This window comes from Mytilus californianus, unplaced genomic scaffold (genome assembly GCF_021869535.1).
Source record: "Mytilus californianus isolate M0D057914Y unplaced genomic scaffold, xbMytCali1.0.p SCAF_1, whole genome shotgun sequence".
Lineage (NCBI taxonomy): Eukaryota > Metazoa > Mollusca > Bivalvia > Mytilida > Mytilidae > Mytilus > Mytilus californianus.
In genome coordinates this window covers 54673727-54745815 of record NW_026262581.1, presented here as the reverse complement: position 1 = coordinate 54745815, position 72089 = coordinate 54673727, and the positions used below count along the sequence as shown (strand labels likewise).

The window sequence follows — 72089 nt, the reverse complement described above, 5'->3', positions numbered from 1 at the left end:
AAAATCAAAGTGAAAAACCTTATCATAACCATTTGTAACGGTGAGAATCTAAGCGAAAACACCTCATCATATTAACCTTTTGTCAAAATCTGTGGGAATCAGAGCATAGCCATTGGTCCGATCTCGTGTTAGTAGTACACCTTATAAGCATGCTACGTTAACGATAATGGCGGACTTCTCGATTTGAGTGAGGGAGAACGTAGAAGGCTAGCGGGAATATGGGCTTAACTAACACCTATTTAGATTGGAAAATAGCCTGTTACAATATATATTCGTTACATGAATGAGATAAACAAAAAATGATGAGGGGTGACAAGGGTTAGAAATGGCGAACTAAAGCTTGAAAGTGAGCGGTAACCTGGGAACTGATTTACCGCCACTCGGACATGGGGGGAAACAATGAGGACGAACTCTGTTCTAACCTTAACATCCCAAAAGGAATTTGATAACAATATAATCTACACATGTAACATAAAGTAATAACAATATTTTCATACACAACAATGTTGATATACTTGTATGAGTCTGCAAGAACACAAAGAACAAGAAACTGAGCAGGTACTCTAAGATAAATAATCTTGCATACAAACAAACATCCATGACATGCTTTACCCTAAACCTTAACACCACCCCAACCCAGGGAGAAGAGTTCGTCTCGAAAAACAAAATAAGGATTATCTACCGAACAAAAAGCCTAGCGGAGGGGTCATTAAGTGTTACCCTTGTCCGTCCGTCCCGTCCGTCGCGTATCACTTACTAGTATTGCTTATTACCACAAAACACAGATCAAGTTCTAAATTGGGTGGCGTCACTTTTACCGTTCATGAGTTATGACTCTTTATAAACATACAAATTGCTGAATTTTTCGTTTCCGTTCTTTACTTTAGTTTGCCTCAACCAAATATTTAAAAACTTATACACAATGCTTATTACCATAAAACACAGATCAAGTGTGAAATTTGGTGGCGTCACTTTTACCGTTCATGAGTTATGCCCCTTTATAAATATGAAAATTGCTGAATTTTTCGTTTCTGTTCTCTAACTTTAGTTTGCCTCAACCAAATGTTATTAAACTTACACAAATTCTTATTACCACAAAACACAGATCAATTGTGAAATTAGGTGGCGCCACTTTTACCGTTGCTCCCTTCCCTTGGAAATCCATGATCCGCTTCTGCCAATGGTAAACACCAAAACTATGTTCAGTAAAATTTTAATCGACCATAGGAAATGACGGCTTTAATAAACCCATCACAGATACCAGGTTTTAAATTTTGAACGCCGACGGACGTAAGCTGTTAGCGTTTTACTTACTAAACTATTACTGGCTTAGACTGTAACCTTATTTATGATTAATCAATTTTAAACGCGTAGATAGGGCGGCGGGAGTTAAAATAGGGGTATGCTGGAAAACAATTTCGACTGATTTTCGTCTGGGTGTTAGGGAGAGGGAAGTGGGAGTCATGGACCTTTCCTTTTTGAGAAAACTGAACACCATTTCCACAATTATCTACTTATACAGTTTGAGTATTTTAATTTTTTGTTTAAATATATTTGAATATTTTTCGGTCTCGCTCCTTTTGAAGTTCATGCTATTCCTTCATTTTGTGTGTGTTACCTTAATTCGTATACAAGTCATAATCAATTTATGAGATTTGAACATGAGTAAACTACTGCTGCCTAAAATTATATTTTCACACTGCATATTCAGGCAAATAACAATCAACCAACTAGACGAATACATCTATTCAAATTTGTTACACGACGACTTTTATGGAAACTCATTTTTTTTGCATTTCTAATACAGATTTGTTAATTTTAATACCATTCGTTCTGACTACTAATTTGAACACCATGCAATTTGTTCAGCTCTGTTGTATCACAGCAGATTTATTTTCAAACCCCAGCTTCCTTTTTAGAGCTTAATAGTATATATGCGAGTTCATTACCTTTTTGTTTCATTTAAGTACAATAGCTTGTGGATATTGTATATAGTATAATCGCCTGAGTCATCTCTAGACAGCAGACAAGTATAATTAGCTTTCTTCGTCAGATTTGAAAATAAGACAAACTCTGATGAGGCCGTTAAATTATTGATGTAAAGATTAATTAGATAGGTATATAATGTGCTTATGATTGACAACCCTTGATTCCGATATTAGATAATCATGATAATGCTGGTTACTCCTACTGTTAGAATAAATACCGAACGGACAAAAAGCATGATTAAATGTCACGTATCTGATGTTGTTTCCCTGTCTGATTACAACGTTGATAATTCTTAATATTACGCATCAACGCGAATAGTTTCAGTTAAAGACAATAATAGGTCTTGGCTACTATTGTATCTTATTCTTACTGAATGACTTCTTCTATGTGTATACAAAGTAAAGAATAAAATCATCTAAATCTAATATAACAAGGGCATTATTAAGGTCGTAAGGTTAAACAAAATATTCAGTGGTCGGTATGGATCACGATTCGGTGGGAAAATGATGTTAAAAATCAAGGGAATCATATTTACTCCATAAAATGCAAAGCAACAAAGAATAAGAGTAAGAATTGTAACAAATTATATTTTATCAAATATAGGGAATTGTATATGTTACAGTACAGATTGGAATTCTGATTTATACTTATTGAAATTCAGTACATATCAGAATTCTAATATCAATAGGAATTTTGGGTCCTCAGTGCTCTTCAACTTCGTACTTTCTTTGACCTTTTTAACTTTTTTGATTCGAGCGTCACTGATGAGTCTTTTGTAAACGAAACGCGCGTCTGGCGTACAAATTTCAATCCTGGTATCCATGATGAGTTTATTTACAACCACTGGGTCGATGCATGGTGGAGTTTTTCTCCCCGAGGGTATCAACAGCCTAGTAGTCAGCACTTCTGTGTTAACATGAACAATCATTGATATGGTCATAATTATAACTTAACTGTTTACAAAACTTTAGATTTTTCGAAATACTAAGGATTTTCTACCCCAGGAATAGTTTACCATAGCTGTATTTGGCCTAACGTTTAGGAATTTTGGGTCCTCAATGCTCTTCAACTTCCTTCTTTCTTAGGCCTTTTAAACTTTTTTATTCGAGCGTCTCTAATGAATCTTTTGTAAACGAAACGCGCGTCTTGCGTACAAATTGCAATCTTATTATCTATGATGAGTTTATTTTTGGATATCCAGATTTGTACTAGGAAGATTCTGGATGCAGTAAATTTCTAGTAGGATCAAGGATATCACTAAAACAATAGTTAGTATGATTACTCGGGATTTTTATGTTATTGCTTATTATTTTTACTGATGCAGTCGATAAGTAGAAAAACAAAATAATTGATTATACAATATAACTTTTACTACTCTATTACAAACAAAATATGGTAAAATAAATAAACTTTCGTGAAATTGTTTTATTCATAATAACATTTGTTAATGTTTTGTTTATGTTATTGATAAGCAAACAACATAATCAGAGTTAACGGAAACATATTTTGTGTAAATTAACAATTTGTTTTTTAAATATTATTTTTTTTACTTTATTGGAGATTTAGCTTGTATTTTTTTTTTATTTTTTATCGAAAGACATCATTAGCATAGATGAATTTATTTTTATCTGATGGAAAATATCTAGTGAAAGTTTGGTTTTGGTAAAGAATGTCCCGATATTTGCTCAAAATTTGCCAAAATTGGAAATGTTTAATCATATATAGGTTTCTAAAATTTAATCAAATGTTCTGAAATACATGTACACTGAAGTTTTAAAACCTCAGATGAACTAGTAATACTGTGAATTTTAGTAAAGATTGAAGGACTTTCAGAAAAGCTATGCTGTGAAATAAATTCATTAGAAGTTTCCAGAAACACTTTTCTTTTTGATTCAGGCAAGTTTGATAATGTTAGTTTATTTCACAAAAATTAAAAACAAAATAGTTCTTTTATTGTGTCTTTTTTTTTTAGTTATTATGTAGTACAATCCAGGATCAACCTGGTACACATCTGGATATCCCACTTTTACCAGTAGATATTGGAATTCTGATTTGTACTTGATTTTAAGAAGTATAAATCAGAACCCCAAGGTTCTACTAGAAGATAATGGAATTCCGATTTGGATCCTACTGAAATCCAATTTGTACTGTAACATAAATATTCAATGAACTACTAACGCAATAAAAAAAATGTTAAAAATTCTCTCCCTGTTTTCACTGTTTTTTTGTTGTTGTTTTTTTTTTAAATGAATCGGATGAAAAAGATGAGCATGCCCAAGAAACAACCTCAAGGTTATATTTGTATACTAAATTTTTTCTTGTTCTCCGGATTAATTGAATTTTGCATTTTTTTTCCTTGAGAAAAATTCAATTTTGATGTTTAATAAAGTAGTCCTTTTGTTTTCGACAGTTTCATGACTACCATCACTTAAATCTTAACGGAGGAGGGGCATCAAATACATTTTTACCTCACAGTTGGTTTTTTTAATTACTTAAAAAAAATATTTATAATTTTTTACAATATAATAATATATTTAAATGAATTATTTAGATGAATAGCAAGGCGCCATAAATACAAGTTTTAAATTAAACAATCGATGGCTGTGATCAAATGTTAACTACTAATACCTGTATACCTACATAATCAAGTCAGACATAATAAAAATCTCATCTCAGAATGGGGAGAAAAACATGTATATCAACGTCAACACTTTCCGACTTTAACATGCGCGGTCTTAAATAATGTGTTTTTGTTTGTGTTTTTTTTTTTGTTTGATGGTTTTCACACCGTCTCCAAATGAAAAATGCACTTTATAAATTTGATGCTTTTGGAAACACTTTTCTGGATTGACCTTCATTAGGAACTCTCAAACCTAAAAACTTAATAGCCGAGGATGCATAAGTACTAAAATGAGCTGGATGACCGAAAGTGACAAAAAAGAATAAGTAAAATTTATTTATCTCATATTTCCCAGAGAGTTAGAACCTAAATGTCTTAAAAATTTCAAAATTTATCAACCTCGGGAAATAGCAGTCTACCAGCAGTGGTACCGACCCGACGCTAGAAAATGAAAATTAGTTTAATATTTTTGAACATTCTAAGCGCTTTTTCGGGATTTACCTACATCAGGAACAGTTAAAAAAAATATAGATATGTTTATCAAAGACCCGGCAAAGGTTTGTGTCCTTAGAACCTTTTTTTCAGAATTGGTTACTAGTATGAAGCTTTACGTAACGGCTCTTGATAAGTGCAAGAAAATTCGAAACTTTAGTAATATAAATGCACCGCCCCAAGGAAATCATTTGTCACATTAACCATTGTAAAGACTGAATATCCTCTTTTCTTTCAATAATAAAATTTTAGGGAAAAAAGTTTTGCTGCTTTGAAACTTCTTGAGATTTATAAGTAAAAACTTGTTTATATACTCTGAACTTTGAAACACTTTGAAAATATATTAACAGTACTAATTTAACTGCACCATATACTAACTAGTATTAAATCAAGAGAATGAAACATGAAATGAACTGACCTTTTAAATTTAGGTTAATCTTTTTTTTCACGTGCAGTTACCCCCCTCCCCCCTCTTTTTTATGATCTATTTGTAAAAAGTAAAAATAGGTTAACAATTTGTAGCACGGGGTAAAATAGAAAACTGGATTTTTCTCCCTGCTTAAATGGCAAAAAGTGTTCCAGTGTCAAGTGAGCTAAAGGCAAAGTTTTCCGCGTGGAAAAGCGATATTACGTTTCGTCTGTTTGTTTGTCCCGATAAAAATTCTCGTGAATGTTCGTATCTTATCTAATTTAAAAGGTAAAAGACATCGAATGAGGTCTTTTAACATATTAGAATAAAATAGTAGAAAAATAATTCAAATTACAAAAATAATAAAAATATTGTATTTCACTTCTCGATAAATTATTTAATTTGGAAAACAAAAGGCCCATTTAGGACGCACTCCACTTAATAGTTGCACAAATTTAGACACCTTTTTTTTCATGTTCCAACAGTAAACTTCAGTGTTGTGGTAATAATTGTCCCCCGCGCAACGCTTTGCGGGGAGGGGGGACATAGAAATATTGGGCGTCTGTCCGTCCGGTCTTATTAGCGCTCTCATGTGTCAGTTCATGTCAGATTTTTATAAACCTTATAACAGGTTTATATCAGCTATGTCTCTGACGAGTTCGAAAATCAGTGCCGATCAATTATCTTTTAAAGAGTTATGTCCCTTGGAAATATTAATTATATGGAAAATTGCATTGTTAGCGCTCTCACATGTACAATTCTTGTCAGATTTTAATGAAACTAATATCATAGGTTTATATCAGCAATGTCTCAGGTGAGTTCGAAAATCAGTGCCGATCAATTACTTTTAAAAGAGTTATGACCCTTGGAAATATTGATTTTTATGGAAAATTGCATTGTTAGCGCTCTCAAATGTCAAATGTATATGAAAGGTTTATATCACCAATGTCGCGGGCTAATTCAAAAATCAGTGCCAATCAAATATTTTAAAAAACAGTTATGCTCCTTGGAAACATCATTATATTAGAAATTGCATTGCATTTGCTCTCAAGCCTTCATTTCTTCAAGATATTTATAAAAACAATTTTTTTAAGTTATTGACTTTGGTGAGATAAAATATGTGCAACGCGGGGAACATACCTTTTGTATAATAACATATTGTTATATTAAGAAATCGACTAGGGTGCAATGCCAGAAAAAGCATTTGTACAATGATACTTCAGGAAGTATAGTTAAATTGCTGTTAAATGGCGAATTTTATTATTTTTTTCACTCTTGTGCAAAGTCATTCATTTTCAGTTCTTACCAGGCCAAGTTACGCATTTTCACAATCCTTCTTGTCGCCCCCCAAAAATTAAATGGTCGTCCCCTAAGAACACTTCACTGACCTCATTCACAGTGATTGTTTGAGATTTTTATAGTCTGTTGAAACAGAGCACATTTGCACTGGGGATATGGAAAAGGGAGCATCTCTCCCCTTATAGTGTATAATAAATGTAATAGTAATTTCAGTACAACTGCCGATACAAGTAAATAAATGTGTACAATTTTATCTCCACAGAGAAGATTTTTCTAAAATGAAAGTAGAAAGCGGAAGATTGTTTCTTGCGCATGCGCCGGTGATAGTTACGGTGACAGAATCTAAAAACGTATTTATTATATACCTCAATCGTCAGTAGGTTCTTTATTGGAGAAATAGCCTTTAAATGACCCTTTTTTTTACCGTTTTTGCGTTTTCGCCTTTATCTAGAAAACTAAAATAGATAGATAGAAACTTGATAATAAAATGATTAGTAAGACAAAATCTACAAATATGTTCGTTGAAATCTTTAAGTGGTTCCTTACAGGAGTTATTGCACTTAGTTGTGAGAATACGAAATCATTTACGGTTGACCTACCGAATTAGACTTATTACCGGGTTTGTACTAACATGAGCAACACGACAGGTGCCACATGTGGAGCAGGATCGGCTTACCCTTCCGGAGCACCTGAGATCACCACCAGTTTTTGATGGGGTTCGTGTTGCTCAGTCTAGTTTTCTATGTTTGTCTTTTTCTTTTTTTAGCCATGGCGTTGTCAGTTTATTTTCGACTTGTGAGTTTGAATGTCCCTTTGGTATCTTTCGCCTCTCTTCTACTAGAAGGCCTGCTACTAGTGATTTCGACAACAGAAATAAGCGTTCAAACATCATATTTAAGATAATGCAACGTATATTTACGACTAATCAAGTTTCAGTTGGATAGACAACTGCGGAATCGAAATATAAAGAAAGTTCGCGACCGAGTTTCTTTTTTCAAAATTGCGCGAATGGGTACCCTGTGCAATTTCAAGGTATAATATATGACTCGTTTTTCAGAGATTTTTCAAGCTAGGTACATCTTCAAAAAAATCCTATATCCAATCATAATTGCAGTTAGGAAAACCTTGGCAGTCGTAAATATCTACATTTGATTACAATAATATTTAGTATTTCATTAAAATTAGTATAAAAATGTCATCACACCTTCCACTACTAGGGAACAAAGGAGAGCATTTTTATATACATGGACTCTTTCTTTAGAGAGAAGACATTTGTCAGGTTTATTATGTGAATTGTTTACGCCATACGAATTAAATAGCTTTGTGCGATTACAAAATGGACAAATTAATTCTGTAAATACTTTAAAATCTTCAAAATTTTCCGTTCTCAGGATAACAGGAGCGCCCTTTACAGCTTCATTATAATTTCTGTAACGTGTTCCAACTGGTATTACTGTCTCTAAGCATTATGTTATTTCTATTCTTTGACTGCTTCAAAGTTATTTTATGGTTTCCCTTTCCCATATTGTCGAGGATAATGGCGTTTTGGTCTTTCTTTTTTAGTGTTCAGGATACACCAAATACGGTTTTGTGATGATTACAGGCGGTTAGAGTTCCCTATTTATCGTCAAAAATCCCTGCACGTATGGCTATAAGTCGTCCCTCTGATTCAATTTCTCCAGTTATACTATACTTTAGTAAATGACCCTGCATAGAATCTATCAAAGTTTCATGAAATTGATAGTCACTTGTAGACATTCTTCTGGTAAGGAAATAAGTTTCTTAACAGCACAAATGGCATACGTTTTTTTTTTTATATCATATCAAAATGTGTAGATACATGTAAGTATTCAGTAACAAACAGCATTAAGGTTCTTGATATGTGTATGCTTAAATCAAACGTTATACCTCAGCTATATATGCTTAATATAGTGTAAACAAAACTTATAGTCATTTAACCAATAGCTTAATTATAGAAACTTATAACCGAATGAAAAATAACACCATACAAAGTTGTTGCGTTTTTATGATTAAGTTTTCGTATATGTGCATTGTACATGTATATATGAAGGTTTATACATTTTTTAACAATGCACATTACAAGTGGTTGAACTTGTTGATACGACATGTTGTATATGATACCTGTCATTAAGAACCATCTGTTTTTTATTGGAAGAAGTTATAGTTACCAGAATCTTTTTTGTGCGTATTGATATATATTTATACCGTTGCGATTCCTAACATCACTGAAGAGACATTAATCGTCGAAATCCGGATATGGTGTACAAATAAATTTTTGCACCTCATGTTTGCAGTATATCATCTTTTCTGCAAGTTTATTGTTTTCTGTTTGGTATTAAATTAATAATCCAAAAATTAATAAAGATCCATTTTGTTACGTCTGGTGATCCGTTTATTTGGCAATCGCCATGGCAATCAGCAGGGTATAAGAACATCCGTTGCTAGTCAAATGCGTTTTGTTAAAACATACTTTTTCACTTTTTTGGTCTTTTGGAAAATGTTGTTTGTGCTGTATTTGTTTTGCATGCACACGTATAAAACTTGCGATTTTTATCCAACGCAATCACAGCTTTGAACGTAGTTTTCAATTTAGACTTGTATAAATATTTATATATATATACTTTGTTTCATATTTTTCATGTCGGGGCCGTTTAAAGCAGACTATACGGTATGGATATTTCTGCATTTTTCTGTTGAAGGTCGTACGTTTTCTTATAATTGCTTACACCCACTTTATTTGAACTTTGGAGGATAGTTGTCTCATTGGCAATCATACCACATCTTCTAATTTTTATATCTATATTGATATTGTTTCTGTTTTAGTCCATAATAATATCAACTAACGGATAGGATAACTCTTTACCAGAACTTGAGGGCAATTGTTTTAATTGAGTAATATACTAAAACCAGGCTATATATATCCCTACCAGTCTGATGACTGTGGGAAGCGTTTTCCAGTGAGGGACAGCCTACAAAGAAACATTAGGTCCCACAGCCAAGAGCTTGTAAAGCGCCGGTTGTGTCTCTATTCCAAACCTAAGTGCGACGGGTACCGGGTCAGGCAACATGAAAAATGCCACGATAAATATACCAACGTGATGACAGGCAGAATTAGCTGTGAAAGGGAAGAATATAACCACGAAATCAGACCTTTGGACATACCTACAGAATCCAGAAGATAATTAACTGATTTTTTTTTTGGGATGCCAGCATGCCAGACTTCTCAAACAAGTTGGGTATGGAGCCCGCTCGCCGTCGCCGTCGCCCATGAGACGGCTGTTGAACGAAGAACCATCACATGAAGCTTGTATACCATCTGATGGGTTAGTCGCTAAATATCTTTCACCCGTTAATTCACCTGACACTTTTTTCAATTGATATGGAACCTACAGAAACCTCATCTTTAACTCTCACCACAAACAGCATTTAGGAACTTACCGACCCTTCACCAATAACAACAAACACTTCAAAACTATTAGATTTAATCACATGTACAATCAGCATACAGGAACCTACAGACCCTCAACCGATTACTACAGACACTTTAGCAATTATATTTGATTTAACCACAACTAAGACCAGGAAACCTTAAGACACCTCTTCAACTTTAAATCTTACCACCTCTTCAAGTACAATGGAACCTACCGCACCAACCAAAGAACCAGCAACAGAGAGTAATTTATTAAATATACAGGAATTACCACTTGATCTGTCTATAAAACCTGATCAACATATAACCAAAAAACTTGTGTCACCTATGGACTGGAAATACCAATTGACACCAATTATAGATTGCGCTTCACCTACAAACATATGGTATATTCAACCTATATCTCAATCTACAGACAACTACGAACATCTCTGCCTGGACCCCAGTGTATTTTTTGCTGGGTGCCCTATCGCAATATCAGGATCATGTACTAGCGCGTTCCTTAAAAGAACAGAACAATTCATGCCGAACGTCACAGAAAGCAAGTCACCAACGACAACTAGTTCCTGTGGGTGTTCGTGTAATAATGAAGGAGGAAAGGTGTTACTTATCGGATGGGACCATAATAGAACTTAAGGAAATTTGAACATCAGATGAACCAACACCAACAGAAGAATAAGGGTTTATTTTTAGTAGCGTAGATAAGTATCCTATTTATTTTTAGTTCCAGAACTGACCTTTTTTTCCCTGGGTGTGGGCAGTTTTATGCTTAAAAGGTAAGAGTTTGTGTTGCTTAGATGTTTCATATCTACTTTCACCTTTATTTTCGCGTTATACTACTCTGAGCTGCAGTCTTGCGTATATATTATGAACGAGAGGAGTGTGAATATAAACATTTTCTATTTCAGGTATCGCGACCGTATGATATTGTATTTGTATGTATATTATTGCTTATAGAAAATAATTGTATGAGGGTAGGAATGCCATTTACCGTCAGGCGTCAAACGGTCATTTTTGGCTACCGTCAGCGTCAAATTGGTTAAAATTTTACCGTGATTCGTCAAAATATCCTTATCGTGATTCGTCAGAGGTCTCAAATAATTATCGTTACCGTTATTTTTGGAAAATATTTAACGTGATTCGTCAAAATCAATTGATTTTTTTATCGTCTAAAAGAAAGTGTACATTTTATCGTCATGTACCAAAAATTACCGTTAACGTCATTTGGCAAGAATTTTTACCGTTATTCATCATGAAGGTACCCCAATTACGACCCCCTTGTATGCATATCTGTAGTCATTTGCAAGGATGTAGTGTGTACCTGTGGAATTTCTACAATAACAGTGGTTTAAATTGTAACTGCAAATTAATATACTGTACGATTTTCATATAGTAAATATTAATATTGATGTTTTAAAAAAAAATGACTTTCTTCAAATTTGGATACCGTAGAGAGAGGTTTTATTTGTGTTAGTTTTTATCCTAAGAATTACCTGAACTTTATGGAATACTTTTTTTATAGTAATAAATAATTTATATAATCAGAGAAGTCATTTTGCTTTAAAAAAAAATAAACAGCACTACGTGTATGTTAAAGTAAAGTCTGGAATACAGTATGTACTTCCTGGAAAGGAACACTTTAAGTATATAAACCATATTTCTGCAATAAAACACAGGATCGGTACTCTCAACAGGAACAATCTGTAATTCAGTCCTTGGTGTGAATAGATTCTGGTCCATTGTTGGTATATATTTTTAGTGCTTTCATTTTGAACAGCCGTCAATATTCTTGGCGGAACTGTGGACTCGGTGGTCATGATCAGGTCATTTCTACTAAGTAGTTGCAAATAGTCTATTGCTTTTATTTTCAGTAGCGTCTGGCATTATATCATCTTCAAAACTGTCCTCAAGAAGATATAACAATCCTAAATCCTTGCTACATGTTAACCACTTTTCTATTTCAGATGACGATCATGCATTTATCAGAAAATGTAAAAGGTTCGTGAAAACGTAGTAATTTTTTCAACAGGAAAATTTATCGCAAATGTAATGCGTTATGACGCGCAAACGTGGAAAATTGTACGCGCCGCTAGAAACATTGTAAAACTTGTTTTGAAATACATTTTTCCTTTTTTATCATTAAGTGGGGAATACAATGCCGTATCAGCGCAAATTGTTTCATGTAAGATTGTCTCATGTTTTAGCCATAACCACTTGTGCTCTTAGCTTACTTGTCATGATCATACTATTTGGTATTAATATACTTTACGTCAAAATGCCAGATTTTGATTGGTTAATACAAGGGAGACAACTTACTCTATCCCATGGCAAATACTCTATTAATACCCTTCACGGAGACGCTTGCTCAAGTGTGCGCTTTAATAAATACGGATGATTGTTATGCACAAGACGACATAATTTATTACTTTGAATTTGAAATTTAATAGACAGTAATAACAGAACTTTCAGTATAATAAATTAAATAACACATATCTGAGAGGGTGATTGAGCAGATTGTTACCCCTCGAAAAGACATTGTCAACCTTGGCTTCGCTTCAGTTGACAATGTTTTCTCGGGATGACAATCTGCTCTATCACCCTCTCAGCTATGTGTTATTTATATAATGAAACATGGATATTCTCTCAAAATATACAGATTATGCAACTTCCTCTGGAAAGTTATGCGAGGACATTGCTATTCAAATTCAGAAAAATTCGTATTGTAGAAATAAATATTTAAAGGCATATTTAAAATGTTTCGTTAAACAATTTTTTTTCTTATAAAAACAAATCTGGTATGCTAGTAAATTTTGGATAAACCATCTTGTTGGGGTCACACTGCGATAAATTAACGTCAAAATTTATAATATTATGGTATTCTATGAAGCTATTGCTGCAATTACTCTTCAAATAAAATTCATTTCAGAAGATTATTTTATTAGTTTTCAAAGTCAATTGGTACGTCTCTTATCAGCTTAGTATAATTTTGTAGTTGCACATGTCAGAAAATAACTTTTAAGAGCTGATTGTCAATTTTGATTTATATACTGCATAAATAGGCAGCAGGGGATTTCGGAATTTTCAAAACAAGTCAGATTTTTGGCAAATCAATGAGGAAATACTTATGTTCAGGCAAAATTTACTTCAAACGATTTTCATCTTTGAACATGAATTACAAGAGAAAGAAAATAGTTCTGTCATAGGTTGTATTTATCAATTCATCAAAAGAGTATCAACTGGTGTGTTACTGGAGATAAATTATATAGTATTTCCAGGACTTATTCCACCTGCCTGTTTGTTTAGATAGACTTCCGTTTGATTGTGCGGGATGTATAAATACGCAGTCACGTCTAGTCGGAATGGAGACGTTCTATCCTATGTCTCTTGAAGGGAACGAGCCACGCTCTCTGCATGATAAAGAACATTTGCATCAACTCTTAAGTGACATGTTGCAAGGCAAAATATCTGCCTTATTCAGCTTACCCTCATTTTTCTGGAAAAGTCGAAATCCTGCCCTTCATCCTGGTCGACCTCAATTAGCATAATCTATTGGATTTTTGTTGATTTGTTCTGGTCTCAACTTATGTAGGAAATTTTGGCAACTGAAAGTTCATCAAACAGCAATCTATCTAAACAGTACGACGACCCTAGAAGACAGTCAAACGTCATAAATGGAATATTTGGAAATATTATAAGATCAGAGTCAAAAGAGATGAAAGTCAATTAAATTGTACACAGTAAATTAAAGATTTTGGAACATAAACATCACTAACAATTACTGTAAAGAAGTTGCATTAAACCTTTAAAGATACGAAAAACCATCATTTTCATAAATTAATGAAATTAAAACGTATATCTTTTAACTTTCTTGAACCACTATATGAAAAACCCCTTTTTTTTACATATAGTGGGAAGACTGCAAATAAAAAGGTCTTTAAATATTGAACTTGAGGTGACGTAGTCGGTTATGTTTGGACAAAATGTATTACTAAAGAAACTGGGGTGCCTCAAATGTACTTTTCAATCATGTATAAGTGAACTAAACGCAAACATAGTATGATTAAGGGTTGTTTCAATACAACAATACAGAGATGTTGGATATGGTTTAATGAGACACCAACTCATCTAGAAAAAATGAGAGGACAACATACGGCCTTCATCAATAAATCGGTGTTTATACAATATTGCAAGCCTAAAAATAGCATCGAATTTAAAAAGACATATCAATAGATTTAACAGACAATCACAGTCACAATTCCCCAAACTACTATGAATGTATACTTTAATTTTAAGAAAAGACAACTACTGACCAGGTTCCTAAGTTAGAATAGGTGCTTTAGCTTGTGCTGGATTAACCTAGTCGTATATATTTGAAGGATTTACTTTGATTTTAAGTGGCCTGTTGCAAGGCAATATATCTGCCTTACAAAACATACCCTCATTTTTTCAGTAGAGTTCGAAATACTGCACTAGAATTGAAGAAAAATTGTTTTTAAGACTTTTGATTGTAATATTTTTTTCTTTTTGTAAAGTTAGTTATATCTGTACTCTAGTCACTTTCGATTTGATTATTACATTTCAGAATCGTTAAAAGATAGTTAAAGTTCTAATTAAGATTATCATTTCAGTATATATGTTTCAAATGAGCTAATAAAGATTTCAGAATGTAAGATATACATAAAAATTATTGCTCGGCATCTAACAGTTGTCTATTCTGAAGAAACGGAAAGAAGTAAAAACTACATAATTGAACATATTTCATAGAACTTAATTTTTTACAATTTATCGACGAACATTTATAATCAAGAAATTATCGAAATGTAGTAAAGAGCAATGTGTTTCTCAATCAAATCTTCATTTCTTTCTTTGAATAGATTAAACCATGTCATTCCAATTATGTTTTATCTAAAACGAAAATTGACAGAACATTTTAGGGAAGTTAATCAACATTACATCTCAGACACAAACAATTACAATGATAGTCAGTGATATCAAATTTGAACCCTGCGTACCTTAGGAATCAATCAAAGGTTCATGTTTAATTTGTTGAACACCAGTTAAATGTTATAATTACGATTTAAAAATTATACATCATGTGGACGTGTATATTGTTGAGTTCTCCGACACTAGTTTATCTTATTTACAAACGCTTCTGCAAATTCAACATGTGTGATACATTGTATGATGTAAATACTCTGGTTTTAGTACGTTGACAATTTTGTTCAAAAATGTATGTGTGAACTGCTCCAATTCATGTCGCCTTTCCTTCTATATACGATACTTCATAAATTATTGTTTAAAATGCTACTATATATACCCGACTTACGTCAGCTGCCTTCTCGATATAAAAGAACAGAGTTCAAATGTCCCCCGCGTTGCACTATTTATCTGCCCCAAGGCAGTTACTAAGAAAAAAAAAAGAATTTTTAACTTTTAATAAATATCTTACAAGAAATGTTAGCAGGAGATCGCTAACAATGTTATTTTCTATTTTAGTGGTGCATAACTCGTGTAAAAATAGTTTTTCTGGTCTCTTTCAAAACATTGCTGATATCCGCCTTTGATATAAACTTCATAGAAATTCAACAAGAAATATTGGTGTGAGGGTGCTTACATGCAATGTTCGATGTAAATTACACTTCAAAGTGACATAACTCCTGTAAAAATACTAGATCAGCGATGATTTTTGAACTCACTCAAAACATTGCTCATATATAAATCTATGATATAAATTTCCTATCAATCCTACCAGAAATGGATGTTTGAGAGCGCTTACTATGCAATTTTCCATATGATTTATATTATATTTCTAAGGTGCATAACTCCTTTAAAATAGTTTTTTTGAGCTGATTTTCGAAATTGTCCTGCACATTTCTGATATAAATCTTTGATATAAATTTCATAAAAATTTAGCAAGAATTGTTTTATTTTAGTTTAGAGCGGATACAAGACCGGACTAACGCCCGGTATTTTTTATGTCCCCCGCAACGCGTCGCGCGGGTGACAAAAATGACTTGCATTTTCCACAGTTGACATAACCATTAATGTCTAAACCAGAACATTTCATAGTTTGTATATTAAAGGTTTGATTCAGATTTCAGTGAGAAACACACATACATTAACACGAAAAGCAAAATTCAACTAAATGCTATATTCATGTATTATCATTGATAAGACTGCAGCAAAATAATGCATGTTTATCAGTAAACAAACAATCATAGAAAAAAGGAATACACTGTAAAGAGGCAGCAAATATCCATAAGTTAAATAAAGTTAAGCGAAACTATGGCAAAAAGGAGAGAACATCCCTTAACACAGTACACTGAACTAAAACGATGAGGCACCCATCCCCACCAAAAACTGAAGATGAATTCAGGTGTTCAGAAAGGGTAATCAGTTCCTGTTCCATGAGTAGTACCCGTAATGTGGCTCATGGCAAGTAAAAGTCTTGCCATCAGTTGAATTCGAATTCGACGAGACCATAACTAGAAAAGGTGGACAGATTCTACCTACAGGTAAACATATCCGTAGCCCTCCATCGACGAAATAAAAACAAATAGTTACATTTTGTTATGACTTCTTTCGTAACGGATTTCTGATTTTACTAGTGTGGTAACCGTTAGTTGTTTAGTATATTGCTAAAAGAAATCATGCTGTCTAGAACTGTTAAGTGACTACTTTTTCATTAGGAGGGTTTTACTGGAACGCACCGAATAATTGAATGTTTGACATTTTAAAACTTTAACTTTAAAAGATATAGGTTTAATAAATTATAATGTAATAATTTTGTTTATTGTTTCAGGTCCAACAGCTATATTCACTCAATAATGTTCTTGATAACAACACATTCTGTACTAGCTGCTGATGTAATAATGCTTTTGATAACGTATCATTCAAGCCAAAAAATATAATTCTAAAAAATCCTGCATAAAGCCGACTCGTACATCCAGGGCGGGGGACTATTGGAGGGGTCTGTTCGTTTGTTCCTCTGACACTTTTGTATCCTCGTCAACTGCTCCTTAACCGCTGGACAGAATTTTTTATAACTTCCACAAAATCTTAATCACATGATTAACTTAGGCACCTCTCATTTGATTTGTTCATTTTAATTATTTTTAAGATTAACTTTGGGATGACATGGACGCAGAATTTTCCCCTATATAATGACATAATGCACCTCCGATTTTGTTTTTGATCGCAACTATTTTGGGGTTTCCCTTACCAAAGAATGGACTTTGCTCGGGGGTATTGTTTTGTGAGCTTCGCCGACAGGACCTCTACTTATTGTACTGTTTTCTATGATGCATACAACGAGAGGAACTATGTTTGCCTGGTAATTAGAAACCCCTGTTCAAACCGGTTTGTTTATTAATGGCGTTTCAAAAAGGGTTTCCAGCATTGTGTACGTCCCTCAAATAAACAATTAACAATATAAAAGAGCTGTTGAATGAATATTACTCAATATAATCTTTCTGAACTGAGGAATTCGGATGAATTCTAAATCAATAACAAATTGTAACCTAAAGACATGCACTCAAGTATGTATTTTGCTTGAATAATTCATCAATCATACCACCGTAAAGATGAATTTACGTTTGCCCACACTAAGGATTAGTGAAAATAACAGGCAAGTATTGCAACGTTCAAAAATGAGATTATTTTTTACGATATCAGTACAAATCATCCTTTATAATTCAACATCTTAATTGTTTTCTCATTTGTCTTCAGAGAAAGGATTTAACGGTGGGGGTGGAATATTTATATTTAACAGATACAAATGTGCAAGCAACATGATTATGTAAAATGTTTAATATGCTAAGATGCAATATGATTGATAGGATATGAAGAAATGCGGTGAATGTGCAATTACAAAAATGCAGTACAATTCTATCATACAGTTATAAAGAATTATTATGTACGGATCATGGTCAGACGAATAAATAATTTTCTTGTCATTCCTTGGTAGTCTTGAATGAGTCCTAACCATCATTCACTAAAATTAAGAGTACATAAGAGTTAAATTCAATTTTCCATTATATTCTTATGACCAATCTCTTCAAGACAGTGTCAGAATGTTTTCAGCGAGCCTTTAGGGCAAAACTACGGAGTTGAGAGTTTCTTTGATGGATGGTTAGTTGATTATCTGCAAACAATTTGTCTGTGATTACTTAGGTTTTGGATTTTAAATTTTAAAGAATCACATATTTTGAAAAAAAGATATTTAGTTTATTGTCATTTCAATTGATTTCATTTCAAATAAGTTCAGCAAATTTTACAATAAAATGACACAATTAAAGACAATTTAAGCACAGTACAATTTTTTCTGTCCGATAAACAAACACTTCTCGTAATTTTCCAGAGAACTCGTATCACCTCTAACATCATCTTTACCGTTTAAGTCAGGAATCGATTATAAAGATAATCCTTAGTTCGTAGTTCTCCTCCATGACCTTTATATTTTAGATCTATCATCGTAAGCACTAAATACTATATAGTAACAGAATACTGATTGGCAATCTTGACTTTCCAAGGGTTTCCTGGGGTATAGAAATATGGTTATCCATTAGACTTTTGTTGGACTTTGCGGGATGTATAAATACGCAGCGATGTCCGGTTGGAATAGGGACCTTCTATCCGATGCCTTGCGTTGAGAGTATCTCACGATTCTTGTACGTTCAAGACCCCTTGAAAACCCTACTAGTATCTAAGGGTAGTCGTCTGTTTCAAAGGAAAATTTCGACCCCTATCCTGCATGCCCTCATCTCCCAGTGGTAATAAGACATTATCGCCCTTCATCTCGGTCGACCCCCTTTGCAAAGCCTTCTGTACCTTTTGAAAGAGCATAAATATAATTAACAAATTTAGCACTGGACGCTATGCAACTATCTAACAATATATGTTTGTATGTATACATAACTGTTAAGTATAGAATATTGTATCAATCCAGCAGATAAAAAAATCGCAACTGCTCAAGCACTCCGGAGTCCAAGGGCTTCGTTGTCTTGTAGGTTTAAGGTGTTGGAAAGATGAGACAACTTCTCATTACTATTTTTTAATTAAAAGAAAAGTAAAAAAGTAAAATGAAAAATACGTTCAATACATAAACAATATGCCATGTATAGAAAGACTAATTAAAAATTTTAACAAATATATAAATTTCAAATTTTCAAGCATATTAATTATGACTGGACATCTATTTTTGGATGCGTTGGTGCGGACTGTTATTTTCATTGTCAAATTTTATATATTTTATTGTTAAAATCCTGCATGGTATCGTTTTATGTATAAGACAAACACACAAATATTTGAACATGCTTCTGAATTATAAAGTAGAACGCTTACAAGACATTTATTAAATTTTAGAATGTGTGCATTGTGCAAATGCAAATGTTGATAATTAAACCAATCTGTCTCTATTTTCCACATTCTTTGGCATTCATTTATAAATGCACTAAAAAGCAAACCGAAAATAAAAAAGTCAACACAACTGCATGTTTAATTTGAATAAATAATTTGTAATTGACATAGGTAGAAAAAACCAAATTCTTTCAATTGCACCATTAACATTATAAATTCACATTAGTGCCTCTCCTAATTAGCACGTTTGCTAGAAATTTCAAAGTGAGAGCAAATCGACTTGTTTTATATGCTACATTGATTCCAACAAGACAGTGCAAAACTAATTGTATATGTTTTATTACAAAGTTTTGCCGAATTGTTATAAACAAGAACGGAAAGCAAGCTATATACATCTACTAATTGGACGGAATCTGACAGAAGGAATTTTGCAATCACAATAAAACACCTTTGCAATGCATTTGTTATAACTATTGACCTGAACGTGTCACGCGACTATCATTGAGATCCTTTGAACGCGTGTTTGCAGAATTTATTTCTCTGTCCGATAATACCATGAACATTCAATCTTCTGATCTGATAACGTATATTTATCATTCTTTATTTTCCAAGTGCCGTGTACGTTATCGCAATGAATTAAGATTTCAAAAAGCAGCTATTTGCAAAAATATATTTCACTGTGTTAAAAATGTGTTTTTTTTTTCATTTTTATTTTATTAGCGTTCATTTCTTTAAATCATTTTTTTTTAAATTAAAAAAAAAGCAAAAAAAAAAGCCGTACTTAAAGTAACTGTACGAAATCGCCCAAATTACACTAACAAGTTGCCATTTACAATTTATTATCTCAACATATCACACAGAAGACATTGATATCAGAAATGTCTATGTAAAACGTTTATTTTTTATACAAAAAAATAGTTCTTGTTATCTTTAAACAAGCAAAATAACATTAAAACATTGGTTGCGTGTGCTGCATTAACAAAGCAAATCGGACTTTAATGCTCGAATGGCATCCGAATATTAGAGTGCACTGATAGAAAATAACAGCACTGTTTGTGGGTAAGAATATGAGAATAAAATCACGATTTACAGTGAAATGTAAGTCTATATTATCTGTTTGTTCAGAATTAATGTTGTTTTTAACAACCACTATTTCATTTTAATCTTGCAAAAAATACACATTCAAAAGTCATTTATGTTGCTTAAGTAATAGTTTTGATTACTTATACGTTCTGTTTATTTCTGTTGAAACTTAAAAGAGAACTATAAGCTGGTAAGCTGTATGTTAATTATAAAAATAAAAGCTTATCAATATCTACCTATTTATATGTTTGTTACTAAGCATATGAATGTTCACTTTTAGATTAGTTTGTGCAAAACCAATGCGTTCTACCTTCTATTATTTAAAGAAAATGTCATTTTGTATATTAAATATAATAACCAAAGTACCACTGAAAGAACGTATTCATAACACAAATTTCATGACAACAATTTTAATAAAACTGGTGTATCCTGCTACATGTATGCATGCCCGCATTATAATTTACAGAAGGGCGGTTTAAAATAAAATAGAAGACTGTGTTTTCTTTTTTCATTACAAAAAACTGATATGAATGTTAAAAGTGAACACAAATTTTTGATTGAAAGTCTCGTAAGAAGATGATATTTTCGCACGTAAATCATGCCATTCCTTTTTAATACCACTGGATGGGTACCCAAGCTAGATGACTGTCAGTCTCCGTTTTTAGCATCAGCCCATAGCCAGTGCAATGCTAAATGTTTATTTGAAATGATGCATTCTGTTTGTAAATTTCTAATCAATAAACTTATGTAATTGGGCTTAAACTTGGATTGCAACGACGACCTTACATCATTTTAGATGTTGTATTTAAGCCCTTGAAGTTTAGTTGCCTTCAAGCGTTTTATATGTTTGGATCTTCAAACATTACTCAGAAGCGTACCTGCTTGAGTTTGTGTGTACTGTTAACATGTTTAAGTGATACTTTAATTATCTACCATGGTCCTTATAGATTCATTAACAGGGACAGTATGTTAACAAAGCCTCGAAGAAGTAGGACAAATGTTTCCTCTATTTTTTAACAGCAACCCCGATTTATCATTGATATATAAAATTATTATTGTTTAAAACGTATATCTATATTTTGTAATAGTGGGAAATCTTCAGACGCGATCACCAATTTCTGGAAGAACTCATACACATGTAGTTGCTCTATTTGGAGAAACTTCTAACATTGAGCGATCTTTGATCTATCCCTATGGTTATTAGTAGTATTTGGACTAAACTCCAAGGCCAACACCGATAAAATAAGGTTTTTGGAGGGGTAATCAGTTCCAACTATATTAGCGACACCACCGTGCTGCCTATGATAAGTAAACGGTTGCTGATACGTCATATTCGGGCGTTAGGGAAGGTAGGACGGAATTTAGGCAATGTTTGACTTGTTAGCTACCTTGTTTGCAGGAACCCTCTACCAAGAGAAATCTAAATTCTCGGGAATATGGTATTAATAATCCACAGCTAAAAAAAACCGTAAGAATACACCTAGTTGGCAGTTAACATCATTCGTTAAATAAGGACAAGAAGCACCTAATATTTATTATGAGAAAACAAATCTTTTGTAGTTTCTTTTAAAGAGATTTCAGGTTTCTCTTGGTAGAGGGTTCCTGCTATAACAAGGAAGATTATCAGTCAAGCATTGCCTATTGGTAAAGATTGAATCATCGCTTCAAAAGTTTAACGAACAACATAATGACTTGGTCGACCGTTACTGTTTATATATGTCATAAATCATCGCATACATTTCCTATTTTTCTTAATCCCAATTCCGTCCTACTTTGCCCTAACCCCCGAATATGGGAAAATTTTGTTCCCTATCGATCATCAATGTAGATTTTCAGTTGAAAGTCGACGTATAGGGTAGGTTTAGTTTCTTTTATTTCCAAGTTCCAGGGGATATATTACCATGTAGATCAATCTAATCACCATACTAAGAAGTATGCATCGAAAGGACGCGAACTGCATAGTGGGACAAGAAATTAAAGTATAATGCAATCTGGGTTTTGTTCTAGATGATGAGTGGTCTATTTCATACAAATAAAAGGCGCACGTTGGCAGGGTAAGGAGCACAATTGTTACCAGAAGGAATGCCGACTTAAGCTTAAAATCAACACTATCACACGTATATGTTTGTCAATGCAGAATCGAGCATTTTGCTGGTCTTGCAAAGAACCTTAAGTTTTGGTTGCTTTTACTAAGTATAATGGGTCGTCCAATCCTAAGGCATTTGACAAACAAACAAAAAACAAAGGCTATATAAAAGCTATTTAGAAGTACAATATCCGAAGTTGAAAGAATAGATATCATGACACACAAAAAACAGGACATAATACCATTCTCTCTCGCACGAGAGGAATAAATCTCAGATGATAAGAAAAAGGCGGGAGATACCACACGGATATTCAAACTCACAAGTATACAAAAGGCTGAGCAACACGATCCCCATTAAAAACCGGTGGTGATCACAGGTGCTGCAGAATGATAGCCAAATCCGTTCAAATGTTATATATAGAGTTATATATATATATAAATAAAAAGATGTGGTATGATTGCCAATGATACAACTCTCCACCAGAGACCAAATGACATAGAAGTTAACAACTATAGGTCACCGTACGGCCTTGAACAATGAGCAAATCCTATACCGCATAGTCAGCTATAAAAGGCCCCGAAATGACAAATACAAATCAGTTCAAACGAGAAAACTAACGACTATATAAATACCTTTCTGTCAAAATGCTAACAAAAGTGGTGTATTTTAAATATCCCAAGTTTTACAATCAGATGGTTAGAATACAACTCTATGATACAGATCACGGCCTTCCTTTTTTTATATTCTTCAAATAAGTTAAGATTAAAAGATACTGTGTGCAGTGATTTACAAAAATGTTAAGATATTACCATGCACGTTATTCCCAAAAAACTTCGAAGACAAACAATACGTTCTTTACAGAGAATGCTGCCAAAACTGCAGTTGTTTTGTTTTACTATGGTACTATGTACTAAAATACAGACAGCCGAACGCAAAACATTTGTATAACATGTAAATTTATACATTGACCTTTTCCGATGTATAAAACAGTTAACTTTCAATTTAAAAGATCAAATGCTATCCCTGATTTTGTTTAACTGGTCTATGCACCAAAGGAAACCATGTTGTACACAAACTGACCTTCAGGGAAATTAATTACTGTCGTCGACAAGACAAAGACACAATAATAACTCGAAGGGACAAAAATAAGGCAACCATAACCGTCTTCCTTTTTTCCTAATGAGCAAGAGATAAAACATATTTTATATCAAAGTAATGTGTATTGCTCACTAATAGCACTATGAAATAACATAATGACTCCATCAAAATTTTCTGCAACGAGTCCGAACGTACAAAAGACGAATCTTATTTAATACAAAGGTCAAATTAGTGTCATTGAAATAAAAAGCTTACGATTACGTGAATTGCATTTGATCCACACGATTTGAAGATTTGTGAAAGATTAGGTCACATGGTACAGTAGCATTTGAAATATATGTTAGTTTTAAACATGATGCTTCTATTTCTCTTTAAATGAGACAATGATACATCAAACATGTGTAAACATCTAAAATGATGTAAATAATTTAAATAAACAGGGAGCACTTGTCTTCCTTTCGAAAAAAAAACTAGTAAAATTGACTTGTCGGGTTTGATTGGTCATTTATTTTGTTCAACTAAAATAATGTTAAAAAAAATTGATATGTTATGCAAGGATTTATATAGACTAAGTAATATATATCATATGTATGTGCAGATTAACTGAAAATATAATAACTATGCAAATACTATGTTTCAGTTTTATTAGAAATAATATATTTCAATAAAGTAATGCACATAATGAACTTAAAATATTACAATTTTGTAAGAAATAAACAATCATAACACCTTTTAATAATATCAGAGACATTATAAGTTCAGTAAAATATTATTTTTTAAACATTGGTGTCAAAATAATATTATACATTTACCTTTTATTTATTCAGTACACCATAGTTTTTCTTGTGTAGACTAAGTGTTTTCTGTTGTCGTTATTTTTCATATCATAGAATATGCATATTCTTCCGAGTCGGTAAAAGGTCTAAAAAAAGCAACGTTTCTAGCTAAAGTCAACAAATAATTGATTACTAAAACAACTACAGTGTCTGTTTGTCATATTAGGAAATTTACATTTCGCATGTTTAAGAGGTAAGATGGGAGCATAATAAAATGAAACAATTTCCCCAAAATGAATGAATAAAGATACGAAAAAATCTATAAATTTAAAAATGTCTATTAATGACCAACATTTAACGATTCAGAAAAATAGGTAAACATATTGAATATTTATGTAAAATAGGAAATTCCTATAAGACCCTGAATTTCTTACGCCAATAATTTCTATAAATTATCTGGTTCCCCATTTTGCGGGATAGAGATAGTTTTCGCTCAAGATCCAATTATAGATAAAAAAAATATTTATTGTGTTGTTTTTTTCAGAATTTTAAACGTTTTTCAAAAGTAATTAAATTACTATCTAAACTTCTCGAAGTGCTTTTGAAGAGTTGCAGAATATTTCTAGTGCCTATTGTAAACAGTTGATAATAAACGGCTTCTTAATTGGTCCAATTTTTTTATCAATGTCGCCAGCAAGTTTAGAAACATTTTGATAACAATAGTTTGCTTTTATTTACCAGTATCTTACTGTTTCAGGGAATTTTTATTAATCTTTAGACAGACGTGCAAAGATCCTACATTTAATGCCATAAAATGTTCAGTTTTACATTCAGCTTAACATTAATAAACAGAACAAGAAACTTCATTCTTTTATGAATCACAACCCACAAAGAACACACTATGTATAGCTTTGTTTATGAGACCCGTCTAACTCCATGTAATAAATATAAACAAAAACAAAAATAAACAACTCTTGTATACAACAGACAAATCGTACTCTCCTTACATCGATCTTAACATTCATGATAAATTTACAACTATTAATCACACTACTTCATAACAGTATAACAAGTATCTTTGCTTAAACAAAATTACAATATATATACACCATAGCAATATTCTTTCTTATCAATACAATCATTGCAAGGACAAGGTTTTACTAAAAAGTATCTCTACATTTGCAGTAGCACAATAAATTAAAGATTCTTCATAAAATATGTTCCACGAAATTCTGGACTTAAAATACTTTTTTCGGGATCACATTCGCATATTTCTTATTTGAAAGGCAATTTTTAACACGGTGAATATTCATGTTCGATTCTACCTTATTGCCAGCATGTTTCCTTTAAACATACCCTAGCTCTGCATACATGTAACAATGAAGCATCGATGCACATAATCGATTATCTTATATCAAATGTACTTCATGTAAAACATCTTTTATGTGCATTCTTTATAGAACTTAGTGTCAGCTTCCATCCTCATCCATTTCCATGGAGATGCAATTATAATTCTTTCCGATTTTCTACAAGTCCGCACTGAAGTTACATTATTTGAATCACCGCACAAATAATTTGCGTCTTTTCCTCCTTTTTTCTTTCTTTTTCAGTTTTTCTAACTGTTTTTTCATTTCTCTATCCTTTTTCTTTCGTTGACGTCTAGAAAATCTCTCCACCTCAGCTAATAAAGATTTTCTTCCTGCAATGAAATGATATTATTATTTGCTTTTATAGCGAGCATGTTTTATATAAATTTATACAAATGGTTGTGAAATCATAACGTTCAGAATCAATTTAACTTAAAGTATACCAAATGCCTTGAATTTTTTTTTTTTCATTTTTTTTTTTTGGGGGGGGGGGGGGGGGGGGGGAGTTTCTGAATTAAAATGGCACACTTCGTTGAACGTTGTACAGTTGCATAAGTTCTATTTATCCTTCTTTATGCAAGTGAAATTTAAAACATTGGTAACAATCGACTTTCCTAGATGATCAAACATAAAATAACGGAGAAAACCACCGACAAAATTAAGTCTTGATTAGATATAAGAAGATGTGGTATGAGTGCAAATGAGACAACTCTTCATCCAAGTCACAATTTTTAAAGTGAACCATTATTGAATTTGGACAGCAAATGTTCAGCGTTTGACGACGCAGTGAAAAATTAAAGAACCTTAGTGAGCGCGCTCACATACCCCACGTCCCAACATTGTCACTGGAGAAATAAAATAACTGTAAGGAAAAAAAATTGTATGAGAAAAAAAAATTGAATCATAATTTCCTGTCGATATGCACATCTACATAGTATGTCCTTATTATCTACAAAGTTTCATGAAATTCTGTTGTGTGGTTTCAGAGGAGTTGCGATGACAAACTGTTGCAGTAGTATATTGAAACAAATAAGTTCAAAGGGGTGTAACTCCTAGAAAAAAATTTGAATCATAATTTCCTGTCGATATGCACATCTACATTGTATGTCCTTATTATTTACAAAGTTTCATGAAATTCTGTTGTGTGGTTTGAGAGGAGTTGCGATGACAAAAGGTTGCAGTAGTATATTGGGCAAATAAGTTCAAAGGGGCGTAACTCCTGGAAAAAAATTGAATCGTAATTTCCTGTCGATAGCACATCTACATAGTATGTCCTTATTATCTGAAAAGGTTTCATGAAATTCTGTTGTGTGGTTTGAGAGGAGTTGCGATGACAAGAAACAGGACTGACGGACTGACGGACAGACGGACGGACGGACAGACGGACGGACGGGTCAAAAAACATTATACCCTCCGCAACTCATTGCGTGGGGTATAATTACACATTGTATCTAGCGTTCACTACATGAACTCTTCAGGTTTGATGAAAGCCAAAATAATTCTACTCTTCTTTAGTTTTTTCCTTCTTTTAGCGGATAAAATTGCATCTACTGTACTGCAATCTTAGTACTTAAGTGTATTTTTCACAAATGGATGCATATATATGAATAAAAAGAGACGAGTAAAAGTAAATTTGACAGCAACTTAACGACACAGAATATAGCTGAGGTTAACATAAGGTCTTCAACAATAGACAGAAAAAAATAACAGAACTTGGTATATGTAACATCAAAGTTTCTTACTTTTTCGTTTTTTACTATTTTTTCGTCTTTTAGAATTTTTTCGGACTTTTTTATTTCGTATCTTTTTTCTTGGTCGATTTTTTCTGTTCTTTCTTTTCTTTTTCTTCTTTTTGCGTTTCCATTGATTACTCCTTCTCGGTCGTTCAGTTTCCCTCGTTTCACCTGAAAGGGAAAAATGGAATTATAATTATGCATGGCCATCTATCTCCAACCTATTTTTCGAATTCGGTAAAATGATTCATTATACTTTCAAATACTAAAGTATAAGAATGTGAAAAATATGTTTATACATGTTAGAATACAGGGAAATAGATAAATTTTAGAAAACATTATTTATAGGATTGAATTTGTTTAATTTTTTTATATAATTTGTGTAGTTATTAATCTTAATTATACGTGCAATAAGGGTTAGAATATAAAAAAAATGGGATTTCATAATATAAAAGTCACTGTGGTTTAAAAATCTAGTTTTAATGCAAGAAAATGAAATTTTAAAAACGCCTTTAAGGTTGTAGCCAGATTGTTAAATGCATGAGCGTGTGTGATTTCTATTGAATCAAGAAAAGAAATAAATGTAAAATATTCTTAAATAATTTCACAATGCCAGAATTAGACTTTATTGTTAACATCGATTCGGGAAAATGTTATATCTAGTTAAGTAGGAGTTAATTTCCAACTTTCTCTTTGGCATCCGTCAGTTCTACAAAAAAAATGTAAGTATCACAAAAATGTTGTCTCTTTAATGTAATTTAATAAATATTAAGAAGAAAAAAAGATAAACGTCAATATGAAATAAAAGTGTCAAACATAAATACCATTTTCATACCTAATGTTTTAAAATTTGACATTGCTTACTGTCATTTTTAATTAAAAACATTACTTTTAGTGGCCCCAAATACTTCTATAAGTATACAATGTAGCAATTTCGTATTAGTACACAAATTTTGGACTAGTTTCACACACAAACATTATTGAGATGTTTTCAAATTATTACTTAAGTACAAGACCATTGAAAGTATTTGGGTTTATAAATTTCATTTCAATGATGTTTATTATTAGAGAAATTTATCAAATTTCCAATTATTAAATTATGATCGTGCCTTTGATGTTACGCCTAATACCAAAAAATCTCGGATACCAACTATTTCTACCTCGTCGAGAATTTATTGAATTGGTGACTTTTAAAGAAATTGTCAACTTCATTTACTAGTTCAAGTTGACAGAGTAAATAAATTCTATAGATGAAAAGTTCTACTAATTTGTAGTCCGATACTTTTCTCGTATCCAAAAGGTATCGCTTTGGTATGTCAAATTACCGAAAGCAAAGGCCGTTTGGCAACAGATAGGTAACCAAGAATCAATTTATTTAGATAACTTCTGAAATTGACATTCTTCATTCGAAATCATAATTTTTATCAAATCGAGTGCCTCGTATTTTCTGTGTTGAATACTTGTGGTTAACAATTACAATTATCAGACATGTTTATCAAACGTGGCGTTTTGTCTTTGCCGTAAATAACTGCTTATTAATAGCATCAATTACGAATAGTATTAATCATATTATATATTGCATACAACTCATACTTCAAATTTCCTTTATTTTAAACGTTTAAGTGAAAACAATAGAGAGATCTGGATTTTTCCGAATACGCAATGTGAATTCTTTTCCAAAGGAGTTGCATCAAGCTACGGGTTACGGATTCACTTCCCCAATAATTTGTTTTTGAGGGGTTGCCACTAGTTGATAAAAGTTAAACTATATACACATGATACAGGTGACCTTAACTTATATTTATATATCCCTCTTTACTGGAGAAATGCCAAGATCAAGACCTAATGCTGTATATTTCGTTAACATTTCAAATATGATTTTTTTAAAAATCACATTTTGGCACATTCCCATGTGCTATTATATGTTATAAGTAACTTCATCTGATTATTAAGTTGTCGTAGAACCTAAGTAAAGTCCATCTAAAAGCCTTACAAGTTGATATACTTTCTCTAGAATGATAACAGTGAGACCACTCGTGATTTATGAATGACTATTGATGTACATATCCATACTGCACGTGTTTTAAACTTAGTAGAGAGAATATATATGCATAAAACAATTGTATAGGCGTGGAAGATGGAAGCCAGCATGTTACAGAAATACTGATATGCAACAATTACATGTATCATAGTTCATTATTAATAAAAAAAAATATAATAAAACATTAATACTTACATATTGCACCGGAATACGCAGCTGGACATTGACATTTATTGTTTCCTACACAAATTCCACCGTGTTTACAGTCTGGTCGACATTTGCCTGAAACAAATATCAGAAAATATTTATATAATGAAGGGAATTAAACAAAATACATTCAGTTATAAAAATAAACAGATTAATAATGCAGAGAAAATTACACAAAACAGAAACATATGCATATAGTGAAAAAATAATGTATAATTTGTTTTCATATAAAACCTGCATATAATATGAGAACCAACAACAAATTCATGACATGTTTTTTGTGCAATGAGTCGAAAGAAATTATTTTTCTAATTTTGATTAATAATCAATTGGTTTCTAAGTACCATGCTAGTGACGAGTGCGGGAGGTTTTAAGTAGGGTGATGATAAGTGTTTTTGAAGACTGCTAACTTTAGAGCTAGTAAGTTAAAGTACGACTTATCCTGTCGGTCTAATACAACGCATGGTATTCTATCTTTATTTATATATTATCATCTTGAAAGTTCATGCATAATTTGCTGTTGAATGTCAATAGGCCAGCAATCAGTCAATCAATCCGCTTGTTTTGCATCGCACCCTTTATAAATTTCTCTAATTCTTACACGATTTATCCTCTCCCTGACATGTTGATTATATTTTTTTAATCAACGTGTGATTCGTTTGATCTCAGTTCTTCATTGGTCAAAATTCGATTATGACGTCAAATTTTCTTGCTTTCCTCTGAATTTCCTATTGTGACGTCATGAAAAAAGGCGACCATGCCTGATGACGTCACATAGAAAGAACACATCTTTTTACAGATCATTCGGAAAAAAATATTGAGTTTGTCTGCATATAAAAATTATAAGAGAAACAGATTCCACCACCAAATCTTGTGCAATACGATATGTATCCACTCTCGACATTTAAATTTTAAATATTTAAAACGCTCGGCGAGACTCGCGTTTTAAATTTGAAAATTTAACTGTCTTGAGTGGATAAATATCGTATTACACTCGATACAGTGGTAGAATCTATATTTATAAAGGGGGCGATGCAAAACAAGCGGATTAGGAAAAACTGTAACTGGGAAAAATCAAACTGTTGTAAATGATATACATGTACAGCAACAATCGACAACCACTGAATTAAAGGCTCTTGTCTTGGGTTTGGTGAGTATTCACATTTTAGTCATACATTGTAGTTCTAATTCTTTTAAATACCAAAATGGTGATTTTGGTGTAGACATATGGTCAACTTGGTCTTATTCCAACCGAAAGTAAACCCTTGCCAAAGTGGGACGTCAGTTTGGCTGTGCGGGATGTATACATTCGTAACCACGCTCAGTCAAATGATGGGGATATATATTCTACATAGTTTAATATTTACTCCTATGCATAGGAGCTATTTTGTTTTAAATATGTACAACTTTCCAGTATGTTCTTTTAACCGGGCCCGATTTGGTGGTGTTACATCTTACAAAGTCTACCCGAATTATTTCAGTTTGCAAAGAATTCAGCTCAAACCGGTGCTAGGGACCGTTTTAAACTTGCAGTGAGATGAGAGTTGGATTTTTTTTTGCTCCGTGTTGATGGCCTCACTGTGACTTTGAGATGAAGCACAGCAATTAAAGCGCTGTTCCTTTGCTTTTTATGTGTTTTTTTTTGCTGTGTATGTACAGATTTTGTGTCATAGATGGATACCCCATATCCTTTGTTTTTCTATTAAGTTAAACCCAATAACTCGTCTAGAGAGAGTACTCTGCACGATAAAGAACTCTTATATACTACATATATTTTACATGTCTCTGTTACATCCACTTCATTTTAACTTTGGTGGATAGTTGTCTCATTGGTAATCATACCACATATCCTTATTTTTATCTTGTAATAAGTCTTTGTGGGTTCGTAAGTGACCTGTTGCAGGAAATTTGTTTGCCCCTATTCAACATACAGTTGTTTTTCCACTGGCAGTCCAAATTCCCACCCTGCATTCATATCGTCTCACCCTGCAGAACCTACCTATGTGTTAACTGCAACAGTAAATAGTTTCCCATCCTGAATATGCATACAATTATTGACATTGGTCGTTAAGAAATCAATCAATCACAATTCTTTTAAACAGATTTGACAATATAGATTACATACAATATTGCAGTATTACATGGGTTTGTGCACATTCTGTCAAAAATATTTATATCTAAATGACTTTGAAAATCTTGATCTGATATTTGGAAAAAAGTTATCTTTATCAAAGTTACGCGCTTTGTAATAATATTTATTTTTTAAGAATATTTTTCTTCATGGGTCAATTGAAGAAGAGAAGTGTACATTTCAAAAGGTCAAATAGATTCTATGATAAATTTGTTGAATTAATAGCTGATGGAAATAAACATCCCTAAAATTTTAACGATATTGGATCTATAATGCGGTGATTAATTTCTTCTTTCAAAAATATACTTATGAAAATGATCTTTTGGCGTTTTAATATCCTTTTAATGTATAGAAGCTGTAGCTTGGCACTGCAAAATGCATTCCAAAGCATGTTCACAGTAATCTCAAAATCCACCTGCTGGAATTGATGTGGCGTATGATGTAATAAAATAATGTCCTTGTTGATGAATATGTTACATGTTGTTTAGTATTTTAATAAATAAACCTGTAACTGAAACTTTTCTTGGAACGCTAATTGTGATTCACGACTAATTTCTGGTTAATAACAAACAACAGATGGGCATTTACAAATGTTTTAACAGTTGAGCAATATGTCTGTATTTATGCCAGTACGTTTGTACTGCTTTTACAATTTAGTTGTTAGGTTTTATTTGTTTTCACATGTTTTTTAGGAAGATTTTTATTCTTTTTTATTTTCGGAGGATGGGAGGGGATATGTCCTGAAATAAAAAATTGTATTACTATATAAGTTCAAATGTGAGGACTAATAGCAGCATCTACTTCTTTTCCTAACAATTCGATTATTGAAATGATATAAATTTTTGAATTGGTTATTTTAAAGACCATCACAGCTGCCATATGCTGTCATATGCCAACTTGTTTGTTCATTTGCAACTTTTTAGTTTTCCAAATTTTTTTTTAAATCTACATCTACCCTTATTTTTGTATGTTACAATGTTTTTATCGTACTTACTGAATTGGCAAGCATTGCCCATGTATCCTTTGGTACACCAGCAAACATCTTCTTGTATACACCGACCTCCATGTTGGCAAGGTTCTCGACATAGAGCTGTTGAAAAAATACAGCATTTTAATAACATAGATAAGATCTTATTATTCATATAGCCATTGAAAAAAATAGAATGTGTAGTAACAAAAAAAAATTAAGCAGACGTCATTTCTCTTTAATTTTGGAAATACAAATCGAATCGACAGACTCTATTCAAACGATTTCATTTAATTTTGAAATAAATCTATTTGAGTGCAAACTATATAAATTAAAAGATTGTATTATATAATACCTCGTTCACATCTTTTTCCAGAAAATCCGTCTGGGCATATACAAACTTCTGGAGACATACAAGTACCATTATTTTCACAACTTGGATCACAGAGGGCTGTAAATAGAGAGAAAGTATATTTCAAAGGCACTTCAGATCACGAGAACAAATGTACAAATCAAAGATTGGAGTTAAATCGATGGAAATCATATCTACTCCAAACAACTCCCTATACCCATATTATTGCACTGGCATACGCCTGAAATTCCATAAATCTTGGCAGATGGTCATGATGGTAGGTATAGGCAAATGACAAAACCGATGATAAAGTCAGATATCAATTTTACAGATCTATTTAGTGAATAAAAGGATATGTGTGAAGTAGGTATCAATGAGACAGCAACCACAATAAAACATATAAACATCTGGAGAAAAACATACGGTCTTCATAAATAAACATGTTCCTTTACAGTTCAAACTCTCAATATAACAGATACCACAAAGATCTGCCAATTCCCCCAAAACTACATTTCTTTAATGGTGCTGTTTGTTTTCCTTGTAAAATATTTTTTTTTATTATATTTAATCTAATTCCAAATTTTGCTTTTTGTTATAGCATTTGGCAGTGTAAAATATAAAATACGTTATACATATAAGAAGTGTCTGATATCATTATTGTTATATTATATAAGGTGTTCGTATTTCAGCTGCTTAGTTATCATTTTTATATCTCGTTTGATTTTTCTTTTGTTGTTCGCTTCCAGTTTTTTATTGTTTTTTATTCCAAAAGCAGTAGAAGTTTTCTTGTAATCTTTAATTATCTATATGTGATACATACATTTTTCACAACCTTGACCATGGAAGCCTTGTGCACATTCACATAGACCAAGATGGTTACAGAATCCTCCGTTTAAACATTTAAACTTGCAGCGAGTTGATGGCACTGAAAAAAAGACCAACATTGTTTTACAAGACTCTTACATACATTTTTGTTACATTTAAAGATCAAATAAAAAAGCAATTTTCATATGATAAATCAGAAATGTAACTCAAATTGTCTACAAAGAGGAAAGAATTTGTTTACACAGTTGCATTTGTGATCAGACATTATTATTACGAACAACATATGCTTATACAGCATAATATTCCGTAATATCAACAGAATAGAAAATTTTAAATGGGATATAACTAACATGAAATATTCTTACCGAAAGCATCACATTTTTTCTTCAAAGTTAGCTTCATTGGGGATCCTTTAATTGGTCTACCTTTGTCGGTGAATATTTGTAGACCTAATATCAATGTTGATATACCATCTTCTTTACCCGTACATGGTATGGATATTTGAAAAACTGTAAAACAAAAGCACACCATGAATACAATGACAGAACAAAACCTCATTTATCGAAGAAGGAGTTTCCTTTTGATGTTTTTTGTTATTATTTTTTTACCCAAAAATTTCGAAAAGTATTTATATAGTTTACTTAAATAAAACAGTATAGAAGGAGTTTCGATGACACTACATTTTGTATTTCTTTAAGGGTGAAATATTGCAAAATTGTGATGTAATCTTATGGCAGCATAATTCATGCAGTATAAGCTTCTATTTCGCTGCTTCTGTGCTACATGCAGCATTTAGGAGTAAAAGAGGAGTCTGAATAATGTGTCTGGGTAGGATGAAACGTCTTCTTCTAGACTGCTACCTTATGAACACGTTAAATTCTGACGCAGCGTGTCGGTCTAGTACAAAACAGGGATCTTATTAATATCACATTAACATGTTCTCATCCTGATATGCATGTTATATTTGCCACTGGACGTTAAACACCAATCCGTCATCATCATCGTTCGTTTGTTAGACGTAATGTTTGAAAATGCTGGTATGTGGTTATGCTTGCACTTTGCAATGGTTCACTTATCAATGCAATCTTTCGTCTTTCGTTCATGTAATAAGTATTGAAATGAAGTGTGGATTATTTACCGAAAACTAATGTTTTGCTGAAATCTTACTTTCATCACCACAGCGTCAAATAGATATCAACTTGTCAATGTTCAGCATGTGTAATAATTAAAAGTAAATCGACACCACAATTTGTTTCTTCTGAAGAAGTCAGATGTTTGATTAAACAGACGGTGGAGAGAAGCGAAACAGCTGCTCTTACTTATAATAAAACTGTAGGTGCAGCAATATCATTGTAATAATTCTAATACTGTCTGATAATTTTTTTAACATTGAAATTCATTATCTTATGTTAGATAATAATCAAAGATTCTTGAACTTTCAGTAACAGGTATCTCTACATTGAGGCACGCGTTAATGACGCAATTTCCGATCTTTAATTTAAATTGTTATATAGCATATTATTCATTCTAATAACTTTAATACAGTTTATGATTAATATGAGTGATGACGGCACTATCTAACAAAAAATGCTTTCGTCTTTGAAAAACGAGAGGCAATTTGAAACATTGTACGACTTTATAATATTAATACACAAACAACGGCCGTAACATTGACTGCCTTTACTTAAGCATTTAACATCTCAGAAAATACATTGACTGATAATAGTACTAAAGTTGAAGTTGGTTTAATTGTTAAAACTAGCGAATAATGGAAGTAAAAGAACGACGACAATGTCATCCAACAGATTGGAAGTTTATCCAGAATTTTGTTTGGCTGCAAATTGCCCTCTCAATTGCATGGCTTTATTTATATGCATAAATGCATTTTTTTAAAAAGAATTCTTGTTTAACTTTAACTTTTTTGCGAAAAACTATTCGCTTCCTGTAGAATTCATTTCTGTCTGTTAATACTTGTGTTATAATGCACAAGCTATTTTTTTCTATCTTTTACATTATCCATTCGCAATAAAATGTATCTATAATACGGATTTTGTAAATTGATTGATTGATTGGTGTTTAACGCCACTTTCAGCACTATTGTGCTATTTTGTGGCGTTTTTTTCTCTTTTTTTGGGGGGGGGGGGGGGGGGGGGTGGAGGAAGCCGGATTCAATGGAGAGAACCACCGACCTTCGGAAGGAAAACTGACCATCCTAGTCATTTAAGATTGGAGTCGAACACTCGAACTCACAACCTCAGTGTTTGCAGGCTAGTGATTCAGTAGTTCGACAACTTTTTTTTCTCTCTTGATCGACTTCTTAGACTACTCGGCCACCGACTCCCCTCGGATTTTGTAAATAACTGAAATACTATCAATGAAAGAGCATATGGTGACAGCATCTTCATAACATATAATCATCTTTAGATCAACATGTATAGCCTTCAGCAATGGACATGCACCCAACTTATTAAACAGCCAAGATGTCAAATATTACTTTAAAATGATGATAATTATCCAATACTATTAATATTGAGATTGCTTTAATTATTGTGAGAAAAAATAAATGTTTTCGTCCTTAATTGCAAAATGCAATCGTCTTTAAATCCAAACGCCTTATCCTCGACTACAACCGGAGACGGTTGCATTGAATAACATTGCTACCGACAAAGAAGCTATTGAATCAATGATTCTTAATGGTAAAGTTGCGGTTATTTCTTCGAACGTTTTACCCGAGACATCATGATTTTGATGGAGATGTGTCAAAGATAATGATAATATTTTGATGTAGTGTTTGATGGACTGTCGGTGGTTCGTTCGTGATTTTTGGGGGGGGGGGGGGGGGGGCATTGGTGCTGTCAGTCTTTCTTCGACTTATAGGTCTAATTACAGTATCGCAATATATTTTTAACAAAGAAATAAAAAAAAAATTTTTGTGAATTATTAAAACCAATTCGTTAAAGAAAAAATGCATTAAGATTTACAATGAAAATCGCCTTATGAACTAAATTATCAGAAACAAAATGTTGAGTGATAAAGGTATAGTTTTTATGGTTCACCTCTCCAACCCACCAACCGTGGAGTCAGTGTTTGCAGGCTAACAAAATGTTGAGTGATTAAGGTATAGTTTTTATGGTTCACCTCTCCAACCCACCAACCGTGGAGTCAGTCACCACCCCAATTCCAAACCCAAAACCAACTCAACATAGTCCCCTTTTCTGTACACCATTTGTCAAAAATATAAAATACACTTTTGAAAAAATCACAGTAACCATTACATGCTAGACGAGAAACACGTTGAACAGGTAACACAAAAGGAATCTTATTTGTAAAGTTGATCGCTTCTCAAGAAATTGTAAAATGCTGTTATTTATTCTCATTAGAAAATGCTAATGATACAAGACGAAAAACAACGGGGTGTAGCCACGAGCTGAGTGTTGATATTAAGGTGTTGAAAGGACCAATTATGTAAACTTGTTATTCCTCAGGTTGTCTTGAGGATGTCAGCAAAAAAATATATTTCAAACTTACACATTTAAAAATAACGCTCACATGGCCCTTTGCAACAAGAGAGTCAAAATTTAATTCCCATGAATCCTAGAACATTAACCTTTAAATGGTCAATTTATTCAGAAATCTTCAAAGAGGCTTTTTTTCAAGCAGAAATTTAAGCTATAAAACTGACAACCTTTAACAAAGCATTACATAAGTGTTATTAAGAAGATGATGTAGAAAGCATGTTAAAATAATGTTGTTTAGACAAATTACATTGTATAAATGTCAGAAAAATTCCTAGATGATATGGTATCACAAACAATAACTTGCATTCCTATAATTTACTAAGATAATGATGTACCATTTTTTGTAGAACTAAATGTTAAAGGTATCTCATCAAAATATTTTTATGTTTACAGGAAAATTCATGTGGTAGACAGGGCGTGTTGTACTATAATGTTAACAATGAGAAAAATGTGCGGAAAATGAATGAAAGAAATGAGGAATTTTTATTCCTGTTGAATTATAGTAGTGCTATATTTTAGTGAGACATTTTATATTACTAATAAGACTGGTTGCATTTCCCCCCAAGAAGAAATGTGATAAGATCACAATTATGTTATGGTCAATAAACGATCATTACAAAAAATAAGGAGATTTGGTAAATAAAATTGAGAATGGAAATGGGGATTACCAAATGAGACAATCATCCACCAGAAACTAAAGGGAGAGGATATAAACAACTATAGGGCCCTTCAAAAATGAGCAAAATCATTCCAATTTTATATTTGATGCAAGTTATCTGTTTCTGTATTTCTAGACTCAGCTGTACTTTTATATAAAGAATATGTAATCCTGTGGTTTAATGTTGTCCATGGATAAACAAAACTCACCAAAGACACCATGCTTAAAATTAATTACGCAAGACACGAGTTAAGTATATAGAAGACTAATCAGTGGTACTCGAACCAAAACAGTTAGTAAACAAATTCAATCACGAAGAGCACTGAAACTCTAAAACGTTAGGCCAAATCTGATTTAGGCCATCTGTGCCTGGGAGAGTGCTGACAACAGTGCTGGTGATACCTACGGGGACGAAACGGCCAACAGCAGTGGCAACGACCTACTGATTTATTGTATACATGTTTTTTCTGTGTACTTTTTGGTAGTTCACTGATGGAATTTGAAAGAGGAAGTGTTAGAAAGACGACGATGAGGAGGGGGGGTTAACGACCTTGACTACCCACGAGAGTCTTGCACGGTCGGCAATATAGAACGATAGAAAGGTATCAACCCTTTTTAAAGCTTTAGAAAATTTTGGTTGATCTGTGTTAGTCTTTTGGATTCTACACCCTTTTCATATTTTTCGTCTCGAGGAATGCAAGATATGGCATAATTAGATATATAAACGTGTCATGCGGGCTGAAGTTGGAATTATACTTTTAAATAAATAGTAAGAAATCAAAGGGATATTCAAACTCATAATTGGATATTGAACTGACAATGCCATGGCAAAAAACGAAAAACGACCAAACGACAAACAATAGTACACAAAACACTACATAGAAAACAGAAGTCTTAGCAGCTCGAACTCCACCTAAACCACTTGGAGTGATCTCAATTGTTCCGGAAGTGTAACTGCAGATTCTGCTCCGCATGTGGCCCCCATTGTGTTTCTCATGCAAGTACAAACCAGGTGATTAGTATAATTCTGTAGGTCACATTCGAGGAAAAGAGGAAATTTTGGGTACGACAATTGGAACATATTCGTCGACATCTGTGAAACAGATATTCCATAACGGTTAACCGATTTGTGATGGCGTCCGTTAAATTTTCGAAAGGATTATTTCAACTTCACCACTTTGAACACTTGGAATAATAGATCTCTTGAAAGCAACAATGCCCTATCAAAGAAATCATGATAAAAAATTGGGAAGGTGAAATCTTTTGTTTTGTCGTAAAGTTTTGAATTCAACCGACCCTCATTGTCAATTTCTTGATGTAAATAGATATAAGAAGATGTGGTATGAGTGCCTATGAGACAACTCTACATCCGAGTTACAATTTGTAAAAGTAAACCATTATAGGTCAAAGTACGTAAGTCAACTTATGTTGCAGACTTTAAAAAATGGCCAATAAGCGGATTATGAACATTTTAAAGTGTCAAATGTGACTAAAAAAGAGTTAGGTATATGGTATACGTTTACGGGACAGCAGCTAATACAATCAAACAATAAAAAAGAAAAACACGAAATAAAAAACACACTCACAAACAAACAAAAACAAAGAAAAATACTTCAACTTCAACACATCGTCTAAAGCGTATGCCAATCTAAGAGTTCATGCGACTTGTGACTAGATTTAACAGAGACTACATGTATCAACCAATGTAACGTGTGGATAGTTTGTGAATAATCTCCACCCCTCCCACTCCTTCACCCCAATTCCCCGCACCAATGTAACTGAAAAATGAATAACAAAAGCAACATAAAAATACATGCATTTAAAGTCAGTTTTTTTTTAGCGTCAATTATATAAGAGAGGCGAAAGATACCAAAGGGAAATTCAAACTGATAAGTCGAAAATAAACTGACAACGCCATGGCTAAAAAAGAAAAAGACAAACCACAGTACACAAAACACAACATGGAAAACTAAAGACTGAGCAACACGAACCCCATCAAAAACTGGGGGTGATCTCAAGTGCTCCGGAAGGGTAAGCAGATCCTGCTCCATATGTGGCACCCGTCGTGTTGCTCATGTTAGTACAAACCCAGTAATAAGTCAAATTTAGTATGTCACATTCGGGTGAAAGGGGACGGGATTGTAGTTACGACATTTGGAACATATCCGCTTTCATCTGTGAAACGGATATTCCATAACGGTCAACCAACTCGTGACGGCGTTAGAAAATTTACGAAGTGACCACTTGGAACTCTCGGTTTAATAGCTTCCTTGTAAGCAGCAACCCTCTATCAACGAAATATATCATGATAGGAAATACACGCCCTGGAATATCGTATCAACTGGGAGATATATACTCCGTATGCAAGCGCTGTTAGAATTTTGCTGAACTCATCTCTTTTGTCGTAAAGTTTTGTTTTCAACCGACCCTCATTGTCAATTTCTTGATCTAAGTCAATATATGAGGCAGACTTAATTGTATCTGTTGTATCCTTTATCTCAAGTTTGAATGGATAGATGCGTTCAACATAGTTACCAAATTTTGTATTATTTAGTGAGAGAACATCATCTATGCAGCGGTAAGTAAAGTTAAAGGATACTGTTAACTTCTTTTCTTTCTTCCTAAGAAGTTCCTGTATTAAGTCAGACTCATGTGAATAAAGGAACAAGTCGGCAAGAAGACGGGCACAGTTGGTTCCCATGGAAATGCCGATTGTTTGTTGAAAAACACGTCCCACAAACGTAACAAATATGTTGTCAATCAAAAAAACAAGCATCTTGACAATGTCAGTTTCAGAGAATTTTTTTTTTGAATCAGAGTGATTTTTTACTAAGTAGGATTTATCCCTCCCTGAGACAAGATACTTTTATCTACGTTGGCCAATCTTTTTTTTATGAAACAAAGTAGGACCAACTCTTTCAATTTGTCTTTTAGTTTGGAATGGGGAATACTTGTGTAAAAGTGTAGAAAACTCAAATGTTTTAATAATATTGCAAGATGAAAGAGTTAGATTGTATGCAAAAGATCTTTGGGTTTTTTCAGTATCCACATCTGATTCACGCTACCTCTAGAATAGGTAGATTCACAATAACTTTGAAGCCCGGTTTTGATTGCTGATGAAATTGATGTTAATAACTTAGAAAGAGCTCGCGTTTAACCCATTGCCTGGCATAATCCTCGACTGAATCCATTAGTATTTTGAAGTTGTGTTTCCAATTGATGGATTTAGGCTCACAATATTTCGGGCCTTTGGATAACACATTTCGCATAGAAGTGTTATTGACAATGTTTAGGTCACCAGTAATAACGTGGCCAGCCGGATTATATATGAATGGGGAACTAGCACAGGTGCAATCAGGAGGTTCAGACTTGAAGTCGTCAATATTGAGAGCCTGCAACACGTGTTTGTAATTGAAAATTTTAGTTGCAATTGGTTTGGTATATTGGTATAGGTATAAGAAATTATAGGTACAGACTGATCTTTAAAATAGGGAGGTATTTTCGAGTGAACTGATTTATGATGAAGGATATGGCCCAAGTTGATGGCATCGAGACCTTTGTTGGCAAAGGAAAGTTTAAGAAAGGATCTTTTCTCCTTTTCATCTTTTCCAATGCGAACTGGTTTGAAAAGTCTGTGACTTGCAATATCCGAAATGATAGGCGTAAGTTTGTATTGGTTTGAATGAGGGTTTGTAACAGTGGTTTCCAAACATAAGTTGTACAGAGAATGAAGTTTTGAAAGGGGTAATGAACAAAGCTTCGTGCGAATGTGATGAATACCTAACGGTTTTGTATAAATGGTCATTAATAGAGACATCATGGAGAGTAGGTGACGTATAATGACGATGACCATGACTGCGTCTACGTCGAGGAGTAGAGTTGAAAATGTTCATCACATTCACCGAGCTCGGAGAGGTGTTGCAAGATGAGGATTGTTAGTCCTGTGGTGTATTTTTTCGATGATGCGAACTTGCATACAAAGGATTGAATGATCAGGCTGGTTAAAATGCTGGTAAACAATGTCGCTTGCATTGTTGTTGATGTCTGATCTATGGCCGCACATACGTTTATTTAGCCTTCCTTTTGTTTCACCGACATATACCAATCCGCAAAGGTTACACTCTAATCATTATATAAACATTTCCTTTTCTTCGAATTATTGGAAACCCCAAAATTAAATAACTGCATAACTAAAACAAACACACTCAGCAGAAACCAGAGTTAATGATTTAGAGTAAGTATATTGTGTTACCATAATAGATTTACAGACTCATCACAAAGCCGTTTATTCTAACAATTGGCAAAGAATCAGACATCGGCTAATTATAAAGATATATGTTTTATTCAATATCACTATTATTTTATAAATAGAAGAATACATTTCAACTTTCTTATTCCGTAGGACGAGAGGTTAGTGGGTAATTTGAATAGCGAATTATCAATAATACAGTTAAGTACTAGCTACAAAAGGGTACTCTATAAACCATGTTAAAAAAAGAAAAAAAAGACGGAAAAAGTCTATAAAACAAAATACAGAATGATTATCATAGACTAAGATACGCATATTCTGATCAAAACGGAGGCCAACTCCTCCCATCAACTATTGGCACCCGTCGTGTTCTCATGATATGTAAAATATCCAGTAAAAAGGCGTGTTGTCTAAAAGGGGGTCGTGATTTTGGCTCTTACAAATAAAACATTCCTGGTCATCTGCGACAGATATTCATCTTGTGGTCAATTTTAGTTTTTCATCTATAATACCATCATGGAAAATTTGTAGATGTAAGATATCGAAGTCCTTAAAATTTGAATTATTTAACTAGAGGTTATCACATTTAAATTCATAGTCTCAACTATTCAGCGGATTTAAAATTTTAAATTGTGCAAGCTTCATTCTTTTTTTTAAAAGTTCCTGTTTAAGGTCTGTTTTTTTCCCGAACAAATTAAAAGAACCAATAGGCGAGAATTAAGATAAGCACAACTGGTACACATAGAATATTGATTGTCTTTTTAAAAAAATAACGCCCATCACACGTAAAACATGTGTTGTCAATAAAACATTGAGCATCTTGATGATATCGATTTCACACAACATTTGTAAATGGTTAAGTTGAAGTCATCCCTTCGAAAATTTTACGGACGCCATCAAGAGTTGTTTGACCGTTACGGAATATTTGTTTCACAGATGAAGACGATATGTTCCAATTGTAGTAACCACAATCCCGTTGTCTCTCCCCCCCCCCCCCCCCACCCCCACCCCCGAATGTGACGTACCGAATTAGACTTATCACCAGGTTTGTACTTACAACAGCAACACGAATGCCACATGTGGAGCAGGATCTGCTTACCCTTCCGGATCACTTGAGATCACCCCCGGTTTTTCTTGGGGTTTGTGTTGCTCAGTCTTTAGTTTTCTATGTTGTGTTTTGTATAGTCTTTATTGTCTTTTTCATTATTTGCCATGGCGTTGTCAGTTTATTTTCGAATTATGAATTTGAATGTCCCTTTTGTATGAATAACTTTCTCCTGTTATTTGCTAAAATCAGGGTGCTAAATAAATATGATTCTTTTCTATTCTAGAAATATTAAGGAAGTTGAATGTGCGTTCGGAAAAAAGCATTTTACCAAAAAATTATGAAATAAATTTATTAGGACTGTTTTGTAAAAAAATTGGTTAATAGAAAATTAAAATCTAGAAATCGCTACCAATTTATAAAATATTTTATCAAGAGTTTGATAAAAAAAATTGTACTTTTCAACTTGCACGCGTTATAGAATTCCAATAGTAAAATTCAAAATCTTTTATACCATTGATGTAGGTTTGTTCAGTTTGTTTGTGCCAGTGAAAAGGTTAGCAATGCTCATTGCAAGTTAAATAACCATACCGACATTTTGACCTTTTATACATCTGCAAGATTAGCCTTCCGAACGTAAGTTGAAGTTAATGCTGTAGGATGCAAAGATATTTGTTTATACGACAGCAATACATTTAATTGACATAATATTATAAGAAAAAAATATTACTTCAGTTTACCAATTTTATGAAAATATTTTATGGAACAATTTCTGTAATATAAAACGGACAAAGGAAAATGCACATAAGACAATATACCAATAATCAATTTTCTATTGTAAAATAATCAACAGCACTGCAACTCACATCGTAAGATTCAATATTGCATACTTTACAGACAATTGACAACAACTGCAAATTTAACTTTTGTCATGAATGATCTCTTCCCTATATCGTTCTTATTTTTCATTTAGCTAATCTCAGCTATAGCAGTATAAATCAATTAGTAAGCATTATTTATAGCGAGTTATATGTAGTCCTAAGATTTGGAAGTTATGATAGATAATGGTTATAATCAAATTACATATTGATTGTCGACAACCAAATTATCCGTTTTCGATTTTACATTTGGGAATTTTAATTGTAAAATAAACTCATATTATTTATATGATGACAATATATATCAAATCTATTTCAGATAACGATCGAAGAATTTTACGGTCTTTTTAGTGCATACCTGTTAATTGCAAATCCTTCAGCTTTTATCACTGCTAATCGGTTCCTACAGCTATAATAGTAACATGTTGAAACTGATTAGACACTGAACAATCTTTTGACCAATTAGTCAAAACATAATATAGAAATGTCAAGTTTCACTTTTCAAATGAATACCATTTCTACATATGTAATGTATTTCACAAAGCATGTTTACATTGGAGTTAAGGGTTGTTTTGGTGCACGTGCTAACAAGGTATACTTACTGCTAGGTCCACCGGGGATTACACCAGATGTCGGAATGCTTAGAAGTGGGGTGTACAATAACTTAACGTCTAGTGTTCTCAGCTCATCAAACCAATAAGTAAACTGAAATAATAAAAAAATATGCATTAAGTACAACTTTTTTCAAGGCAGTAATAATAGTTGAAAGATAAAAGTGCTTGGTCTTCAAATAGTTTGTTTTGTAAAAATGATCATAGATTACTTACTAGAAGTATGATTGGTAGTGAAGAAAATTGAAAACTTTAAACTCGAAAATCAGCAGATATCTAATATTCTCGGTAGGCAAACAAAACATTTTAAAATTACAATACTTTGCGGGTCTGTCCCTTAAGGTATGCACAGTGGAATCGACACCAGAAAAAATAAATTTTGAAAAAAAAATGAAAAAAAATGCATTACTACAAGATGCGGATACAGAACTTTAAAACGGGACTGAGGGGATCACTTAAAAAAGGGGAATTCCAACCTTATTTGTTTTACTTCATATAAATGTAAAATAAATTCCAAACAACGGAGGGTTACAACCCCCGGGACCCTCTCCCCTATAGATCCGCCAATATATACATACAAAAATAGTATACAAAAGGCGACTATCATTTGATATTTATGAGGGGAGCAAGAGATTTTTAAAAGATTAAATATCTATTTTCATCTGTTGCTACGTATGCTTTTTTCTTTTTATTATTTTCATTTTTGTTATCAACTAATTCCTGCATTTTATTACAAGATTATTTATTTTCAGTTCTTACCAGGCCAGGGTATTCATTGAAGCAATTTTTTACTTTTCATATCAAATCAATGACATCAAGTAGACATATTATACACACTAATAATTTGTCTGATACATGTATATGCCTTTCATAGTACAATTACTTATCAGTCATTGGAGATGACGTTTTTCTTACACTTGGAAATTAAGAATGAATGTAAAAATCAACTTTTTAATACTTTTTGCATGGTTGTTAAGTAAGCTGATAACTTTTAAATTTGTAACAAGCCATCTGGATTTTGATAAAAATCTTGTTCGATTGTGTGTATATTTAAAAATAAAAAAAAGGGGATTTGATTGCCAATTAGACAACTCTCCACCAGGGACAAAATGACACAGAAGCTAACAACTATTGGTCAACGTACGGCCTTTAACCATGAGCAAAACTCATACCGCATAGTCAACATTTGGTCACTTTCATTTTGCTATTCGTTTTAAATTTTCGTATACTGACATAAATAGCACTCTGATACTATGTTAAGAAAGTTAAATTGGCAATTATTCTATTTTCATAGAATAGCAACCATTTATCTGCAGACGATGCAGATTTGCTATTATTAATTTCAATACGAGGTGATTTTTTGTATGCAGGTATCAGTATTGATGACAATACAAAAATGAAATAGTTTATTAAAAGAAAATGAATAAAACGGAGATGAGATAGATACTTTAATAAGATTGTAATAAACGACGTTTCAATATAAGTTATATACAGATCATGCTAACTTTGCTAAGCAACTCGTCTAATTTTTAACTTTGCCTCCGCCAAGAAGACTTTGATTTTAACAAGCCTCTGGTAAAATTTAAATGTAATTTATGAATTATGCAAGTTTGATAACTTTGTTATTACACTAAATATATGATTGCAACTTCCTCAAACAAAGCTGGCCTTAGATGATTTAGATCTTCTTCGAAAACTGATATCAAATATGTCTACTACTCAAGATATCTTAAATTGTCATACACAATTGCAATGTATTGATTGATTTTATTTTTGCGTACTTAACGTCCAGTGACAAATATTTCATACATATATTCAGATCAAATCGAAATAAGCAATGCTCTTCTTTTTCTTTGTTTGAACAAACAATTATGGCAGGCCGTTTGGCAAGCCGTTTTACTATTTGTTCAAAATTCGAGATATCTCATATAAGATATAAGATATCTTATATAAGATATAAGATATCTTATATAATCTAGTTTTTATTAGATATTTTATATATCTTATAAACTTTATAAGATATCTTATATACTTTATAAGATATCGTATATACTTTATAAGATATCTTATATACTTTATAAGATATCTTATATACTGTATATCTTATAAAGACATAATATGAGATATCTTATAAACTATATGAGACATCTTATAAACTATATAAGATATCTCATAAAGAAAATTATAAGAGATATCTTATAATTATATGAGATATCTTATAAACTATATAAGATATCTTATAAACTATATAAGATATCTTATAAACTATAAAAGATATCTTATAAAATTGAGAATGGAAATGGGGAATGTGTCAAAGAGACAACAACCCAACCATAGAGCAGACAACAGCCGAAGGCCACCAATGGGTCTGCAATGCAGCGAGAAACTCCCGCACCCGGAGGCGTCCTTCAGCTGGCCCCTTAACAAATATGTATACTAGTTCAGTGATAATGGACGTCATACTAAACTCCAAATTATACACAAGAAACTAAAATTAAAAATGATACAAGACTAACAAAGGCCAGAGGCTTCTGACTTGGGACAGGCGCAAAAATGCGGCGGGGTTAAACATGTTTTTTGAGATCTCAACCCTCCCCCTATACCTCTAGCCAATGTAGAAAAAACAAACGCACAACAGTACGCACAGTAAAACTCAGTTTAAAAGAAGTCCGAGTCCGATGTCATAAAAGGAAACAAAAGAAAATAAACAAAATGACAATAATACATACATAACAACAGACTACTAGCAGTTACTGACATGCCAGCTCCAGACCTCAATTAAACTGTTTGAAAGATTATGTCTTCATCATATGAATATCAGGCACAATCCCTCCTGTTAGGGGTTTAGTATTATACCATCATAAAATATATGAGAAGAACATAACCCGTGTCATGCCAACAACTGGTTTTAAAATAAATATGTTTAATTCCGATGCAAAGAAGTAAAACACCGATATAAGTGAATCAATATTAAAGCCATAATATGCAATCTTTAATGACCTGACAACAGTATCGTAACTATATCCCTTCTTAATAAGATATCTTATAAACTATATAAGATATCTTATAAACTATATGACATATCTTATAAAGTTCATTAGATATCTTGAAGTTAGAATAAATAGTAAAACGGCTTGCCAAAAACAATTTTAATTTCACTATAATAGTTGTTTTAAAATCCCCAAGCATCATGTATGTGGTTATTCCATGTTTATTGAAAAAGCAAAACCTTAAAATTAAAAAAAAAACAAAAACAAAAACAATAATAAGGATACTTCATGAATGGAAAATATGAAGAAATGAATTCATGTTTTACATTTATGAATATAATATTTTCCCCAGGAACATGGTGCGTTAAACCATTATTCATACACAAAACTTCCTATACTTATAGATGTCAGTTGATCGATACACTCCTTTCTTCCTTTTAGTTTTGATATGGTACTATCTATTACAGATATGAATGCAAGACATTTTACATGCAGTAATGAGACAGTAACCAAACACAGATAACTAATAAACATCTAGAGTTCGACCTTCAGTCTTCAACAAAAACAGGTTTCTGTATAACATGGCGAGCTCTTATTCTTAAAACGTGTCAATAGATTGAAGACGAACTATTAAGAAATGTCATCAACACCAAATTCTTTAAATTAAAAAAACCCAAAGCACAAGAAAAAAGCACATTTTGTATAAAGTAACACTAACGAGTTTCATGACTTTTGACAGGTACATAAGCATGTAAAGCTGTTAAAACCTGTTTCTAAAATCTCACCAACACGACGTTAGCCAAATGTGTAGCAGAATCTGTTTACCCTTCCGGAGCACCTGAGATCACCCTCGGTTTTGGTGGGGTTCGTGTTGCTCAGTTTTTAGTTTTCTCGATCTTGGTGATTTGTGTATTGTTGTTTGTCTTTTAGTTGTTTTTTTTTGCCATGGCGTTGTCAGTTTTTCTAATTTTGTTTTAATCTTTCAAGCGCTTAAACTCTCTAATGACGTTATGATAGATTTGAGGATAACAAATACAAAAGAACATTTAAAACAATAATATACTTTACTGTATCAAGAATGTTTGTAGTAATTGAAACCAAGCTTAAAGTACTTATAACCTGTAAATATGAAATCAGTTGATATGACATCAATTACTAGACTTCATGACAATGTTGAGAACAGATCATATTAAAGCTGAATATAAGATCATTTATCTATCAGTTGTTTGGTGTAATGGCTTTCTAATTGTCACAGATATTTTGTCTCCCCCCACATATCACCTTTTTGCCTCGCATGCGCCAGTATGATGTCATTGAATTTTTCTGAGAGGCTGAAAAATCTGTCTCATATCTGATCGTTTGGGGGTAGCATGCCAGGGGACAGCACTCATCAGTTAATACATGTGTCTTTGTTAATTTTATTCTGTGCAGTGATTTTATCATCCGTTGTAAACAAAAAACCGTCCGATGATCTGGAGTTGATTATTTATTGCAAGTTTGTCTTCGTGAATAAGTTTAATTGAATAAAAAAAAAATGAAATACAAATACCTATTTGCAATAATTAAGTTCAAGTATATAAATTTACTTGCATAATTTCCAAAATTCACTTTCATTATAAGCTATCTTGATTATTTAAGCATCTCCACTCTCAGTTATCAGAGATTTGTAAATTATCTGATAGTATACATCTCAACCATTACATCAATGAATTTCAAGTTTTTTTTTCTCTAAAAAGCGATTAATTATTTATTTATTTTAGAGTAAAATTAAATTTATTTATAAAACGGCATTGCACTTTAGGTATGCAATTTGAAGATGAAACTTAATGACTTCATAATTAAATTGACACTTTAATCTCATAACAACACACTCTTTTTCATGGGAGTCTTAACCTATTTACTTTATAAACAGTCAAGAACATCCCCTAAAGACGTTAGGGTCAGATCTCCTTAAGTATGGTACATGTCTGCTAAATTATACGGATCGACTACATTTTGCCATCAGTCTGAGACTCTCTATATTTTAATACAGAGTAATGTTCTGAGAAACCAAAGGAATTCACGTTAAATTACTTTATGGATTTCTGTGGAAGTCTCTAAAGATTGCGTAGATTTTATCAATACTTATTATCTATTCCTAATGTTAGCATATGTACGAGAATGAGAGGTGAATGATTAAAAATTAGAATGAAGCAATAACGGTAAATTAACCTGATGACATGGGCATTTTAACAACTTATGTGAGGACCGTTGTACTGTATTTCTCAATTTTATACAACACCCGATATGATGCTATTTTTGTAGAGGAGAAATCCAATAGCAACAGTTTCATGAGAAAAGATTTTGAACCGAACTTTAGGAATCCATCTCAACTAAAAACATTTTATTTACACTGTACTTTAAAAAGGGTGGCACAAGGGTTTTAAATGAGTGTTTAGAAAATATAATGGATTTTTGGTGTTAAACACAATTTCCGCACGAGTGGCTACTCTGTTGCGGCCAATTTGTATTCCCACGTGCGGGATTCGAAGTAATAACCCTAGTGATACAGTAGATGGACTACTTAGACCACTCGGCAACCTTTCGGTATAATACTCAATGGGAGATGTAATTATTAAATTCCTTATGACTGTTACATGTACATAAAACTGAATGTGTCGGGTTATTTCAATGACAGTATATGCAAGTAAAAAATGCATATATGCTTTGCAAAAACCGATGAAAATTATCAATTTTTTTACTATTGCTTTAATGGCACTGTCTGTTTTCAAAAACAAAAAAAGTGTGTTGTATGTCTGTGATGTTTGTTTACACAGTTTTGGCTGCTGGGTCCCAATTATTGTCACATTAACCTATTATGTCTGTTTGGGTTGCTCACCAAATTATGTCAACATAACGGAACTTTAAACAACTGTCATACAAGTGGGAGGTTTAGCAAGCTATAAAACCAGGTTTAACCCATAATTTTCTTAAGAAAATGCACATACCAAGTCAGGAATATGTTAGTTGTTTTCCACTCGATCCGTTGGTTTATAAAGTCCAATTCTCGAATTTGTCAAGTTTTTATGGACTTCACCCTTTTTTAATTTACCTTGGAGTTCGGTATTTTTGTTTTCCTTTTATGCATATTAAATTTACTAAATTTATTTGATTAAAAAAAGCATTTCTGCCGATTGTTTATTTTTGATAATCGGAATAATATATTACTTATGAATGATAATAATGACGTTGAAATGTACATTTTGACAATCGTATTGTCTATCGGCAATGGACATTTGAGCGATAAAAAAGGACGTTTGATCGCCGACATTTTAGGACATTTGAGCGAAAATAAAAATAAACATAGGACATTTGACAGAAAAAAAATAAGAATGATGACGAAGGAGTATCTCTTCCATTCGTTTGTTCATCATTAAACTGTACAAAATTTTCAAATCTATTTGTCTCAATATTCATCTTTGTTAAAGATTCGTGCGTTTTCTCTCTAGATTTTGGAAGTGCAGGGTGAGATTTAATCTCTTTCTATATATAGCCTTTGAAACGCTGCTAACGTCTTCAGATTTTAGGTTTGCCTCATCCATGTCCTCTAACTCGGTACGGATAATTTTCGAAGGACGTTGAGCTATATTATCATCGGCTTTACGTTTTTCTTTTTAGCGTTTAGTCCACTATATATCGGAAACTGTCACAAACAAGGCTGTTTTTTCCTTTGTTAGTCTTGGTCAAAATCATATCCATTTTAACATGTACATGTATTAGTATTAAGATCTCTAGTGCCAAGGGACACTTCACTTTTGCATTGCACATGAAGTATAGTTGAATAGATTGGTAAGTAGAGATCAACTTAGGACTACACTACCATAAACTAGTCAGAACCTGTCGAATTACTCGGGTGTAAAATCAAATAAAATATATCTATTTTCAAAACTTACTCTTTTTTCTTACTTTTAAAAAATATTTTCTGAATTCATATAAAAGTATCACAGGAAATTTCGCTCAAACGTCCTATTTGAAAATCCTATGTGCAATTTTTTATTTTCGCTCAAATGTCCTATGCCCATTGTCTATGTGATGTTGATTTATAATAGCTTGTTTACATGTGATAACATTTATATACGTTTGATTAAAAGTGGACAAATAAAAATACTAAAGTAAAATAGATAGATTGTTACAGTAATTAACTATTGTGAGAATAACCAACAAAATTAATCTTAAAACATCACTATTGACGTTCTTACTAACACTTTTGTTCATGTTTAAAAAATCAAAATCACCGACATAATCTTAGGCTAAAAATAAAGATTTTCTCTATTAAAATAAAAATAAAAAAAAAATTAATTAATGAAATCACCATTCAAGATCAGAATATATCAGAACTAGACAATAATAAAATTTGTTTTAAAGTTCGTAAATTACAACGCAGTAACGATCAAAGACAAACTCACGTAAAGATTTATTTGTTATCTTTGAGATTAAGCATGGACTTCGTCTGGAACTGAGATTATATCATATAAGCAATGTCAATTCATTTTGTTCGCGGTGACGCAATGTCTCTACGCTTCTTTAGATGAACATCAGTCTTCAATATTTTTTTATCAACAATCATCACATAGAAATAAAATATGAACTGTATGCAATGGAGAATTTTTAACTACTTTATACCCTTATAATCCACTGTTTCCTTGCAACAGTCACACATTTTCGTTAGATTTTTGAACACACCAAAGACATGTTGCATTAACATTGAAAAAAGTTGAAAAATAAGTCTTTTTTTTTACTTATATTAAGTATGATTAAATGAAACTTCTTAAGAAAGATGGACATTTGCGCAGAATGCACACAACAAACGGTTTGCAAAACAATAATATTTAAAAAAATTCATGACACAATGCATGTGCGTGTTATTTCTTTTATCCTTTAAAATTAGAATAGTTCATTATCTTTTAGATGATGTATGCAAAATTTTATGTGCATCATACATTTACTTTTACTTAAAGATAATTTTATAGAACCACGTAAATAGATAAACAATACCATAGTGCGTACATGTACATGCTATTTGAGTTCAATTTAAATCATGTCAGTGACCGCTTTATCATGTTTATTTAAATACGTATTACAAATGTACACCAATGTCCGTTAAAATAACTGAGAGTATAAAATATGGTCACTTGGACTTCTCCCATCTGGCAGTAAACAGGGGCGTCCGTTTGACTCTGTGTGATATATAAATACACAGTCACCACCAGTCAGAATATAAAGACGTTAAATCGTTGTCTCGAGTAGGAAGAGTGCACGTTTAAGAATCCTTGAAACGAACGAGTCTTTGATTGGACGTATGTAACCTATTGCAAGATCAAATTTCTATCTAGGATGAATTTCTCGACCTTCATCACAGTCGATATACATTGAAGAGCCTACATAAGGGATTAAATGTTTGTCTGAATATGAATGAAATGTTTATAAACAAACAATCCACCAAGAAGAGTCATTCTGCTCTCTGTAGTTTCCCCACCAATAAATACTACTGTTGTGTTGTATTTGTTACTGGACGTTTAGAAACAACAATCAATAAAATGTCATAAGTTCCGGCGTAAAGACATGGTATCGAAAATATTTAATATAGAAATCAAAACGATATGTTTGCCAGGGAAAGAATGAATCTCTTGCAATTCTTGCATATACGTATTTTTTTTGTGTACAATATAAAATAAGGAGATGTGGTATGATTGCCAATGAGACAAATATCCAACAAAGTCCAAATAACTTGGATATAAGTAATTATAGGTCACCGTATGGCCTTAAAACACGTATTCTGTATACTCCGCTATGACAAAATCTGAATTAATTCATTCGAGAGAAAAAACGACGACCTGATTTTTGACAAAAAAAATAAACACAAACAGTTATAACAGACAGCAACCAACGACAATAACTGAATTACAGTATTCACGCCAATAACTTTACCATGCTACAATTGTAAGCCAAGTTACATCGTTGAAAAAACGCAGTATATTATAGACTGTTTTATTTACTTTGGCGATCCCCTTTAAAACTTGCGGTTGTTTTCATTTTGAGAATCTTCCAAGTCAATACTTTATTTATTCAATTTTTCAATTAATAAAACATTATAAGAAGATAACATTCTTTATTTTTCTGTCAATATTTTATGTAAACTGCATTAAAATCTTACATACTGACTAATTTAAACAGATTAAAGCAATATCATATTTCTCTGGACTTAAATCATGTTCCCAGTATTTAAAGTGTTGACTTGTTAATATTTGCCAACTAATATTTATCTTTTATTATAGTGTTTACAACATTCAAATTTGAATCACACAAGATGGACATATAGATGATACATAACACCATATGATGTATTTTCGTTATATTCATATCCGATTCTGGATCCTAATGCAATGTCAAGATACCAAAATACAGTTGTAGGTTTTTAAACAAACGAGTTGGCATAAATGTCAGACATCAAGTAGGTGTTTTAAAACTTTTATATCATCTATTGAAGCTAAACCCGATGACACAATATTTTAGTTGAGTTTCTTCCTAAAGAGCCACGGGTACATTTTTTGCAATACGCTCGTTATAATGCCCATAGGTACACACGCCTGTGAAGTTCGGCGGTGATTGACTGTTCTTTCGTGTATCATAATATTCGTAAATGCTTCTGCTGTTGATTGACGGTGATGCTATTTTAACTATTTCAAACAGTCAACGTTGATTTATTCTGGAGCATAATTTTATGTGTTATTTTTTCAAATGACAGTTGTGGCTGTTTTATTATTAATAATATTTTATAAAGTTGCCAAAAATCTTGTCTAGGCTTTATTTAGTGCTGAAATTGCAATGTTCCCTAGGTTAAAACGTTGTGTAAATTTCATGGTTATAAATTGAAATGAGGAGAAAGAATATGAGTATATTCATTGCATAAACTCCCTACACTTACTCAACATATCTAAATGAAAACGCTTGTATTGCTGTCCTTCATATGAAAGTCACAAGTACAATGTAGACCTGCGACAAAATCATTCGATCCCTAACACCAATTTGTGCGGATTATTTCCCAGATGTAGATGCCACTGCATTACTTATTGAATCAGAGGTTTAATTAAGAGCAGACCTTCAGGCAAAGATACACAAGGCTATAGATTGGAATATCTCTTTAACTTGACGACGAACCATGCGAAAACCGTGTACACTAATGAACTGAATGAAAGTATGATATTAACATATATACTGAGATATTTCTTTTATGAATGATCCAGATTATATATGAAACGCGTGTACATGTAGATCACAGTATAGATATAGAACATTCTGTCAAATTTCCTTGGCATTTATTATGCTTTATTTACATTTCCTCGTGCTGATTCTTTCTTTATTTACCGTAAGAATCTGCATGAGGAAAAGTAAATAAAGCATAAGACAAAAAGAAGACAAGCATTAAGAAACGAAAAGCCACAGTGGCAATGTCGTTTTCCTTCTTTTTCTTTGAAATCAATATTTGGTTCTTTAAATTTTCATCGAACTCTCTATTTTGCAAACTTTGAAAATCGGACTCTCATACGGATTGATTAATAAAAAGACGTTTAAATAGATATTTAGTACGTTCCGTAATTGATTGATCTGTTATCAAATAGTGAAGATCTATTACAAGGTTTGCCATATGTTTGACGTTTCTTTTAACATTCATAAAATCAATAAGAGATTTTGGGTATATGTTGTTTAGAGAGCGACCAAGTATATCCTCTATTTTTTCAGTTAGCGGTCAGCATAGTGCGTTCTTCAAGAATAAACGATCACCGACACTTTATTTTCTTAAGGACAATAGATATAAGAAGATGTGGTATGAGTGCCAATGAGACAACTCTCCATTCAAGTCACAATTTGTAAAAGTAAACCATTATAGGTCAAAGTGTGGCCTTCAACACGGAGCCTTGGCTCACACCGAACAGCAAGCTACAAAAGGACAAACACATTAAGTTTTAACGAAAGACAACCACTGCCAAGTTTCTTGACTTGTCATTGTCACGCGCAAATAGTCATCAAAACAAACTTGCTTTACGGACTTTATTGAATAATAAGAAGCAAGTGATGAGTGCCACAGAGGGCCAAGTTCGAGTAAATAAGTATAAATTGATTTGTGATGCAATTTTAGACGTAATCAGGGTTACTCAATTTAAACGTATCTTTTACCCACGGGAGGCAGAAATGTTACCAATGCACCACTTATTCATCCCTATATTCCAAGGGGTTTTAAAGTAAAGAGCGTAAACTATTTTTGTTCATGTGCACAGGGGTGACTAAGGTTAAATAATTTTTTACCATGACTCTCTACGTAAGGTTTTCTTCCTTACACGCGACACACCTTCTTGTGGTGGGGAATAATCATGGGACGTTTCATTACTCAATTAACTTCTAGGGGTTTTCAAGTTAGATAACGGAAACGAATTTTGTTTATATTCACAAGGGGAAGTGGGGGAGGGGTACCATAACTCTCAATCTACGGTTTCTTCCTTGTACGCGACACAACTTCTAGTAGTTGTAAAAATTCATGCATAGTTACATCACTCAACTTCTAGGGGGCATTTAAGGTAGAGATCGAAAACGAATTTTATACAAATGCACAGGGGTTACTACGTTGAATTAAGTCTTTTTTACTATGACTGTTAATGTACGGATTTCTTCCTTGTACGTAACACACATTCAAGCAGTTGTCAATAATCATAATCAACTTATAGGGATTTTAAAGGTAGAGAGTAAACAAGATTTTTGTACATATGCACAAGGGTGGCTAAGTTTAACTAAATTTTTACCATATTTTCAATGTACTTGTTCTCCCTTGTACACGAGTGATGAATAATCATGCTTATTTTGATAACCCAAATGAATGTGATTTTTAAGGCAGAGAGTAAAAATGATTTTTGTACATATGCAAAGGGGTGGCAAAGTTTTACTAAGATTGTTACTCTTACATTCAATGTACGGATTTCTTCCTTGTACACAATCCGCCTAGCTTTTAGTATAGTGGTGAGTAATCATGATTAAAAAATAAATGTATATCTTCTCTTCTGTTTATTAATTGGCGGACTCAAATTAAATTATAAAAGATTGATAAAACCTCTACTTGCTGTTTACTTTTTCCATTGTACAGAAAAATATTCAAGAAAATGTTAGTGTCTTTTGAACTATTCCCACTGAAAATTTTACAAGATGAACACGTACTCCCAAGAACTTAATGAGATTTCTTTGGACAGATTATCATGGGCTTAACGTGCAGGTGCTTATTTGTTTTTTAAACGTTATGCGACGAAATATAATAAATATAAAATTTGATACTAAAAAATCAGATATTCTATTTGCGATGACAAAGATATAAAATCTAAAGATAAACGAAGTCAGTTCAGGGATTAAAATCAGTGTAAGAAGATAAAGATGAAAAACATTGTAAATTCACGTATCAACAAAATTTTGACCGGAGTTTAATACCGGATTAGTGGACGTGTCAGAAGGTCAAATGGTATGTCAAATAGCTTTAGTTACACATTGAAAATTTCAAATGATGTCCAGTCATGCTTTCCAATGTGAAAAATATTAAATTTGTGAGAATAATAATTTTAATACGTATAAGTGAAACCCGGGGAGCAGTTCAACGGTGAGAAACAGCTATAAACTTGAATATGCCTGATTAGAGCTTTATATCTATGGATTTCAGAATAAGCTTGTCCGTTTTTTGCACTTTTCTATTCAGTAGTATTGCTGAAGCAGTGAGATACCAACTTTGTAACTAGAGTCGATAAAGTAGAACTACAAATAAACACAAACCTATTAGCTGCAATTAAAAAAAAATATTTTCATTATAGCTATATACCTATGATGCGATAATAGGTCATATAACCCTGTAATCAACTGAATTGTTCAATAAAAAGATCAATAGTCCAACAGATAAAATCTGATACAATCTTCAAAGTTATTTCAAATACACTGTATCTACTATGCACATAAGTCAAACATCTTGATGAAGGTTTTTCAGTCGTTTATTCCCTACACATAGGAGCCTTGGTTACGGAGTGTCTAAAAAGTTCACAAATAGTGATCGCTAAGCTGTCAACACTGAAGTTGTGAGTTCGAAACCCGCTCGTGGCTCCAATCTTACTTGAATAGGATTGTCAGTTTCCCTACCGAATGTCGGTGATTCTCGCTGGGTATTCTGGCTTCCTCCACCAATAAAAATTGATCGCGAAGATTTGCAGTATGCTGAATGTAGCGTGAAACAATAAACCCTTACAACAAACGTATAAGAAACAAATAACGATTGAATTCAACCGTTGCCATTATGAATCGGTTGACCGATACGATGTGTCTGTGACCTTCTCAAGAAAAAAGTTTTCGTGGTCATAGATCCTAACGATACCACGAAATTTGTCTGATTAGAATATTGAAAATAACTTGTTTTTTTTTTGTATTGTGACATGTTTGACAGAGACTAGATTTGCATATAGATAGCACGGAATGCGCGCATACTGGCAGAAGACAAGCACCCAATGTCGCTCCGTTTGGAGTTAATTCAACTCCCTAATGTTTTCTTTATTCTCTTGATTGGAATATTTCTAATGAATTTTCGAATTAAGAAGCCCGACTGCTGTCACCTCTTACCAGTACTCTACGTTACGCTTCATAATTATACTCATATACATTTGACAAATCTATATATGGCGTAGTGTCAGCGACATTGCATTTTACACTTTTTCAAATCTGAAGACTTTCAGAACAATACGGTTTTCATGATTCAGTACCTTTTTCTGACTAGGGTTTTGATTGCGGTCGACATTTGAACATTAGAGGTTACTATAGAGTACTAAGAATAAATAATACTAACAAAGGCGTATATCAAATAAAAAGAAAATATACTTAATGAATTCCATGGATGATTTGAAGATAACACATACATACCGGGATTAACTTTATACATGTATAGGATGGTTGATACAACACGTACTATACAGCGGTTTTTTAAATATCCACATACAGTGCAATAAAGAAATAGTTTTTGTAACAATAGAAAAAGGATAAACCAAGTTTTTTTTTACAAATACCTAACAAACTCATTCATAAACATGTAAATCTAGTGCAACATTTCATTTTCTACAAATGAACAATCATGATATTTTAGATAAAACTTGTGTAGACCTTCCCAATGCAGTTTATTCTTTCACAAATAGATACATGTACCAAGTGTTTCTATCACCAGTTCTAAGATTATCATGCAATCATGCACCTATATCCTTGTCATCCTAACGTATGAACTTTTAACTTTGAAACACACTCAAGGTTTTTATTCAACGCATTTCAAGTCCTTAGCTGGTTCATTTAAAGACAAAATCTTTTAACCTTATAAAAATTGCTTTATTGTAGAATTAACACATTTTGTTAGTGGTTTTTGATGTGTAAATTTGTACGCTGACTCACAAAATTTAGCTTAAAGTCCTCCTTCGCCACTGACTCACAAATTATCTTAACAAAACGAGTTTAATCCTTATAATTTTCAACCCGAAAATTTTGTTTCTTTCAAATCCCCAGGATTTCATTCAATTTCTTTTCCGGAACATTATCTATTACAACAGTAGTGTATCAATAGGAACTGCTTACCCTTCCGCGACACCCGATATGTAATCACCGGGTTTTTGGCCTTGGAATTGTCGCTAAATCTTAAGTGACATGCGTAAATTGTGCAAGCTCTCGTCTTTTTTCTTTTGACCATAGCTTCTTTTTAGTCATTCTAATTTCGACTTATTGTTATTGGATGTCCCTCTTTAAGCTTAGTTTCTCTAATTATCATCACGTGACTTGTCTTATACGTCGAATGTTACATAATGCAAACAAAACAACTACTACAGGAGTAAAATTATGGGAATCGAAATCGTACACGAAAGTGGAATGTAAATTCTTTAATCATAAATAAAAGTTGCGTAATAAAATTCCACTTTGTTTCTGATACCACCAAAAGACTTCACATTCATAGAAACAATTTATTGTGTAGCAGACGTAAGTTATGACAGGCGCGTGCTCTCTATCATAAGTAAAAAATGAATACATTACAATATGTTTAAACTTCTACAATTTTATATAATAACTGCTATTCATCTTTCAATTGAGATTACTTATGTTACAGCGATTTTTCGTGCATCAATCTGTCATTCTTAAAGGGGATCCAATGGGTGAATAAAAAATAATAAATTAAAATTATGTTTAAATCCGAAATTAATGCACGCATAAAAGATATCACAAATTCCAGCCAAACGAATTGTGTCATTGTTCTAATTTGGAATCTGAAAACATTAGCGTTTTTATCAGTATCTTTCAACCAACTTTCATGTTTTTTTCTTTTTATAAACACTTTGATATTTATATCACGTGCAGCTCATCATTTTCAACAGAGGAAACGTATCAAGGGACTTAACCATCTTAAAGAAGTAAATAATACATAGAAGTGTTAAATAATGACGGCATTCTCACTAACAATAATCACTATATCTAGATAAATAAACACCAGGAATCTATGCAGTTGTGATTTGGCAAAATACATATAAACATCAATTTCTAACTGTTATATGAAACAATAAACAAATCGTAAAGTAATAACATCAGAATTACTTCCCGTGATAAAATACCAAGTGCTCGGTGCTATGGCTGTCTGTCAAAGTTAACTCAATTGAAAAAAAATATATAGATAATTTATAGTCCATTTTTTTCCCAGTAAAAGCAAATTCTAAAATCAAAATTATGCTTTTATGCAACAAAAGATGTTCCCTTTACACACGTATTAATCAGTCCCTATTAATGCTTTGACCCTTTTGTAAAACCATAATGTCGACAATACAAGAATGTTTAATATAGATATTAAGGATACTAAAGGCACGGTATCACGTTTACAAGATGTACAGTATTTTGATGAGATTGCTTTAAGTAAGTGCGGAAAGACACTATATAGAATTCTTTTCATGAATCCTTGTTTTTGCCAGGTGTTTTTTTACGAATCGAATTAATGAACATGTCTTTAAAGATGTTTCCTTGTATAAAGATGAGAGTAAAATGTTGAACCCTATTTGTGTGTCTGATCCAGGCATCAAATCTCGTCAGGTAAATGTTGGATTTTTTATTTATAAATGTTTCTGTCAGGTCTTTGAGCTCTGTTTAGCAATTTGTCATACAAATTTATTTTTGTACGATTTCTTGTTAAGTGTGTTTTCTTATTTGAATGTTTCCTAAATGTTTATTTTTGGTTAGTACTGTTGGTCTGGCGTCTCAGTTTACAAAATAGAAAAGGGAATATATAATTAAAAAAAATGAATTTCAGGAGCAACCAGGCAAGAAAAAACATTGATTTATATTACATTGACCGACGCCTCCATATCAAAAATAAGTTATAGACAACTTATTCCGTTTGTTTAACTTTAATACCACCAAATTGGATAACAGTCAGTTGAATCTTTCGCTTTAGTTTGTTTTTCTTTTGGGTTTGCCCACATGCAGTACAGGTCCAACTTCGTTTGAAATATTCCATGTAAAAATAATGATTCCAAAATTGTACAGTCATTACGTTTAACCTGAACGATCTGTTTGTATGTTATTTCATTTTCAGGTGTTTAAGAAATGTTTTAAGACATCTTCTGTTTCTATGATTGTTTTGCTTTATCTTAAGATGTGATGAATTACAACAAATATTTGTCTTATTATCAAATACTGTATGATTAGTTGTGGTATTATGCGTAAAGTCTCCCACTATGCTATGAAATTGATCAGGATACATTATATGCCTTCAAAGTGAAGTAATTATTCGTTTATTTATTACATTGTTCATTAACAAGTTATAAGTGGTATTTCATTTTTTTTCATATTTTGCTTCAATGAAATTCCACTTTATTATCAATTTTTGTCGTAACTATTCGTATTATTGCTGCATAGTATTGAAAAAAGCAATTCTTTTGTAGAACCTTTTAAAAACTTCTAGCGTTTTTTAGACATATTCTAAGGTAGGAACGACTGTTTCCAAGATATTAACCAAAGTTAATCATATTAATCATATTGGCCAAAGTTGCCAAGAGTAAAACAAAACCAGAAAAAAAACAGTTTCTTTAATTCAATTTTTCTTTATTATCAACAGAAAACACTTCAAATCTTTAAAAATCACATTTCAATTTCGTCTTTTCGTATTTTAATCCACATTTCTAGCTTTATTGTTGCATTGAATGTGACACACTGATTTAAGTTCTGATCAGAATTGCAGATGACCAAAGTAAAGTCGGTTAAACATCATTCAGACAGCAGCCCAACGATATAAAAATCAAAATATACATCCCTATGAAGTGTTCTTAAAAGACTATAAAAAAAGACTGCTGATTGTAAAATAATATCCCAAAAATACTGCTGAATACCGAAACACGATATGCATTAATACCATTTAAAATTGTAAAAACTGCAATATTTGAAATACCCTTGCAAGGTGTATTTTTCTAATCAATTTGAAACATTTCTATACATGCACCCGTATGTAGAATAGTGAGTATAGTAATTATGCTCACGCATATATATAATAGTGTATATCTTATGAGATTTAATAAAACTGCAATGACCGTTCTTCTATTTCTATAGAACGATTTATATTTCAGATAAATGATAAATGATTTAATGTATTGTGCATATATTGTAAAAGAGTGACATGTCATTATTAATTGCAACAATTAAATGCAAATTTTGAGCAGAAGCAGTGACCTATGATATTTTTCTAAATCATCATTTAATAAATCTATTTTACTTCTGTCAATGAAATATCTGTTATAAGGAAACAAAAGCGTTTTGATGTTCTTCTATTTATGTCAGAGAAGATTGATCTAGTAAAATTTGAATTGCATAATTTATTTTTAAGTTTGAAAATTGAAATTAAAGAAACGCGAACACTAAACATTTATTTGAAAAAAAACATCAGTAAGGTTAAATTTTATGTTCAGTGAGACGTTTTTCCAGTATCAAAATTCACGATCAATTTTATTTTGCTTTTTCTGTCTGCGTTTTGAAATATTGTATTAAATGGATTTGCATTTTAAGTTATAGTACCCTTTTCTGTTTTTTATTTATCAAAAGCGACCCAGACATGCATAATTCAAGATTATAGACTTGGGATTGATTGACCGAATGCGGAATTTGTACGTGGTTAAACAGTCAATATTTGTAAGGTATTACTTAACCAGGGTAAATTGATGCTTTAATAGTTTAATAGCGTCTGAAATTTTTCGTGAAGACAATTTTATTTCTGTATCACTAGCTGGAGACACCGAACTGTATTTGTATACCTCTTAAACATGGAGTCTTCTTTTAAGTCGCCTGTAGTTCTAATTTAATTGTCGGTGTAAAATTGCCGTTAAAATAAAATAAAATAACATTACTTGACAAGACTTTATGTCCCAATAAAAAAGAAATAAGTTTGATAAGTAAATGGTTTTAACCGACTCCCCCTACAGAGTAATAAAGAAATTTACAGTGTTATAAGTTATGTTACGTTATAACAGTGAATATGTTTTATTGACAAGTAGTGTAAAGGATGGAATAAGAATTATAATATTTTAACGTAGAAAACTATAATAGGAAAACTGTAACCATAGCTTAATTTTGTTTTTACCTCCGCTCCCAAATTTGTATATTATAGGCGAAAAACAGAACATCTTTTGCTGTTGAATATCACAACACTACCTCGTGTATCAATAATTGGAGGTGCGATAGGGCACTAGGCACTAAAACATTCACGCAATTGTCGTTGAAATTCTGTGAATGGTTAAGTATAATTCGCTGATACAATGTACGGACGAACAAACGGACACATATTACCACTGTTTACATTTATACATCAGCTGCAGTAAGCAAATATGCTGAGGTTATCGAAAAATGTCATTTTCTTTTATACATATAAATAATTTAGACTAAAACATATTTATGTTCAGGGTTTCGTCCTTCACGAAATATGGTAGGTAGGTAGGTAGGATATTTGCTCATTTTTTTTCTCACCTTGAGTATAACGGGACCCCCTTCAATTTTGTCTCCATCCACTACCAACATGACCAAACAGTCAATAAAACTTTAGAATAGGTATTTTGAGACATTAAATGGAAAGGAAAATCCTGAACACATGTTTAAATCATTTAGAACTAAGTCATGCTTAAAATATCGAGGTAAAATAGAAAGAAGAAAATAATAATCCACCTTCTCAAGCATGAAAGATGCGAAGAGTTGAATTATGTTTGATATTGTTAAATGCATGTTCATCAGCATGTACAGCAATACGAGAGTTTTTCCTATTGCTATCGCGTTCCGTTCTTAAATCTGTCTGAATGTTTTATATATACTACTGTCTTATGACTTCCAATGATATCACTTTTGACGTATAATAATTCATAACAATATATCACAAAATGGCTATCAACAATGACCAAAGACCTCTAATGTAAGTTGATAAAGCCTCTAATAAACTGAAATTAATAACTCAGAATAAAAGATAACTAATGGTCAAATTTTATTAAAAGCCTGGTACCTTGACGAGTTTTTTTTATTAACACAAATCGAAAAATAAAATGTCGAAAGAAGAAGATTAAGCTGTGAAATAACAAGACAACGACAACAACCACGAAGTACAAATGTATGTCAGGAAGATGAAAAGAGTGGGGATATTTGTCAGCATTCATGGGACAATGGTGAAACAGTCAAACGATGAAACAAACATCAACAATCACTTGAAATGATCCCTCAATAATATGAACGGCTATTTGGAACAATTTACCTATAAAGACGATAAATCTGTCAAGTTTTATTGATAACTCATATATACGTACAATAATGTACAGTTACACCCTCAACATCAACGGGAAATATACAGCTGAATCGTTATCCTTAGATGTTATTAGCAATATTAACTACATCATATTGAATTTGAACACCTCTGTAATGAAATCTGATCAAAATTTCATCAACGTATTAGTCAAACAGTTACAATTATGATAGTGGAATTGTGTGTAAGAAGTAAGGTTAAATCGATTTAAAGCCAAACCTTGCTTACGGCTGGAGATAAATATTACTTCATTGTAAAAATTGGATCCTCAAATTTTAACTACACGTGACAGATTATTTTTCACGTATACAAGTTAAAAGCCGTATCTTATTTGGGTTAGAATAAAAGATTTTTGATTAAATCGCGACCTTTTTCGTTTGAAATTCAATAAATAATAAAAACGACAATTTTCTCTTTTAGTGAAATCTGATGTTGCTAACTATTATTGACAATTTTGACAATGGGGACGTACTTGTGTGTGTCCGTCGTAAATAGTCCAAACTGATAACATTCTGTTTTGAAAAGATCCCGAGATAGAGAAATTGTTCCGGTTGGAAGCCTTCATTGTTTTTCCGTACTTGCATCGCCAGATTTTAAAGTGTTTCAAGTGTCTCCTTATTTATAGATATGCGATGTTGATCCATAAATTTTAAACAGGACAATATTCAATTAGTATTGACATTCAGAATTGAAATAAATGGCTTTACAGTTCACTAACGGTTAGTGGGAGTTATTTCAAGTGTTTTTGTGAATGATAATTTTTCTAATGGCTTTTAGATGAAAGAAAGAAGATACGAAAAATAACGATCTGCGAACATAGTTTTATGTCTTAACTGTAATCTAATACATTTATAATGTTTTAACAGTGCAAAATAGACATTACAAAGATTTTTCTGTAAACTCAAAGATGTTCCGAAGTTTTTACCATACATATTGAATTTTTAAACTCCTGAAATCTTATTTAGCATCAAAAGATTTTTTATAGACCACAGATATTCCTTTTAGCTGATTTGAATGCCAGCATGGTGTTTTTAAAATTTCAAACATTATGTTTCAACATGTGCCTGCCTTTAAATATATAAGTCTACGTACTCATCTTATATAACACAGTCACAATGTAATTAAATATACGTAAAACATTTCCATCAAAATTAATTAAATTGTGTCTGAAGGAAAGCGATTAAGAAAATACTTAAATATACCATGAAATTTTACAGATTGGGTGTGGACATTCTTAATTACTTAAATTACATGCTTTTTAAAGCCGTTGCGGTTTTATGAAACAAAACAGATACACGAATCACTATTAATTTTATAGATTCTTAGAATAAAAGTTTGGGTAAGCTTTAATAATAAAGTGATTAGATTAAGCATAATCGGATGAATTTTTCAATTGATGAATATACTGTGATGCTAAAATAGAGAATGGAAACGGGGAATGTGTCAAAGAGACAACAACCCGTCCAAAGAGCAGAACACAGTCAAAGACCACCAATGGGTCTTAAACGCAGCGATAAAATCCCGAACCCGGAGGCGGGCTTCAGCTGGCCCCCTTATAAATAATGTTTACATACCGTATCATGACCAGCTTCCCATGTTAAATTTACAGTATCGACTTTCGAAGGAATAACAAATTTGTCAAATTCGGGGTGTTGTAAGTACGGCACTACTTTTCCATCACTAATAATATATATTTCCATATCTATTCCTGAAAAGAAGATATTTTGTGTTTTACTTATTGATGTATGTAGTTTTAATAATATTTAAACTGTGTGAACTATATTGCATAAATTCGGAGAGTAAAAGTAAAAGAAGAACAAAGTTAATCTTTCAGATATATGATGGTACCGATGCACGTGCTTCATTTACAACTGATCAAACAGATGATAAAAAATAATTGAAATATTCTACGGCTTTTAGAATGCAGGAGATCGGTTCTGTTTTAGAAACCGTATACATCACTCAAATTGTTAAACGCTACTTTGTACGAATGGTAATTCTTAACTGGAGGACATCAATTCCACTTCATTCAAAGAGCGTAAGGTAGATTTACGTTCTACATTAAACAGCATGGAGAGACTGTTCAAATAAATTTTGCAATGATGTGTATGAAAAATGTAAAATATGAGGTGAGAAATTATAAACAAAAAGGAAACATCTGAATATGATTGCTTAAGCAGAGACCTGATGATTAAAGAAAATCGTACAATCTTTACAGAACTTGGATCTGTAAAATGTATGCTTTATGAGATATTTTCAATTATATTTAATACCTAGCATTAGGCGTACAAGATGATGGTTAAGATATCTACATACCGATAATGTTGTTCACTTGTTTCTCATCAATCCAGAGCGAAAGCCTACTACGGGATCCACATATCGTCCAGAATACATGAATCGTAAAGAATACTAGAGTTCTGTATAGCATGGCAAAGAACAATAGCCGCACGAAGGCTTCAAATTGTTAATAGCATCATTCCTTACCCAGCACGATTAATCTCACAAACGATTAAATAATTGTTCTTTCCATTGAGAATGATAAGTATAAAAAAGAAAAATAAATCTTCTGTTCGGAATAGTTCCATGAGTTCACATTGCTTCAAATACGGTTACTACACATGTTAACAGTTGTCTATGTTTTTTCCATGTTGTAAAACAATCGGAAGTAGTACTACTATGTGCCAATGTTTCGGTCATCTGTAGGAATGTCGACGCTGTGACAGACTCTCATCTCCCATGTGATTATAGAGATAGAAGTCGGTAGTTACTATAACTATCTATTACAAAATTATTGACTGAAAATCGTAGAAAGCTCATTTCAACTTTCTCTTTTCAGACTTGTCAATCTTTTGTATTAAGTATACTGGAGTTAATTAGTATATCCAAATATTTTCATTCTTTTCTTCCTTCCAAAGCCATTCATTATCCAATAAGAAAAACGTTGACCCGAGCTCCTCCTTTTCTACAGGTTTAAATAGAATTATATGGTATTCAATCTCAGCATAGAATGAACTGTGTTTATCCCATCTCCTTTAATTATTTGTTGAATATCTATACATTCCACGTGTCTCAACTGTAAAAACGTGGTTTTGCTACCAACAAATTTGAATTTATGGCAGAGCGCTTGAGTACCTGCTTCGCTTTTATTTTACCGATTCATATCACATACGCATGAATAGGGGTCAAGTTTATTTGTTATTGTAAGCACGTATGAAATTTCTTCTTAAAACTATTGACTTTTTCAAAGATAAATATTAACATCAGTGTTCAAACGTTATTGTGTACACAAACCATTTCATGTTAGAGAGGTGTGTCGAGAGAGTTCCGAAAGAACACGTGCAGATCTCAGAAGGCGGAGCAATATGGGAAAAAGTAGTTACGTTAATTTCTTCAAATTGAAGTAACCGAAAACAATTAATTTTATGCTTGGTATTACGTCTCTATGATAAAATAAAATTTATTTCGTCATAATGAAGTATTGCGGAGTAAATCAAAAGGAGATATTTGAAGTAGGTGTCATTATTTTTGATAAAGGCGAATTTCTATCAAAAAGCACGTACAATTGTATAATTTAGATTGACTCAGACAAAAACGAAAGGGGCGTTTCTTTAAGAACTCAAAACAAATGTGAAACTTTCGTTATATAATCAAATCATAAGGTCCATAAATACCAAGAAAATTGAAAATCTCTCAGAACATTAATAATGGTGTTGCCGTCTTAATACAAACTGTCGTAAAGCAGAATGAATTATATTATTAGCAGGCTGTTCATGTATAAAGTGGTGAATACGTAAAATTTCTTGGCTTGAGCAGACGTTAAATTCACTTTCATGAAGCTTTACTCTCGTTTTATACCTTTTTCATTATTTTATACTTAAAAGAACATTGAATCATAAACTTTACGGCTTTGCCCTACATGTGTACTCTTAAAAAGTAAGATGAACCCGAATTAATTTTTATTGCAAAATGAACACACTTCTAATAAGATAGTAATCTCACGAGTTATAATAACAAGGTGAATCAATTTAAACAGATATTTATATTGTCCGTTAAATACCAAAGGCAATACATCATACAATAACTGGGTCTTAAGTTACGAAAATACCAAACACATACATGCACTAGCTTTTATGTAACAAAAGCCAAATTTCTCTCCTATTATTAATAATGTAAGTAGAATGTTTAAAATGCATATTGCAAACACACACCGAACTATAATATTAGTGTATAAATAAGATTAGTTATTTTTAAGATATGCATTGTAGAGAAAAAGATTAAAGGGGCACCAAAGATGATGATGATGATGATTGGGGCTGGTTAATGTCCAGTGGCAAATTAAATATACAATCAGGACGAGAACACGTTAATGTGATATGAATATTAACCTTGCCTTGTAGTAGACCGACATACCGAGCCGGACTATAACGTGCTAGTTCAAATTCTTACAATCCACGTGAAGAAATTTCATCCCATCCGGACACGTTAAAGATTCACGCAATGATAATCAATTGTCAGAAGTACTATAGAAATCTTTGCGTGCATTTATTATTGCGAATTTTTTTAAACAATCAAAAATGCGACATTAATTATTGCAATTTCCTTACTTTTGCATACACATTAAAATATGTAATCAAATTTTGAAATTCTGGTTTTTATTTTTGCGAAAGCTATCCCGTTGCAATTTACACAAACATATCTAAATAAGCAGGTGTTGTCATGGGACAGACTTCATGCGAGTCAATTTCAATTCAGTGAAACCAGTTTAGTATTCACGAGAAGGGCAAAATTAAGCAATGCAATTTCATATACTATGAAAAAAGGAATTATCATATTTCAATTTTATGATATTGATGAGTTTACAAGTATAATACAATATGACACAACTGTTTAACATAGAACCATGATATCCTGCATACAACAGAACCTGATACCCTTCGGAGTACCTGGGTTTATCTCTGGTTCATGATTGGGTTTAAGTTTTTCAATCTTTAGTGAATTTTAATGTAAACTGTTGTTTGTATTTTGCCTTTTATTTTCTGGTCATGTTTTCTCATGTTTGGCCCGTTTTGGTTTTAATAGTTATTTTAAATACTAAAACTATTGGTCTCCCTCAGGCAAAGTTGATCCTTTACAGTTTTGGTCGTTCTGTTTAGATAATCTTGGTATATATGCTCTTTAATGCTTAATATATATTGATTTCCGAACGTTTGGTTTAGAGTGTTCGCGTTGAATGTCATTCTTGGCATACGTATTTTACGCAGGAAAATCGATAACATGCATTTAAGCTTATCTGACAGAATACCATACACGCAATTGGCTTTTTGCCGTCCTCTATCTGTCCATTATCATTGGTCTTTTTGTATCTTTTCTGTAAAACCACTGAAAAACACGGACAAAGTTAAGCAAAATATGACTTACGAAAATCCTATTTAAGACTTTTAAAAGAGAGGCGAAAGATACCAAAGGAACGTTCACGCGTATGAAATCCTGTCCAAGACCTTTAAAAGAGAGGCGAAAGATAAAAAGGGACATTCAAACGCATAATTCGAAAATAAACTGACAACGCCATGGCTAAAAAAGAAAAAGACAAAAAGACAAACAACAGTACACAAAACACAACATAAAAAACTAAAGGCTGAGCAACACGAACTTCACAAAAAACTGGGGGTGATCTCAGGTGCACCGGAAGGGTAAGCAGATCCTGATCCACATGTGGCACCGATCGTGTTGCTCATGTTAGTACAAACCCGATGATAAGTCTTATTCGATTTTTACATTCGGGGGAAAGGGGACGGGATTGTAGTTACGACATTTGAAACATATTCGTTTTCATCTGTGAAACAGATATTCCATAACGGGCAATCAACTCGTTATGGCGTCCGTAAAATTTACGAAGGGATGATTTCAACTTCACTACTTGGAACTCTTGGTTTAATAGCTTCCTTGTGAGCAGCATCCCTCTATCAAGAAAATAATGATAGGAAATACAAGCCCTGGAATATCGTATCAACTGGGAGATATATACTCCGTATGCAGGCGCTGCTGGAATGTTGCTACATAGAAATGCAAAGTTCACAATTAGGAAGTTGAAATCTCTTTTGTCGTAAAGTTTTGTTTTTAACCGACCCTCATTGTCAATTTCTAGATGTAAGTCAGGATATGAGAAAAAACTTAACTGTATCTGTTGTATCCTTTATCTCAAGTTCTACGGGATAGATGCGTTCAACATAGTCACCAAATTTTTGAATCATTTAGTGAGAGAACAACATCTATATAGCGGAAAGTGAAGTTAAAGGATACTTCTAACTTCTTGTCTTTCTTTCTAAGAAGTTCCTTTATGAAGTTAGCTTCATATGAATAAAGAAACAAGTCGGCAAGAAGGGAGAACAGTTGGTTTCCATGGGAATGCCGGTTGTTTGTTGAAAAACACGTCCCCCAAACGTAACAAATATGTTGTCAATCAAGAAATCAAGCATCTTGATAATGTCAGTTTCAGAGAATTTTTTGTTTGAATCGGAGTGATTATTTAAAATGTACGATCTATCCCTCCCTACGACAAGATACTTTGTTGGCTATTCTTTTTTTATGAAACAAAGCAGGACCAACTCTTTCAATTTGTCTTTTAGTTTTTACTTGTGTAAATTGTAGAAAAGTCAAATGTTTTAATACTATTGCAAAATGATAGTTTTAGAATGTATGTACTCTAAATTATCTTTGGATTTTTTTAGTATCAAGATCTGATTCACACCGCCTCTAAAATAGGTAGTTTCACAATAACTTTGAAGCCCGGCTTTGATTGCTGGTAATATTGATGTTAATAATTTAAAAGGTTTCTCAGAGCTCCTGGAAGAACTAGTAATATGACGTTGTCTGTAAGGACACTGATGTAGTTTAGGTATCCAATACAGTGAAGGAAGATCCAGTTCGTTATCTTTGGTTGAAATTCCATAGGAACATAGAAC

The 72089-nt window shown here is 32.5% G+C and overlaps 1 protein-coding gene across 1 annotated transcript; it reads right to left on the bottom strand.

The window, feature by feature from the left end:
• Positions 1-24512: 24512 nt before the first annotated feature.
• LOC127721548 (wnt inhibitory factor 1-like) lies at positions 24513-68437 on the bottom strand. The gene is made up of 10 exons (XM_052228317.1): positions 67444-68437; positions 66702-66835; positions 45235-45337; positions 34650-34793; positions 34280-34384; positions 33463-33558; positions 33135-33230; positions 29998-30084; positions 27771-27932; positions 24513-26360 (listed from the first exon to the last, which is right to left on the bottom strand). The coding sequence occupies exons 1-10, from the start codon at positions 67553-67555 to the stop codon at positions 26221-26223; spliced, it is 1179 nt and encodes a 392-aa protein (XP_052084277.1). The 5' UTR covers positions 67556-68437; the 3' UTR covers positions 24513-26220.
• Between the last annotated feature and the right edge of the window lie 3652 nt (positions 68438-72089).

Coding starts and splice junctions, on each gene's coding strand:
- LOC127721548 (XM_052228317.1), bottom strand. CDS start 67,555: ATGCTATACAGAACTCTAGTATTCTTTACGATTCATGTATTCTGGACG. Junction 45,338..66,701: donor GGGAAGCTGGTCATGATACG/GTATGTAAACAT, acceptor TTATTATTTCAG/TTTACTTATTGGTTTGATGA. Junction 26,361..27,770: donor AAATAGTAAAAAACGAAAAA/GTAAGAAACTTT, acceptor ATTTCATTGCAG/GAAGAAAATCTTTATTAGCT.